This window comes from Equus przewalskii, chromosome 13 (genome assembly GCF_037783145.1).
Source record: "Equus przewalskii isolate Varuska chromosome 13, EquPr2, whole genome shotgun sequence".
Classification (NCBI taxonomy): Eukaryota; Metazoa; Chordata; class Mammalia; order Perissodactyla; family Equidae; genus Equus; species Equus przewalskii.
Genome location: NC_091843.1, coordinates 34,880,463 through 34,946,114, shown reverse-complemented (window position 1 = coordinate 34,946,114; position 65,652 = coordinate 34,880,463). Strand labels below are relative to the sequence as shown.

General features: G+C 38.4%; 4 protein-coding genes across 5 annotated transcripts; all 4 read left to right on the top strand.

Annotated features, from left to right (window-relative positions):
* The first annotated feature begins 20,789 nt into the window (after positions 1-20,789).
* On the top strand, positions 20,790-25,475 carry PCDHB2 (protocadherin beta 2). Its single transcript, XM_008519678.2, has one exon. The coding sequence runs from the start codon at positions 22,893-22,895 to the stop codon at positions 25,287-25,289; it is 2,397 nt and encodes a 798-aa protein (XP_008517900.2). The 5' UTR covers positions 20,790-22,892; the 3' UTR covers positions 25,290-25,475.
* Positions 25,476-31,678: 6,203 nt separating this feature from the next.
* PCDHB3 (protocadherin beta 3) lies at positions 31,679-35,441 on the top strand. 2 transcript variants are annotated; one of them, XM_070570593.1, is made up of 2 exons: positions 31,716-34,129; positions 35,186-35,441. In XM_070570593.1, the coding sequence occupies exons 1-2, from the start codon at positions 31,859-31,861 to the stop codon at positions 35,213-35,215; spliced, it is 2,301 nt and encodes a 766-aa protein (XP_070426694.1). In that variant the 5' UTR covers positions 31,716-31,858; the 3' UTR covers positions 35,216-35,441. The 2 variants fall into 2 exon arrangements, with proteins under 2 accessions (XP_008517932.2, XP_070426694.1); XM_008519710.2 differs by lacking the exon at positions 35,186-35,441 and having other exon boundaries at positions 31,679-35,174.
* Positions 35,442-41,830: 6,389 nt separating this feature from the next.
* On the top strand, positions 41,831-48,233 carry PCDHB4 (protocadherin beta 4). Its single transcript, XM_070570592.1, has one exon. The coding sequence runs from the start codon at positions 44,353-44,355 to the stop codon at positions 46,738-46,740; it is 2,388 nt and encodes a 795-aa protein (XP_070426693.1). The 5' UTR covers positions 41,831-44,352; the 3' UTR covers positions 46,741-48,233.
* Positions 48,234-55,685: 7,452 nt separating this feature from the next.
* On the top strand, positions 55,686-64,196 carry PCDHB5 (protocadherin beta 5). The gene has a single exon (XM_008519681.2). It carries the CDS (start codon positions 55,924-55,926, stop codon positions 58,309-58,311), a length of 2,388 nt encoding a protein of 795 aa, XP_008517903.2. The 5' UTR covers positions 55,686-55,923; the 3' UTR covers positions 58,312-64,196.
* The last annotated feature ends 1,456 nt before the right edge of the window (positions 64,197-65,652 follow it).

The window sequence follows — 65,652 nt, the reverse complement described above, 5'->3', positions numbered from 1 at the left end:
TAAATGGAAAGACACATTGTGTTCATGTATGGGAAGAATTAGTATTGTTAAAATGTTCATACTACCCAAAACAGTTTGGTCTCCAAAACATTGAATCTACAGATTCAATGTATGTCTATCAAAATCCTAATGGCATTTTTTACAGAAATAAACAATCCTAATATTCATGTGGAATCACAAAAGACCCCAAATAGCCAAAACAACTCTGAGCAAGAACAACAAAGCTAGAGGCATCACACTTGCTAATTTCAAAATATATTTCAAAGTTGCAGTAATAAAAATAGTATGGTACAGGGGCTGGCCCCATGGCCGAGTGGTTAAGTTCACGCGCTCCGCTGCAGGCGGCCCAGTGTTTCGTTGGTTCGAATCCTGGGCGTGGACATGGCACTGCTCATCAAACCACGCTGAGGCAGCATCCCACATGCCACAACTAGAAGGACCCACAACGAAGAATATACAACTATGTACTGGGGGGCTTTGGGGATAAAAAGGAAAAAAATAAAATCTTTAAAAAAAAATAGTATGGTACAGGCATAAAAACAGACATTTTAGCCAATGGAACAGAATAGAGAGCCCAGAAATAAATATACACATATATGGTCAATTGATCTTCAACGAGAGTGGTAAGAATACACAATGGGGAAAAGATAGATTCTTCAATAAATGGTCTTGGGAACACTGGGTATCAACATGAAAAAGAATGAAATTGGACCCTTATGTTACACTATAAATGAAAATCAACTCAAAATGGATTAAAGACTTATATGTAAGACCTGAAACCATAAAACTCCTGGAAGAAAACATAGGGAGAGTCTTCTAGACGTTGGCTTTAGCAATGATTTCTTAGATATAACACCAAAAGCACAGGCAATGTGGGAACCTGAATCATAAACTTTCAGCATACTGATGTAAAACTTTCCCTAAATGATAAGAGTGGCTCACTGTGGTTTATGCTGAACACCTTTTCTTTTTGGAGTCTGGAATTTTGGTACACGCAAGGCAGAGGGTAGCTAAATGAGCAGCCTCCAATAAAAACCTTGGGCTCTGAGCCTCTAACGAGCTTCTTTGGTAGACAGCATTTCCCACATGTTGTCATAATTCATTGGTGGAAGAATTAAGTGTGTCCTCTGTAACTCCACAGGAAGAGGACTTTGGGAAGCTTGAGCTTTAGTTTCCTCCAGATTTCATCCATGACCCTTTACTCTTTGCTGATTTAGCTTTGTACCTTTTTGTTCTAATATCTCTTAGTTGTGAGTAAAACTATATGCTGAATATTATGTGTGCTTCTAGCAAATCATCAAAACTGGAAGTGGTCTTGGGGATACCTGATGCACCTCTCAAGTCATTTTATGATACTAAAACTGGTCAAGAGAAATAAAAGAAAGAAAATTTATTGCTCAATATTAGTATCAACAGTTGCAAAAGCTCTAAATAAAATATTGGCAAAACGATCCCAATTTATTGGTCACTTTACCTCCTCCTGTTGACTCTTACCCTCCACCATTCCCAACCATCTCTCTATATAGATTGATGTAATGACAAAATTGAGAAAATAGTAATGATTAAACATTACAATATAAGACTTCCACTTCCAGGAAGATGGAATAAACATACTTTCCCCTATACTTCTTGCTAAGCATAGCTAAAACCCTGGAAATTATATATAAAACAAACAGAAGATAAATTTGAAAGGTAGAGAGAAAAAGACAGACTAGCTAGGGACCTAGGGACTGAAACAACACCACAATGGTGTATTTCCTGCATTTTCTTTTTTCTTTGTACTCACACTTGGAGCTGAAGAAGATAGCAATCCAGAAATGCTGATGGTCATAGACCAAAAAAGCCCCAAATAAACCTGGTCTCTCTAATCAAAGGATCAGGAAAAGGGAAGCCTAGAAGACAGAAAAGTTTTAGATAAAAATTTCTTTATTTTGGTTAAACATCACCAGAAAAAATAGCCCCCTCCCCCTCCTCCCAAGCCAGAAAGGCTGAGTAGGAAGCCTTGACTTTCACACTGTGAGACAGTAACAAGCCTTCCCACTCCCATCTCCTGCCTGTCATGGTCTCAGTGGAGAACACATGGGGAGCTGGAATGCCCACCTACCCAGCAGTAATGAGTAGCCCACCTCTTCAGGTGTCAACAGAGGCCAAGTGGGGAACCAAGACTTCTACCCTTACCTGGCAGTAATGAGGCAGCTTCCTCCCTTCCTCTGTCAGAGCAGTGTTAGAGAAGACCAGCTAATGTGGAAGGTTTAAATAAGATCCAGAGTCTCAGACATAATATGAAAATGTCCAGGTTTCAAAAAAATAATCACTTGCAATACTAATAATCAGGAAGATCTCAAATTGAATGAAAAAAGACAATCAAAGACTGCTAACACCAAGATGAAAGAGATGTTAGAGTCATCTGACAAACATGTTAAAGTGGCCATCATAAAAATGTTTCACTAAGCAATTATGAACATGCTTGAAGCAAATGAAAAAATAGAAAGAATATGAAGTCTCAGCAAAGAAGTAAAATATATAGAGAAGAACCAAATGGAAATTTTAGAACTAAAATATATAATAACAAAAATAAAAAGCTTAGTGGATGGGCTCAACAGTAGAATGGAGGGAAGAGAGGAAAGAATCAGTTACCTGGAAGATAGAACAATAGAAATTACCCAATCTAAACAAGAAAGAGAATAGACTAAAAAAATAAATGAACATAGCTTCAGAGATCTGTGGGAAAATAACAAAAAAATAATCTAATATTTGTGTCATTGGAGTCTTAGAAGGAAAGGATAAAAAAGGTAGGACTGAAAAAATACTCAAAGAAATGATGACTGAAAACTGCTCAAGTTTGGCATAAGACATAAACCTGGATATTCAAGAAGCCTAGTAAAATCCAAAATAGGATAAATCCAAAGAAATCCACACCAAGACACATCATAGGCAAATTTCTGAAAAATCTCAAAAGCACCCAGAGAAAAATGTTAACTTACCTGTAGGGGAAAAACAATTCAAATGACAGGGGATTTCTCATAAGAAACTATGGAGGCCAAAAGGAAGTGGCACAATACTTTCAGTGACTGAAGGAAAATAATTGTCAACCCTGAATCCCATACGCAGTGAAAATATCCTTCAGGAATGAAGGGGACATCAAGACATTCTCATGTGAAGGAAAATGAATGGACTTTGTCATAAGGAGACCTACCCTAAAAGAATAGGTAAAGGAAGTTCTCTAAACAGAAAAGAAATATTTAAAAAGGAACCATGGATCATCAGGAAGGAAGAAATAACATAGTAAGCCAAAAAAAAAAAAAAACCCAAAATAATGAATACAATAGGCTTTCTTCTCCTCTTGAGTTTTATAAATTATCTTGAAACAAAAATCATAACACTGCTTGACATCATTCTGAATGTATGTAGAGGGAATAATTAAGGCAATGATATCATAAATGAGAGAGAGTAAAGAGACATAAAGGGAGGCATAAAGGGAGGTACGGTTTCTATACTTCATTCAAGTGGGTGAAATGATAACACCAGTAGACTGTGAAAAGTTATCTATATATAATATGATACCTAGAGCAACCCCTAAATAAGCTATACAAAGAAATATACTAAAATACATTATAGACAGCCAAAAATAGAATTTTAAAAAAATGTTCAAGTAACCTAAAGGGAGGTAGAGAAATAGAAAACAGAAACAAAAACAGAACAGACAGAAAACCATAAGTAAAATGGTAGATTTAAGCTCTAACATATGAATAATTACATTATATGTAAATGGTCAAAATACACCAGTTAAAAGACAGAAATTCGTAGGATGGATTAAAAAAAATGACTCAAAAATATACTGTCTATAATAAACTCACTTCACACATAATAATACAGGCAAGTTGAAAGTAAAAGGATGGGAAAAGATATATTATGCAAACGTTAATGAAAAGAAAGCAGGAGTGGCCATCTTAACATCAGATAATATAAACTTCAGAGAAAGAAAATTACCAGAGACAGAGAGAAACATTATATAATGATAAAAGAGTCAATTCACCAAGAAGCCATAGAAATCCTAAATGTATATGCACAAAACAACAAGGCTGAAAAATATGTGAAGCAAAAACTGATAGAACTGAAAGGAGAAATTGACAAATCCACAACTACAGTTTGGAGATTCACATTCCTCTCTCAACAATTGACAGAACAACTAGACAGAAACTCAGCCAGAACTCAACAATATCATCAACCAACAGGATCTGACCTTTATAGAACACTCCACCCAATAAGAGCAGAATTATACTCTTTTCAAGTGCTCACAGAACATAGAACAGATGGGTTATATCCTGGGCCATAAAACAAACCTTGACAAATTTAAAAGAATTAAAGTGATACAGAAGGTGCTCTGCAACCACAATGGAAGCAAACTAGAAATCAATAATAGAAAGATAAGATGAAAATCTCCAAAACACTTGAAAACTAAATAACATACATCTAAATAATCTATAGGTCACGGAGGAAGTCTCAAGGGAAATTTAAAAATGCATTGACTTCAATGAAAATGAAAATACAACATATCAAAATTTGTGGGACACGGCTAAAAGAGTGCCAGGAGGCAAATTTGTAGTACTAAAAGCATACATTATGATAGAGGAAAAATCTCAAATCAATAATCTAAGCTTACACTCAAGAACCTAAACAAAGAACAAAATGAACCCAAAGCAAGAAGAAGATAATAAAGATAAAAGCAGAAATCAATGGAATTCAAAACAGAAAAATAATAGAGATAATCAACAAAACAAAGAGCTTGTTCTTAGAGAAGCTCAAAGAAAAGGAGAAAACAAAGTATTAATATCAGGAATGAAAAGGATGTTACTATAGACCCTGCAGATATCAAAAGGATTTTAGGGGAATACTATAAACAATTCTGCACACATGAATTTGACAACTTAGTTAAAATGGACTAATTTCTCAAAAAACACAAACTACCACAGCTCAACCAATATTCAAATAGGTAATTTGAATAGCCCTATAACTATTAAGGAAATTGAAAATTTTTAAATGCCAAAAAAAGTAATCTACAAGCACAGATGCTTTCACTGAAGAATTTTATCAAATACTTAAATTTACACCAATTCTTAAACATGTTTTTTTAACGTTGGCACCTGAGCTAATAACTGTTGCCAATGGTTTTTTTTCCTGCTTTTTCTCCCCAAATCCCCCCAGTAAATAGTTATATGTTTTTAGTTGTGGGTCCTTCTAGTTGTGGCATGTAGGACTCCGCCTCAACATGGCCCAATGAGCGGTGCCATGTTGGCGCCCAGGATCCTAACTGGCGAACCCCTGGGCCGCCGAAGCAGAGCGTGGGAACTTAACCATGTGGCCACAGGGCCAGCCTCCTACACCAATTCCATACAATCTTTCCCAGAAAATAGAAAAGGAAGTAACACTTCCCAATTGATTTTATAACGCTAGTTTTGTTCTGATACCAAAACCAGACAAAGAGATCACAGAAAAAGAAAACAACAGACCAATATCTCTCATGAATACAGACACAAAATTCTTTAACAAAATATTAGTATACAGAATTCAGCAATATATAAAAAGAAGTATACATTAAGTGGGGCCTATTCCTAGTATGCAATTCTGCTTCAGTAATTAGAAAATTAATCAGTGTAAACTACCATATTAACAGGTTAAAGAAAAAAATCATATGATCACATAAGTTGATACAGAAAAAGCATTTGACAAAATTCAACACCTATTCATGATAAAAACTCTCATAAAAATAGGAATAAAGGGGAAATTCCTCATCTTGATAAAGAACGCATAAATATCCTAAAGCCACATTATACTTAATCATGTAAGACTGAATGCTTTCCTCAATATTGGAAACAAGGCAAGAATGTCTGCTCTGACCACTGGAAGTGTTCTAGAAGTTATAGGCAGTGCAATAAGGCAAGAAAAAGAAATAAAAGGCATACAGATCAGAAAGGGGGTGGTAAAACTGTCCCTCTTTATAGATGACATGATTATGTACATAGGAAATCCCAATAAATCTAAAATAATACTCCTAGAACTAAAAAATGAGTTCAGCAAAGTTGCAGGATACAAGATAAATACACAAAAATCAATTGTATTTCCATATAGTAGTAATGAACACATGGGCATTGAAATAAAAAAGATAATTTCATTTACAATCACCCAAAAGAAAACAAAATACTTTGGTGTAAACTAACAAAACATGTACAAGACTTGTATGATGAAAAATATACAACACTGTTGGAAGAAATCAAAGAAGATCTAAATAAATGGAGAGACAGGCTGCATTCACAAACTGGAAAACTCAACATGTCACTTCTCCCCAAATTGATATAAAGGTTATTTCTATTAAAATCCTAGCAAAATTTTTGTAGATTTAGACAAGATTAATCTAAAATGTATACACAAATACAAAGGAACTAGACAGGTTAAATTGTTTTGAAAAAGAATAAAATGGGAGTAACCAGTCTGCCCATTTCAAGACTTATCATATAGCTATAGTGGTCAAGAATGTGTGGTATTAGTAGAGGGATAGACACATAGATCATTGGAACAGAATAAAGAACCCAGAAATAGACCCACACAAACAATAGCCAACTGATTTTTTGACAAAGGTACGAAAGCAATTCAAAGGAGGAAAGATGCCCTTTTAACAACTGGTACTAGAGCAACTGGATATCCACAGGCAAAAAACTGACCCTCAACCAATGCCTCATATCTTACACAAAAATAAAATGGATCATAGACTTAAACGTAAATGTAAAACTATCATCATGCTTTTAGAAAAATTATTAAAGAGTTTTTAGCCATGACAGCAAAGCAGCATCCAAAAAAGGGAAAACTGATAAATCAGACCATTAAAATTCTTTGCTGTGCAGAAGACTCTGTTAAGAGGATGAAAAGACAAGTTATAGAGTAAGGGAAAGTATTTGTAAACCACATATCTGACAAAGAACTAGTATCTAGAATATATACTTTATTATACATATATATGCACACATATATAACATTGAGTATACGTAGTCATATAACATATAATATATAGTAATATATACATACAATCTAAAAATATCAAACTCACAGAAACGGAGAGTAGAATGGTGTTGGCCAAGGTCTGGGTATGGGGGAAATGGGAAGATGTTGGTCAAAGGGTACAAACTTGCAGTTATCAGATAATAAGTTCCAAGGATCTGATGTACAGCATGGCAACTAGAGTTAACAATATCATATTGTATACTTGAAAGCTGCTATGAGAGTAGAGCTTTAATGTTGTCACCAAACAACAGCAGCAACGACAAAATGGTGATTATGTCAGGTAAAGGATGTTAGCTAACCTTATTGTGGTAAACATTTTGCAATATATACATGTATCAAACCATCACACTGTGTAGCTTAAATTTACACAATATTATACATCAATTATATCAATAAAGCTGGGGGGGGAGTGAAAGTAGTCGTAATGCTCTTAGAATGCTGCTGAATTTGAATGTACACAAGGGAGAATTATACTCTAATGAAAGGCAAGAAGTCATTTTTAAAAATTGAACCTAGAAAAGTAGACAGGAGCTAGGTCATGCCAAATCTTTAAGTCAATACAGAAGATTTTGAATTTTATTATTAAAGCAATGAAAAGTCACTGCAAGGATTTCAGCAGGGGAGTAAATGAATTTTACTCTAATTTTTACAAGATCACCCTTACTGCTTTGTGGAGGAGGGAGGAGGATGTGAAAAAGATTCACTGAGGAGGAAGCAGATGTGAAAAAGACAAGAGACTATTATAATAATCCAGTGAGCAAATGAATATGTCCCGGATGAAGGTGTTGTGAACAGAAATGGAATAATTTTACATAATAGTTTGGAGATAGAATAGACCAAACTTGATGATGGATTGGATAGGATAGTGAGAGCAATGGAGATGTCAAAGATAATTCTGCTTCTGGTCTTCAGAAGTTTAAAGATCTTCCTTTTTAGGCTTTGGAGATTGAATCCTCCCTCCTCAGACCCCTCCCCCGAAAGTGGTAAATCACATGAAGTTCATTGTGATAGCACAGCATGGATGGTGCATACTGGACCTTGAAAGAATCTACCACAGCATTGCTTTGAGAAACCATTCTACTGTCAGCAGTGGAAAAGTGGACAAGTTTTGAAATTTCCCAGTGTATCTACAACATGAATATGACATTCAAGATAAGCTTCTTGCTGTAAAAGAATTAGGTAGACTCATGGCAGTACTACCAAACTAGGCGGACAGGATAAAAAAGTTTATCTTTTGAGCCAGCCCTGACGGCCTAGCAGTTAAAGTTCAGCGTGCTCCACTTTGGTGGCCCCAGTTCAGTTCCCAGGCACAGAACCACATTGCTCGTCTGTCAGTAGCCATGCTGTGGAGGCAGTTCAGATAGAAGAACCCAGCCTGCCAAAGTGGAGCACGCTGAACTTAACCACTAGGCACAAGGCGGTGCCTGAAAAGATTTTTTTTGCACCTTACATAATTACCATTTGTGTGTGATGAGAACATTTAAGATATACCCTGGGGCCTGGCCCCTGGACGAGTAAAGTTCTGCACATTCTGCTTCAGCAGCCCAGGTTCGCCCATTTGGATCCTGGGTGCAGACCTACTCCATTCACTGGGTGTGCTGTGGAGGTGTCCCACATACAAAAAAAAACAGAGGAAGATTGGCACCAATGTTAACTCAGGGCTAATCTTCCTCAAGCAAAAAAAGAGGAGGATTGGCAGTGGATGTTAACTGAGGGTGAATCTTTCTCAGGAAAAAAAAAAAAGATCTACTCTCATGGCAACTTTCAAGTATACAATACAGTATTGTTAACTATGGTGACCATGCCATACGTTAGCTCCCCAGGACTTACTGATTTTATAACTGGAAGTTTATACCCCTTGACCAATATCTCCCTATTCCCCCATCCCTATACCCTGACAACCATCAGTCTACTCTCTGTTTCTATGAGTTTGATGTTTTCAGATTCCACAAATAGGAGAGAACATACACTATTTGTCTTTCTCTGTCTGACTTATTTCACTTACCATAATGCCCTCCATCCATTTTGTCACAAATGGCAGGACTCCTTTCTTTTTTATGGCTGAGTAATATTCCATTGTATATGTATACCACATTTTCTTTATTCATTCATTTGTCGATGGACACAGTTTTTTTCCATGTCTTGGCTACTATGAATAATGCTGCAATGAACACAGAGGTGTAGAGCTCTCTTTGAGATAGTGATCTCATTTCCTTCAGATAAATACCCAGAAGTGGGATTGCTGGATCATATGGTAGTTCTATTTTTAATTTTTAAAGAAACTTCCATACTATTTTCCATGGAGGCTGTAATAATTTACATTCCCACCAATAGTGCACAAGGGTGCCCTATTAGAAATCATTTAGACTTACATTTGTTACATTTGTAGGCGTAAACAAGACTATAGATAAGTTCCTGTTCTCATAGCATAACCACTAAGAGTAATTAGTACTTACGAAACACTAGGATGTTCCAGGCACCAGGCTGAACATTTCATAAGCACTGTATCACTTAATTATCACAACTTCACGAAGAAGATAACATCATTATATCCATTTTTTTTCAGATGAAACTCAAGTTTGGAGAGCTCAAGTAATTTTCTTAATATAACATATATTAAGTAGCAGAGCCAGAACTTGAAGATGAGTCCTCCTGACATAAAAGCCTATGCTCTTAATTACCACTTTAAAATATCTCCTAAAGTTATCGTTAACAGAACAAACCACTCACACATGCACGTACTCCAGCTGCAGGGCTCTCTTTTAAACTGAGTATTAGATATACGTGCCAAATTCAAACTGGATAAAAGGGCCCAGCCCAAGCCTTTTAGTTGTCACCCCACAACACCTCGTAGGGGGCTGTGTGCTGTTGACTGACTGCAAGACTGCATCTCACATAGACCATGATAGTCCCATCTTTCGAGAAAATCTTATTTTCTGAAAACTCAGAAACACTTCATCTGCAGTAGAAAATCTGTTCAATGGGTTTGTGTTTAAGTTGGTACTATACAATTCAATGTAGCTCAAATCTCACCTCCTCTGGAAATCTTTCCTGATACTCTATTTCTGTTCTTACTGAAAGATCCCTTTTGAGTACCTCGTAGTGCCTGTGTAAATCTCTTTTTAGCACTTACCACTCACTACAGAACTTGTCGCTTTTCTTGTGTCACCTTTCAGCACTGTAGGCACCAGGCTTTGTTCAATTTTACATCCCCAATGCCTTTCACAGTGCCTGAGTGTAATCTCAAATAAACACCTGCCAATGAATTAGTAAATTCAATGAATGAGTGGCCAAATGACTGGCCTGTCTGAAATGGAAGAGAGCCAATTCAAATTACCCTCAAAAGAAATTGTACAGTTTGACTGATAATAAAACTGTTTACTAATTAACAATTGTAATTAGCTAAACCAAAAATCGGAGAGATAATTTAAACTATCAGGAGGTAAGAATTGTGCCACTAGACGACATGACACAAACAGATTTTGACAGTTTCTGAGAGAAAGCGCTGTATCCGCCAGGTTTTCAGTTCGGACGCCTGGTGGTGCTACAGGCTAAAAAGTAGGAGGAGTCGCCCTGCATCTGCCGCAGACTCCATTTTAGAAAAGACAAAATCTGAAAGATGGTAGGGGTGGACGCGACTTGGAAAACGTCGGCGGTGAGCTAAGATTTTAGACTTGCTTCAAGTGAATGGCGACTAGACCTAAGTTGATGTTCTCTCTCTTACAGGACCTCCGAAGGTTTCTTTTATTAAAGACAAAGCACTCAGAAGATATGCAGGAAATTGTGCAAGAGAAAATCTGGCAGAAAAGGCAAGTGAAGAGTTTTCCTTTTCTTCCTGGGCGTAGAGCAGGCGGCCCAAGAAAAGGACTGCTGTATTTATGTCCACAGTTTCCGGAGATGTGGCGCTGGCGGTAGAAAGGGGAGCGTCTGTGTAGCGGCGGGAGGACAGAAGAGAGCAGGGTGGTTTCCAAAGAGACCAAAGAATATTTTAGATTACCCACCCAGAAGAGCCTTTGCTCCCATTAGGAAACCAGATCTCTAGGAGCTCTACATTTGCAAGTATTACCTGTAAACTTTTTTGTTTTCTGGGAAAAATCTATGAGTCTGAGATGTTCCCCCTTTGAAAAATTCTTCTAAACCTTCCAGAATGTGCACTGGGGACATGCATGAGATTTGGGTGAATTTTCCACCATTGGAAGCTACGCAATCAGTTCAATTTCCATTTTCACAATAATATGTGATGCAATAGTGGGGTAAGTAATTTGCCCATTATTGGGGAAAAATCGCTGGATGAAGAATAACCCAAGGTAAGTTTACCTCTCAGGAAAGAATGGTAGGTATCAACACTATTCTGAAACCTCCGAAGGTTCAAATCGTGACAATCAGTGACAGCCCTTGAGATGCATGCCCCTCAGCAACCTGGTTGTGGAAGTCTCTGTTGAAGTTAGTCTCAGGAAACAATTAAGAAACGGCTCGCTGAATTCTCCAGGCTCGCTGAATTCTCCAGCCTCTGGAGAGAAGTCACCAAACATTTTACATACCACTGGGATCTGTGCATTCTGAACATTCACTGCAAGAAAATTGCCAGGCAATTTCATGGGTATGTGGCAAATACTCAGACAATTCACAGTGGAAATAGTTTCAGAAATTTCTTTCTTCATGTAAAGAATGTTGGATGACAAACCCTTTGGATGACAGTTCCATAGAATTGGTCATGTTGACACATATCTGCTCATCCTAGAGTACTTTCAGAAACAGACTTTACCTCTTTAAGGATCATAATCTCAGCACTCTGGAATAAAAAGAAAATGCCTCGATCCTTCCTTCCAGAATTTACTTTCTATTATACTAAAAATGTTCCACATTCTGCCAGCCTAATGCAGAACAGAGAGAAGAGAGAAACATGAACATCACTTTATCTCCAGTGAAATTAGTTCTTAGAAGCTGAAAACAATATGTAGAGACAGCTATCATCCTTGGCATTCTTGCTTTTTGGGTTCTGGATGAAAAGTAGAGGAAACATCCTGTTTCTGAATAACATTACATATGTTGTTTTATGGCTATCCTTTAGTAGTGTTTTCTTTTCTTCTGAAGTGAAGTTGTTAATTTACAGACAGTAAGTACTGATGGCTTAGCTATTTTTTCTTTTTATTTACCTCACAGAGGTCTTTGTTTAGAAGCCGGTAGCCTTTTTATTGTTAAGTACAGAGAAGAAATGCATTTTTTTCTGCTCATGCCTAATTTCCTTTGATCTTCCTCAAAGGTAAGTTACCCCTAAAACTTTGTGTAGACCATCCTAGCAGATATCCTGAAGTTTGACAAGGAAATTCATCCCAGGTCTATCCATGAAATGATGGTCTTCATAAATTCCCAGGGAAGTTCAGGCTATTTATTTTAAAGTCATCTTTTGCTTTTCTTGATATTTCTTAAATGATGACTGATAAATTGTGATAATCTACTTTTCAGCAGGATTTGACTCCGCCTACTCAATTCAAGTAACTATCCAATTAATATTAAGTAGTTTTTACTTTTTATGTGAAATAGTCATTTGATGATTTTTGATAACACTGGTGATGCAAAATCAAATACAGATACAAAATTACAGGGGAAAAAATCGATAGAAATGTGTGTCTTTATTTAAGGCATAATCCACTAATTGCTGTGTAGTTTATTTATTGCAATGCAAAATTTGGATTTGTTAATTTTTACTGTTTTCTTATTTATTAAACATAAAAAATAATTCATTCTTTAGAAATTAATATCCCAGCATCTCCTATACATAGAAAAGAAATGTCATATAATATGGACGAGCAAAACAATCTCATCATTCTTCTCTTTGCATCAATGTTTAATACTCTCCAATATGGTTTAGAATAATCAAAGGAAGAGTATACAAAAGTGTAATATGCCTCAAATGTGACATATTTGTTGATTTTTAATGTATTTATAACAATTGCTGAGGAAATGAAAGTACACATTTAATACACTTGGATAATACATATATTACATAAATATGAAATATTTGATATTTCCAATTTGCCTTTCTAAAATATTTTTCTTCTCTCTGGAGAAATGGAAAAACTAAGAGAAGACTTATGATGGCACTGGAGGCTCATGGTAGTTAAACCAGATTGCAAATACAGTACTGTATGCCCCATATTACTCTTCCCTGACCGTGAGAGTTGTGTTGGAGCCTGAGAGTCTGATGGCAAAAGTAACAGAAAGAAAGATTAGTGTGATCAGACTTTGATTGTGTAGGGCCGTATTTGCTGGAAGGTGTCTGAAGAAGGAATAATGGAATACCAAAATCCCAGTCTAAGGCAAAGTCTGATTCTTTCTATTTTACTTAGCATATACCATCGAGGGTACTGAACTCCTGCAGAATTCTGTTCCAGAGGCACTGGAGAGTAGTTCCTTAATTGCTAATTTAGCAGATATTTTGGGTCTAAGGATGGGGAAGCTATGGGTGGTGGAGGAGGGAATGAGCGGGTAATTAATACTTCTAAAGATAAAAGACAGCATTTTCAAATTAACAGACAGTATTTGCTAATAAATAGAAATTGGATCCAGAGTTGGTATGCAGAACAAGTAAGATATAGATACTTAATTTTCAGTTGCTAAAGGAAAATTCTTTGCGTTTTTCCAGGTTGAGTTGAGAGTCACAGATATAAATGACCCATTCACCAGTGTGTTCTTTGACTTGGGAATGCTGCAAAAAATCCAGTAGAAAATTCCTATAGGAACTAAAGTTCATATAGACGGCAGGACTTGGATATAGACAGAGCAGTATTCATAAGGGTACCTTGAATTCTGATTCCTGTGTCTAGTCTTGACAACTGACAGGACAATGGTAACAGGAAATATCTTGAACCGTAATGGGCAAATTTCTCAATGGAAAGAAATAGATTGAGGTTAATTTAACCGTAACGATATTGGATGGCAGGGTACCACACAGATCCAGATCTGCACTGATCTTTACCAAAGTTGTGGGTTGTCAGTGATTTTGCTCAGCTGTATTATAAAGTGCTAATCCCAGAAAAAGTCATTCTTCCATCGCTATCACTTTTTCTGTCAGAAATTTGGATATAAGATATAACAGAGAAATATCTTTAAAGTTTTTCTAGGCTACTGAAGACAATGAAAACTTTTGCTAAAACATATATGTTGGCTAAAAAAACCCACTACTAAAACGCATAGATTCCAGGGCTATACTAATGTACATTGTGAATTCTGAGATCATCAAGGATAAAAGACTTTCTGGAAAACATACCGTCCTGATGTAAAAGACAGTCCACCCCTATTAATCATGTTGTCAGGTCTGACTACATCCCAGGGAATTAGTTTGAGACCATAGTTGCTGTTTTCTGCTTCAGATTCATGCCAGAGAAAAAACAGAAAGATGTTTCATCTTCATAATACCACCTTCCCTACACCTTAAAACTTCCAATAGAGGTAGACAGAGAAAAGATAAGTACAATTCTAATATCACTGCCGGAGATCTGGGGTTTCCCTAAGCTGAAAATGAAACATAATATAACCATGTCTTCATTTTCACCAGACTGCCTCTACACTTACCAAGCATGAGAACACAGCCTCAGAAAGCATGCACTCTAGCAGTACAGTGCTGTAGAAAAATGCCCAAGTAACTACTGCCTGCTGGTGCCCCAGTATATGCACCGCTCCCTCCAAATGAACATAAAGAACCTGTTTGATCTGACATCCTTGAATTGGATGGCCCTAAGTGTCAAGTTCTGCATAAGAGAAACAGCAGCTCCCTGGAGCTGAGAAGCACAGTGTTGGTGTGAGTGATAGTGTTTAATGAAAATGGCAATTTACACTTCATGTTACACCTGTGGCAGAAAAGAATATGTGATGTTCAAGATGGTGGCAGTTAACAGAGACTAGGTCTGGAAGGCCTTCATGGAGTATCAGTTACTCAAGCACTTGAGTCTTAGTCTGTTTATCATGGAAGCCCAAAACAGGGAAATGTGTACCACAAGGTTGCTGAGTGATAGTCATCTAGTCAATCATAGACTTAAGTTTATGGTCAAGGACACTGAAATGCCACCCATGTCCTCCATGTTCAGACTACACCTGTTGCTGGTCAGTTGTTTCTTTCACCTCTAGTGGCCACATCCTGACAGGCCCAGGAAAAGGTTTAGACTCCTCGCTTAGCATCTACTTGGTCATTACTATGGTCTCAGTATTCTTTTGCTGTCCTGTCTGCCTGCACCCTTTCATAGTATGTGTTCAAATAAGTACCCCAATGTGACAATATATATTAATCATTTTATTTCCTCATTTTTCAAACTTTATTTCCTTATGTATATTTAGCACATCTAAACTGATTATGTTTTGTATTTTGTATTCAGGTTGTCAGGCTTTTCCCTCGGACATATTCTTTGTCCTCCCTACGTCTTTGGATTTCTTCATTATTTATCAATTTTCTATGTTGTATTTAGTAGTTGACAAACACTTAGGTGTATTTTCTTTTTAAAATGAAATTTCAATTGTGGTCTTAGTAAAAATGCAGTCATCTAGCAGATTATCTAAACCTGATAGAAGTTTTAACCTATTTTAATGATGGGAGAGATGTCTGAGATTCTTGGGGAAAATCATATATATTATGAAAACATATACATGTATGTATATCTACATATCTCTAGGAGAGAGAGTCCACTATAACCCATGGCAATGCCTGGTCAACATCTTTATTTTCAAGGCAACAGGTTGTACTAATAGACTATGATGATTCTCCGTAAGCAAAAAATGCCAAGATTCTTATGCAAGTGTCTTTCAAAACCAGTTGTACTGGGGAAAGAGAACAAACAACACCTTCATTTTCTCTGCTTGAATCACCTTTATTTTGAAATCCTGCTTACGTGAGTTTTGTGAAATGTGTATCTTGATAGATTACAGGAAAACTTACTTGTTTGTATCTTTAATAAGCAAAAGCAAATTGTTTGTTACCACAGGCTCACAATTCCCACCCTAAGATAATGAAAGGTGCCAGAACACTCCCTTCCCATGCTAGAATATTCTTTTTTTTTTTATTGAGTTAATGATAGGTTACAATCTTGTGAAATTTCAGTTGTACCTTAATGTTTGTCATTCGTGTTGTAGGTGTACCACTTCACCCTTTGTGCCCACCCCCCACCCCACCTGTCCCCTGGTATCCACTAAACTGTTCTTAGTCCATATTTTTAAATTCCTTATATGAGTGGAGTCATACACAGATTATCCTTCTCTAGCTGGCTTATTTCACTTAACATAATTCCCTCAAGGTCCATCCATGTTATTGCAAATGGAATGATTTTGTTCTGTTTTGCAGCTGAGTAGTATTCCATTGTATATATGTACCACATCTTCTTTATCCATTCGTCTGTTGATGGGCACTTAGGTTGCTTCCATGTCTTGGCTATTGTAAATAATGCTGCAATGAACATTGGGGTGCATAGGACTTTTGGGATTGCTGACTTCAAGCTCTTTGGATAAATACCCAGTAGTGGGATGGCTGGATCGTATGGTAGTTCTATTTTTAATTTTTTGAGGAATCTCCATACTGTTTTCCATAATGGCTGCACCAGTTTGCATTCCCACCAGCAGTGTATGAGGGTTCCTTTTTCTCCACAACCTCTCCAACATTTGTTACTATTAGTTTTAGATATTTTTGTCATTCTAATGGGTGTAAGGTGATATCTTAGTGTAGTTTTGATTTGCATTTCCCTGATGATCAGCGATGATGAGCATCTTTTCATGTGCCTATTGGCCATCCGTGTATCTTCTTTGGAGAAATGTCTGTTCATGTCTCCAGCCCATTTTTTGATTGGGTTGTTTGATGTTTTGTTGTTGAGTTGTGAGAGTTCTTTGTATATTATGGATATTAAGCCTTTGTCAGATATATGACTTGCAAATATTTTTTCCCAGTTAGTGGGTTGCTTTTTTGTTTCAATCCTGTTTTCATTTGCCTTGAAGAAGCTCTTTAGTCTGATGAAGTCCCATTTGTTTATTCTTTCTATTGTTTCCCTTCTCTGAGAAGGCATGGTGTCCGAAAAGATCCTTTTAATACTGATGTCAAAGAGTGTACTGCCTACGTTTTCTTCCAGAAGCCTTATGGTTTCAGGTCTCACCTTTAGGTCTTTGATCCATTTTGAGTTTATTTTGGTGAATGGTGAAAAAGAATGGTCAATTTTCATTATTTTCCATGTGGCTTTCCAGTTTTCCCAGCACCATTTGTTGAAAAGACTTTCTTTTCTCCATTGTATACCCTCAGCTCCTTTGTCAAAGATAAGCTGTCCATAGATGTGTGGTTTTATTTCTGGGCTTTCAATTCTGTTCCATTGATCTGTGTGCCTGTTTTTGTACCAGTACCATGCTGTTTTGATTACTGTAGCTTTGTAGTATGTTTTGAAGTCAGGGATTGTGATGCCTCCCGTTTTGTTCTTTTTTCTCAGGATTGCTTTAGAAATTCGGAGTCTTTTGTTGCCCCATATGAATTTTAGGATTCTTTGTTCTAATTCTGTAAAGAATGTCATTGGGATTCTGATTGGGATGCATTGAATCTGTAGATTGCTTTAGGTAGAACGGACATTTTAACTATGTTTATTCTTCCAATCCATGTACATGGAATGTCTTTCCATCTTCTTATGTCGTCATCCAATTCTCTCAGAAAGGCCTTGTAATTTTCATTATATAGGTCCTTCACTTCCTTAGTTAAATTTACCCCAAGGTATTTTATTCTTTTTGTTGTGATTGTGAATGGTATTGTGTTCTTGAGTTCTTTTTCTGTTAGTTCGTTACTGGAGTATAGTATAGAAATGCTACTGATTTATGCAAATTGATTTTGTACCCTGCAACTTTGCTGTAGTTGTTGATTACTTCTAAGAGTTTTCCAATGGATTCTTTGGGGCTTTCTATATATAAGATCATGTCGTCTGCAAACAGCGAGAGTTTCACTTCTTCCCTCCCTATTTGGATTCCTTTTATTCCTTTTTCTTGCCTGATTGCTCTGGCCAGGACCTCCAGTACTATGATAAATAAGAGTGGTGATAGAGGGCATCCTTGTCTCGTTCCTCTTTTCAGGGGGATGGCGTTCAGTTTTTGCCCATTGAGTATGATGTTGGCTGTGGGTTTGTCATATATGGCCTTTATTATGTTGAGGTAGTTTCCTTCTATGCCCATTTTGTTCAGAGTTTTTATCATAAATGGCTGTTGGATCTTGTTAAATGCCTTCTCTGCATCTATTGAGATGATCACGTGGTTTTTATTCCTCAGTTTGTTGATGTGGTGTATCACGTTGATTGATTTGCGGATGTTGAACCATCCCTGTGTCCCTGGTATGAATCCCACCTGATCCTGATGTATGATCCTTTTGATGAATTGCTGAATTCTGGTTGCCAAAATTTTGTTCAGAATTTTTGTATCTATGTTCATCAGTGATATTGGCCTGTAGTTCTCTTTTTTCGTGGTGTCCTTGTCAGGTTTTGGTATCAGCGTGATGTTGGCCTCATAGAATGTGTTAGGAAGTGTTCCATCTTCCCTAATTCTTTGGAATAGCTTGAAAAGTATAAGTATTAAGTCCTCTCTGAAAGTTTAGTAGAATTCCCCAGGAAAGCCATCTGGTCCTGGGGTTTTATTCTTTGGGATATTTTTGATTCATGCTAGAATATTCTCATGTATTTCCTGCAGCGTCTCAGTGGTAGGTCACTGAAAAAACTCTCTTTCTTCCGCCATCTTATTGCTGAGTGTGTAAAGCCAGTTTGTGGGCTGAAGGCCATTGAAGGTCTGAAGATTACTCTCTCTCTCTCTTTTTTTAAATGTGTGCTTTTTTGTTTTGGTGGGGAAGATTGGCCCTGAGTTAACATCTGTTGCTAATCTTCCTCTGTTTTTTTCCTCCTCAAAGCCCCAGTACATAGCAGTATATCCTAGTTGTAAGTCATTCTAGTTCTTCTATGTGGGATGCCACTACCTCATGGCTTGAGGAGTAATGTGTAGGTCTGCGCCCATGATCCTAACTGGCAAACCCCAGGCCACCGAAGCTGAGCCCGCAAACTTAACCACTTGGCCATGGGGCTAGCCCCTGAAGATTTCTCTTTTGAAAAAGGGCTAGTAGTATGGATAATATCTCTATATTGTTTGGCACTATCTTTCATAGGGAAAAATGGTCCTGTAAATCTCTTTGACTACTTTTTCTCAAAGTACTGGTAATGTATAATTATAGATTGTGTAATTTTCTTCATATTTCCTACTTTCCTCTCCTTTATATTATCCCCAAATTCACCATAACTGCTTTAGTTCACAGAACCTATCAAATAGTCAAAATAGAGAGGCAAGCCGAATTATGATAGATCCTCGAGCAATGTGTTATTTTCTTTTTAAATGGCTGATTCTTTTGTCTTCTAGTAAGATTATGATGACTTGCTTTCATTTTCTTTTATATATTTTGAAAATATTTTTCTGTTCCAATATATAAAATCCTTCATTTGTATGATATTTTACTATGTTGGATTTTATTGAAAATAATCTTCAAAATTATACAAGTGACTCCTAGAATAACATCTCTGACTGGGCAGTATTTAAAAAGGGAAGTCAAACATAAAAAATTAAACCTAATGTAATGACATAATTCTTCCTTATATAATAGATTCCTTCCTTATAATATAGTTATTTATAAATTTATAATATATTTTCTTTAGATTTTTTTAATACAGTATATTCTAATTCTAACTTACATTACTTATGGATTACCTAATGGAGATTTAGAAAATAAAAGCATTTGTAAAGAGTACTTGAGGGGGAATGTGAACTCTCCTCAAGTTTTAAGAATTTAAATTTAAATGATTTAAAATAACAGTGGATATAATGCATTGAAATCTGGAAACCATCTACAAATATCGTCTCTGAAATAGAGAAACTTCTGTTTACTTTTAGATGTATGAATAGCATTAAAGCTGAAAGAAGGGTGAAACCTCATGAATTGTGAGAACACATATGACTCATCATGGGAGGTTTTAAAATTTTTTTGCACAACAAAACCGAATGTGTTCTGGGGCGTTTTTTCCTCTGAGATATCTCAGATATGAAGTTTTTAATTCTTCAACTTTTAAGAGATGCTAGATTCTTGTAATTTTCTTCATATTTCTTACTTTCCTCTCCTTTATGTTATCCCAAAATTCACTGTAGCTGCTTTAGTTATGCTTTAGAGAATCAAAACTAAATAATCATATGCTTGGTTTAAATGTAAAATTTCAGGTGATCCACCTGACATCATTTACTTTTATGATGTAAGTGATCTTCACTACATCTATTTCTGACCTTCATCAAATTTTACAGCCTGTACAAAGAACTGTTTTTAAAGATTTGAGTCTTGGGTTGTATTCACCTGGATGAATTGTGTTAAATGCTCGATGTCAATGAATTAAAATATTTTGAATTATTATAATATTAATATAAAAGCAATAATCATGAAAAGCAAAAACTAATCTCAACAGAATACAAGTAGGCATTCATTTTCTAAACGTTAAAAAAGAATACCTGTAATTGCCCTTTTTTTTTACCCAATTACAGAAAATAAAAGAGAGCTTTAAAAAATGTTATGCTATTTTTACATTTAATAAGTTATCCATTCCAGTTTTCTGGAAATACAGGAGAACAAAGGAACAGGTTAAATGACACCATGAGGAAACAATCAGACAAATTCAGAATGTAGGACATCCTACAGGACAACTGGTCTGGACACTTCAAAAAATTCAGTATCATAAGGAGGTCTTCTCTAGAGGAAATAGATGTAACGCCTGATACAATCATAAAACTTGGCTAAAAAACAAATTTTATAAGCCATTCCTTATAACAAGTGGTTAAGAAAGTAAGTGCATTTGTAAAAGGAACTCAAGAGTGAATATTAACCCTTATTAAAGTTGAAGGAAATTGAGGAAGGATAATGGAAGGATAATTAATGAGATTTAATAGGAACTGGACTTTAGATAATATTATGGAATTATTAATTTTGTTAAGTGTGATAGTAGCATTATAATTATGTGAGATAATGTCCTTACTCAGGAGATATTTAGAGGCAAAGTGTCATGATGTCTTCAAGTTACTTTCAAATGTGTCAGCCAATAAAAGGGATATGTGTGTGTAGAATAAAACATATAGATAGATAGAAGAAATATGGCAAAATACAAACAATTTTTAAATTTGGATGGAGAGTAGAATTATATTTGTACAGTTCCTTTTAATTTTTCTATATATTTGAAACATTTAATACAAATATTTGAGACTTTATTTTTTAGAGCTGTTGTAGGTTTAACAGAAAATTGAGCAGATAGTACAGAGAGTTCTCATATGCCCACTTTCTCCCATTCACAGTTTCCCCTCGTATTAACATCTTGCATTAGTGTGATATATTTGTTATAATTGATGAACCAATATTGATCCATTATTATTAACTAAAGTCCGTAGTTTACATTAGAGCTCACTCTTTATGTTGTACAGTTCTATGGGCTTTTACAAATGCATAGTGTCATGTATCCACCATTAGAGTATCATAAAGAAAAGGTTCAGTGCCCTCAAATCCACTGCATTTTACCTCTCGATTCCTCTTCCCCTGCCCCCAGGAACCACTGACCTTCTTAATGTGTCTATCCTTTTGCCTTTTCCAGAATGTCATGTAGTTGCAATAATAGAGTATGTAGGTAGCCTTTTCAGACAGGCTTCTTTCACTAAGCAATATGCATTTAAGTTTCCTCCATGTCTTTTTTGGCTTGATAACTCATTTCTTTTTATCAAATATTATTTTAAAACACAAAAAGACAGAAACTTTAAAAACCTAACAACAAACATCCAGCATATATATACCTTATTTGACACCTGATTTAACAAATTATCTCTATAAAGACATTTTTAAAAGATAGGAAAATTTTCAGTGTTTACTGGGTACTTTATATTATGAAATTATTAATGTTGCTAGATGTGATAATTGAATTTAAGTTATGTTTAAAAATGCTCTTATCTATTAGAAAGGAAAATAAAAATATTGACATTCACAAGAAGAAATTATCCAGCTATTTTCGGAGATTTTCATGTGACTCAAACACATCAAATTTCATGGAATTGTGAAATGGGACTAGTGCAAGAGAGAAATATGTGTCAGGAGAATATTTCAGTGTCCAGGAGAATGTTCTCATTTGAATTCTGTGCTTTCCCTGGGTCTCTATACTTTTTGGTTGGGCCTGAGCATGAGGATGGTAGCCTAACCACCATCCAGATGCTCACATGCCTGAGCTCTGGAAAAAAACTGGGAACTTCCTAGTCAAAGCCTTCTTTCATCCTAGGACTGAAGTTACTCTCTTCCAGTTTCTAAAATTGATTTTTGTCCAGTTTAAAAAGAGCTGATTGGATGGTGAGAAAACTGGAATGGAAATTCGTCTTTGATTGCCATGTTGTAATGAATGCAACGGAAAAAGCCTTTCCAAACACAGATAAGACTTCGGTACATTGAGAGAGACTACTTGGAAATATTCCATTTAGATTGCCATCGGACTGAAAGAAACCTGTGGGGTTTTCTTAATGTTTTGGATAAAATAAACACTTGGAAAGGACGCAGGGTGGCGCTGCAGCATTAGAAGTAGAAGGAGGAAAGCTACCAGCCGGCGCTCCTTTAGCCAGATGCGCTGCTAAAGAAGCAAGCAGGAAGGGGAGGCTTTCTAAGGCGGTCGCTCCGGGAAATCAGGGCCCTAGGCGTCTCCACTTACCCCCAGTATCTTCGAGATACTGGGAGATAGAGACGGCGACAACGCAAGCCCGAGCTGGGTCAGATTTGCTGAGACCAGAAGGCGATGGAGGCCAAAGAGGGAAAGGAACGCTCTCTGAAACAAAGGCAAGTCTTGATGTTCTTTGTTTTGCTGGGCGTAGCTCAGGCTGGTTCCGAGCCTAGGCACTATTCAGTGGCTGAGGAAACGGAGAGTGGCTCTTTTGTGGCCAATTTGGTCAAAGACCTGGGACTAGAGGTAGACGAACTAGCTGCGCGGGGGCCTCGGGTCATTTCCAAAGGGAGAAAAATGCGTTTGCAGTTGGATAGACAGACCGGGGATTTGTTGTTAAATGAAAAACTGGACCGGGAGGAGCTGTGCGGCCCTACCGAGCCCTGTGTACTGCCTTTCCAGGTGTTATTGGAAAATCCCTTGCAGTTTTTTCAGGCCGAGCTACGAATTAGGGACATAAATGATCACTCCCCGGTTTTCCTAGACAAAGAAATAATTTTGAAAATTTCAGAAAGTATCACTCCCGGAACTACTTTTCTAATAGAAAGTGCCCAGGACTTAGATGTAGGAAGCAACGGTCTCCAAAGTTACACAGTCAGCCCCAATTCACACTTCCATCTTAAATTACAAGACAGTGCCGATGGCATGATATTACCACAGCTGGTGCTGGACAAAGCGTTGGATCGCGAGGAACAGCCTGAGTTCAGGTTAACCCTCACCGCAGTAGATGGCGGGACTCCACCCAGGTCTGGCACCGCCCTGGTCCGCATTGAAGTCTTGGACATCAATGATAACGCCCCAGAGTTTGCAAATCTGCTCTATGAGGTGCAGGTCCCGGAAAACAGCCCGATTGGATCCCAGGTTGCCGTCGTCTCTGCTAGTGATTTAGACATCGGAGCCTATGGAGAAATATCTTACGTATTTTCCCAAGCCTCTGAAGATATTCGCAAAACTTTTCGAATAAATGCAAAATCGGGAGAACTCCTTTTAACACAGAAACTGGATTTCGAATCCATTCAGACTTATACCTTAAATGTTCAGGCGACAGATGGTGGAGGCCTTTCTGGAAGTTGTGTGGTGTTCGTCCAGGTGATGGATTTGAATGACAACCCTCCTGAACTGACCATGTCAACACTCATCAGTGAGATCGCAGAAAACTTGCAGGAGACCATAATTGCTGTATTCAGTGTTTCAGATCCTGACTCGGGAGACAATGGAAGAATGGTATGTTCCATCCAAGATGATCTTCCTTTCTTCCTTAAACCCTCTGTTGACAATTTTTACACTCTAGTGACAAACACAGCCCTAGACCGAGAAAGCAGAGCCGAGTACAACATCACCATCACGGTCACTGATTTGGGGACACCCAGGCTGAAAACCCAGCACAACATAACCGTGCTGGTCTCCGACGTCAACGACAACGCCCCGGCCTTCACCCAAACCTCCTACACCCTCTGGGTCCGCGAGAACAACAGTCCCGCCCTGCACATCGGCAGCGTCAGCGCCACAGACACAGACGCAGGCGCCAACGCCCAGCTCACCTACTCGCTGCTGCCGCCCCAAGACCCGCACCTGCCCCTGGCCTCCCTCGTGTCCATCAACGCCGACAACGGCCACCTGTTCGCCCTCAGGTCCCTGGACTACGAGGCCCTGCAGGCCTTCGAGTTCGGCGTGGGCGCCACGGACCGCGGCTCGCCGGCGCTGAGCAGCCAGGCGCGGGTGCGCGTGCTGGTGCTGGACGCCAACGACAACTCGCCCTTCGTGCTGTACCCGCTGCAGAACGGCTCTGCGCCCTGCACCGAGCTGGTGCCCCGGGCGGCCGAGGCGGGCTACCTGGTCACCAAGGTGGTGGCGGTGGACGGCGACTCGGGCCAGAACGCCTGGCTGTCGTACCAGCTGCTCAAGGCCACGGAGCCCGGGCTGTTCGGCGTGTGGCCGCACAACGGCGAGGTGCGCACGGCCAGGCTGCTGAGCGAGCGCGACGCGCCCAAGCACAGGCTGCTGGTGCAGGTCAGGGACAATGGCGAGCCGCCGCGCTCGGCCAGCGTCACGCTGCACGTGCTGCTGGTGGACGGCTTCTCCCAGCCCTACCTGCCGCTGCCCGAGGCGGCGGCCGAGCAGGCGCGGGCCGACCCGCTCACCGTCTACCTGGTCATCGCGCTGGCGTCGGTGTCGTCGCTCTTCCTCCTGTCGGTGCTGCTGTTCGTCGCGGTGCGGCTGTGCAGGAGAAGCAGGGCCGCGTCGCTGGGTCGCTGCTCGGTGCCCGAGGGCCCCTTTCCGGGCCACCTGGTGGACGTGAGTGGCACCGGGACCCTGTCCCAGAGCTACCAGTATGAGGTGTGTCTGAGGGGAGGCTCGGGTACCAGCGAGTTCAAGTTCCTCAAGCCGATTCTCCCCAACTTCCTTGCTCAGGGTGAGGAGAGGGTTAATGAGGCAAACCCCAGTTTCAGGGATACCTTTGAATCCAATTAACTATTAATTACAAGGATTACTGAGCCAACTCTCAGTTAATTTGTGGAAAGTCCTTTTTTACTGCCTTGCACATTGGGGTTGTTTCTTTTCATTTGAAATGTAACTGTCTTATTCCTTTTCAGTGCATGTTCCTGGTGTTTCTAAATGTGTTGCTTTGTGGTATAATGAATGCAAATTTTCTTCATATTCTTATTGTTGATAAGGCTCACTAACTTAATTCGATTTAAAGTGTGAAAGTAAATTTTGCATTTTCAGAAGTCTTTAACTTTTGGTTTAGAGCTTCTTTTTCCGAACTCACGTCCAGAGTTCCTAGGTAATTTTGCAGTCCTGCGTTTTTAAAGATTTGCTATGGCTGCATGGGGTTATTCTTTTTCCGACCCAGAATATTTGTGTTTGTACATTGTCTTTGGCTAGTTTAACTTTTAACTATGAACTCACTTTGGCTAAAACCATTAGCATAGGTATAGTCATGAATAACAGAGCACTCTCTCACATTTTTCTAAATGTATATTTCCTTAAAGTGTCTATAATGAAAATTATGATTCTTTAGAGAGCATGAGAACCTTGACTGTTGGATTCCCCAACCATTCACATTAGAAGTGCTCAATAAATCAACCACTAATATTCTAAACTGTAGTTAAATAAATAGCATATGGCCAGTCATTTTCAAAGACATGCTAATTCTTCATGCTTTTTGTTTCCAAAAAAAAATTTGAACCTGTTTATTACAATCCCTTCTTTTAAAAAATATATTTTAATTATTAGAAACTATTAACTTTGAACACTTGATTAAAATCCAAAAGATTTGAGGGCATATTTGTTTTTGTCCTTGAACAAATTTTAGAAACTTTAAATGTAGTTTAGCATTACATTTCTCAAAATTTTCTGGAGCATTTATGATTCGATTGGAAATAAACCCAATATTTTTGGGGAAAATATTTATCCAGCTCTGCCCATTCTTTTTTCTTTTTTGCACTGACTACTACTTTTCCCATTTCAGTTTCCTAGACTTTTCAATGCTTTTTCGGTGCTTGAGTTATGTTTCTCAATAGCTCCCCATTTATTGCATGATTACCACTATGACTGAAAGATTGTAGGTTCTTAATAAAATTTTTGAATGACCATTGAAAGAAGAAGGGTCTTTATTTCACCTGTGATAGATTGCTATTTAAATATACTAAAATACAGGACAAAATTTTGCTGGAACTAAATGTTCTCTGATGTATAAAGAATTATATATATAATTTTTGGTTACTAATTGAATTGATCACTGTTATTCAACCATTATCCAGTCACAGTCGCTGGGGTCTCTTTCCTTCAATATGTTTTTCCTTTTCTCTCCTTGCTTAATTTGAGTCTCCTCTCCTGCCCATTAGCTTAAGGAATACATATGGGGAAATTGTGTTTTCAATTTTATAATTTAAATTTCCTTCTAGAATTCTCTAAATGATTCATCCAGCTATATTCCTTGCAGTTCAATGATTAATACGTACATTAAAACACAATTATAATTCATAATGTTTTTCAGTCTATCTTTAGATTTTTCCATAATTTTATGTTTATTTGAATGAGCTATGCTATTAAAATTGTGAATTGAATTTTATGAATTGTAAATGTCTCATTTTGAGAGTGGCATTGGCATAGCGCACTATCTTGGTATCAAAAGTCCTTCCTCTGGGGCTGGCCCCATGGCCGAGTGGTTAAGTTTGCATGCTCTGCTTTAGTGGCCCAGGGTTTCACCAGTTCAGATCCTGGGCACAGACTTAGCACTGCTTATGAAGGCATGCTGAGGTGGTGTCCCACATAGCAGAGCCAGAAGGACCTACAACTAGAATATACAACTAGGTACTTGGGGACTTTGGGGAGAAGAAGGAAAAGAAAAGGCAAAGAAGATTGGCAGCAGATGTTAGCTCAGGTGCCAATCTTTGGAAGAAAGAAACAAAAAGTCTTTGATCAACCAACTTATTACCTGTAAGGATCTTGGATGTGTCACATAATTTCTCTCCCTCCAAAATGATAACAACAGCTATTTGAATAGCTTGCAGTTATGATCAAATAAGATAATATAAATATAGTTTCAGGTCTTACATTCAAGTCTTTAATCCATTTTGAGTTGATTTTTGTGCATGGTATAAGATAATAGTCTACTTTCATTCTTTTGCAGGTGTCTGTCCAGTTTTCCTAACACCATTTATTGTAGAGACTCTCCTTTTTCCAGTGTATGTTCTTGGCTCCCTTGTTGAAAATTAGCTGTCCGTAGGTGTGTGGGTTTATTTCTGGGCTCTCAATTCTGTTCCATTGATCTGTGTGTCTGTTTTTGTGCCAGTACAATGCTGTTTCTGTTACTATAGCTTTGTAGTATATTTTGAAATCAGGGAGTGTGATGCTTCCAGTTTTGATCTTTTTCCTCAGGATTCCTTTGGCTATTTGGTGTCTTTTCTTGTTTCATGTAAATTTTAGGATTCTTTGTTCTATTTCTGTGAAAAATGTCATTGGAACTTTGATAGGGATTGCATTGAATCTATAGATTGCTTTAGGAAGTATGGACATTTTCACTATTTTAATTCTTCCAATCCAAGAGCATGGAATATCTTTCCATTTCTTTGTGTCGTCTTCAATTTCTTTCAACAAGGTTTTATAGTTTTTGGCATACAGATAGATCTTTCACCTCTTTGGTTAAGTTTATTCTTAGGTATTTTATTCTTTTTGTTGCAATTGTAAATGGGGTGTATTATTAATTTCTCTTTCTGCTATTTCATTGTTAGTGTATAGAAATGCAACTGATTTTTGTATGTTGCTTTTGTGTCCTGCAACTTGACTGTATTCATTTATTATTTCTAAAAGTTTTTTAGTGGAGTCTTTAGGATTTTCTATATATAAAATCATGTCTTCTGCAAATAGTGACAATTTCACTTCTTCTTTTCCAATTTGGATCCCTTTTCTTTCTTTTTCTTGCCTAAGTCCTCTGGCTAGGACTTCCAATACTATGTTAAATAAGAGTGGTGACAGTGGGCTTCCTTGTCTGGTTCCTGTTCTTAGAGGGATAGATTTCAGTGTTTCTCTATTGAAAATGATATTAGCTGTGGGTTTGTCATATATGGCCTTTATTATGTTGAGGTAGTTTCCTTCTATACCCATTTTATTTACAGTTTTTATCATAAACTGATGCTGTTTCTTGTCAAATGCTTTCTCTGCATCTATTGAGACGATCATTGATTTTCCTTCTTCATTTTGTTAATGTAGTGTATCACATTGATTTGTGGATGTTGAACCATCCCTGCATCCCTGGAATAAATCCCACTTGATCTTTTTAATGTATTCTTGTATTTGATTTGCTAGTATTTTGTTGAGGATTTTTGCATCGATGTTCATCAGTGATATTGGTCTGTAATTTTCTTTTTTTGTGTTGTCCTTGTGTGGTTTTGGAATCAGGATAATGTTGGCTTCGTAGAATGAGTTAGGAAGCTTCCCCAGCTCTTAAATTTTTTGGAAGAGTTTGAGAAGGATAGGTATTAAGTCTTGTTTGAATGTTTGGTAGAATTCACCAGGGAAGCTGTCTGCTCCTGGACTTTAATTTTTGGGGAGATTTTTTATTACTGTTTTGATCTCCTTACTGGTGATTGGTCTATTCAGATTCTCTACTTCTTCTTGATTCGGTTTTGGAAGTTTGTATGATTCTAATAATTTATCTTGAAGGTAAGATCTGAAACCTTGAAACTTCTAGAAGAAAATATAGGCAGTACGTTCTTTGACATCAGTCTTAGCAGCATTTCTTCACTCTTTTTTTTTTTTTTTTGAGGAAGCTTAGCCCTGAGCTAACATCCACCAATCCTCCTCTTTTTGCTGAGGAAGACTGCCCCTGAGCTAACATCGTGCCCATCTTCCTCCACTTTATATTGGGATACGTACCACAGCATGGCTTGATGAGTGGTGCCATGTCCCCACCCGGGATCCAAACCAGCGAACTGTGGGCCGCCAAAGCAGAACATGCACACTTAACCACTGCACCACCAGGCTGGCCCCAGCAGCAGTTTTTTAAATATGGTGTCTGACCAGGCAAGGGAAACAATAGAAAAAGTAAACAAATGGGACTACATCAAACTAAAAAGCTTCTGCACAGCAAAGGAAACCATAAACAAAACAAAAAGACAACCTAACAATTGGGAGAAGATATTTGCAAACCATCTATCAGTTAAGGGGTTAATATTCAAAATATACAAAGAACTCATATGTCTCAACAACAAAAAAACCAACAACCCAATTGAATAATGGTCAAAAGATCTGAACAGAGATTTCTCCAAAGAAAATATACAGATGACCAACAGGCACATGAAAAGATGTTCAACATCATTAACTATCAGGGAATTGCAAATCAAAACTACAATGAGATATCACCTCACTCTGGTCAGAATGGCAATAATTAACAAGACAGGAAACCATAAGCGTTGGAGAGGATGTGGAGAGAAGGGAACCCGCAGACACTGCTGGTGGGAGTGCAAACTGGTGCAGCCACTATGGAAAACAGTACGGAGTTTCTTCAGAAAATTAAGGATAGATCTACCATATGATCCAGCTATTCCACTGCTGGGTATTTACTCAAAGAACTTGAAAACCCAAATGCATTAAGATACACGCAGCCCTACGTTCATTGCAGCATTATACACAATAGCAAAGACTTGGAAGCAACCTAGGTGCCCATCAAGGTACGAATGGAGAAAGAAGATGTGTATATATACACAATGGAATACTACTCAGCCATAAGAAATGATGAAATCCAGCCATTTGTGACAACGTGGATGGAACTTGAGGGTATTATGCTAAGTGAAATAAGTCAGAGAAAGAAAGACAAATACCGTATGATCTCACTCATAAGTAGAAGATAAAAACAATGACAAACAAACACATAACAATGGAGGTTGGATTAGTGGTTACCAGAGGGGAAGGGGGAGGGAGGAGGGCAGAAGGGGTGATTAGGCACATGTGTGTGGTGATGGATTGTAATTAGCCTTTGGGAGGTGAACATGATGTACCTACACAGAATTCGAAATATATTATGATGTACACCTGAAAAGAAAATCTTGAAGATAACATAAAGATATAGAGGTGTAATTGTTGTTATTTTTAGTATCACTGATGTTAAGAGTAAACTTAATTGATGACCCTTCGGGTAACACTACTGCTAATTGTGAAGAAGCTGTATTGAATGCCTGCTATTTGTGTTGTTTCATTTCTCTGCCTAAAACCTTGCAATAGCCTCCTTCTTCTTAGAATAAAATCCAACCACCCATTATTTGGCCCCGGTTTTCCTCTTTAGCCTTCTCTTCCCACTTACTCTTGAGACACTAAGTTTGGGGTACACCGCCCTTCCTTCACTATCTAGAATAGCCATGCTCTACTGCCCCACGGCCTTGCTTATCAGTTTCTGATATATGGAATCTTCCCATCTTAGTCTCAGTCTGGCAAGCTTCGCATTCTTCATGTTCCAGATTAAATGGGGCATCTCTGAGGGAACTGCTCAAGCCCCTCCCATTAAGTTGGTCCCCCGTCTTGTATCCTTTCAGTGCACTCAGCACACATTTCCTGTATAGCACTTTTCACAGTTTGTTTGAATACCTGTTTAAAGTCTGTTCACCCCATTGGAGGGAAAATTGTATAAGATATATAGACGTGGTCTATCTTGTTACTACTACACCTAACGTCTACAAACTCGATAGTCTGTTTCCACAGATGAAGTGCAGTTATGCAGGTGAAACAGTTAATACTGGTTGCGTGAATGATCGGAAAATTACTGTGAACTAAGAAGAGGGGAAAGCTCTGTGTCCCTTGAGTGAGTGTAAAAATATGGCAGCAGTTAGGCATTTGTGCTCCTCTGGATCTCCCCTCCAACTCCATCTATTATAATTCATCACCTTGAGAGAAATGTTGCAAGATGATAAAATGAAAAGATGTTTTCATAGCGTTTTTCTGACTAGAAATGTAACTCGTGCACACTTTACAAAATCTGGAAAATAAAGAAAATCACCAATAGGATAGTGAAGCATGTCATCATTTAGAGAAAAATCTTTTTAAAACTATGAGTAATAACCATAGGTTGAGGGAAAGCCCTAGCAAGTGTCCCCTTCCACAAAATCACATAAATAAGGACTCTGCCAGGGACAGTCACTTCTTTTCGATAATAATTACACATTTCATTTTCCAGCCTGTGCTTATTTAACTTATACAACTTATAGTAGCATTATCTGAGCCGGGTAAGCGATTAAAAAATCAAACCAACAACAACAAAACCCCAAGATTCAAAACCCCTTCTGCAAGATTTTGAAACTACGATCGAACGCATGGTGGCGCTGTTGACTAAGAAGGCGAATTAAAGCACAGCACCCTGCGTGCTCTGTACCGCCCGGATCCAGTGAGGTCAACTAGGCGTTGTGAGCCTGAGCAGATTTTTCAGCAAGCCGATCTGAGCTTCTGGAAAAGATTGTTCGCTAGGCCTTCTGCAAAGATTGGGAGGCAAAAGACTGCGTTTTCCAGCGCCGTCACAGGCTCAGCTTGGCGGTATTTCCTTGAAGAACATGGCAGGCAGTGCACAGGAGGCCGGAGGGGAGCGCTTTCTTAGACAAAGGCAAGTTCTGTTTCTCTTTGCTTTTCTGGGTGGGTCTCTGGCTGGGTCTGAGTCGAGACGCTACTCTGTGGCTGAGGAAAAAGAGAGGGGCTTTCTGATAACCAACCTAGCAAAGGATCTGGGGCTGAGTGTAGGGGAACTGGCTGCGAGGGGAGCCCAAGTTATGTCTAAAGGGAACAGACAGCATTTTCAGCTCAGCCATCAGACCGGTGATTTGCTCCTGCTGGAGAAATTGGACCGGGAGGAGCTATGCGGCTCCACAGAGCCATGTATACTGCATTTTCAGATATTACTGCAAAACCCTTTGCAATTTATTACAAATGAGCTCCAGGTCATAGACGAGAATGACCATTCTCCGGTGTTCTTTGAAAATGAGATACAGCTGAAAATCCTAGAAAGCACTCCACCAGGAACAGTAATTCCTTTGGGAAATGCCGAAGACTTGGATGTGGGAAGAAACAGTCTCCAAAACTACACGATCAGTCCCAATTTTCATTTCCACGTTCTCACACGCGGTGGTAGGGATGGAAGGAAGTACGCAGAACTAGTGCTGGACAAAGCGCTGGACCGTGAGGAGCAGCCTGAGCTCAGTTTAACGCTCACGGCGCTGGATGGCGGGACTCCACCCAGGTATGGGACAGTCCGGGTTCACATCCAGGTCTTAGACATAAACGACAATGCCCCAGAATTTACGCAGTCCCTCTATGAGGTTCAAATTCTAGAGAACAGCCCCGTTAACTCTCTTATTGTCACTGTCTCAGCGTCTGATTTAGATACAGGAAATTTTGGGACAATATCATATGCATTTTTTCATGCTTCGGAAGAAATTCGCAAAACTTTTCGACTGGATCCAATTACTGGTGATATCCAACTAGTCAAATATTTGAATTTTGAGGCGATTAATACTTATGAAGTCAACGTAGAAGCCAAGGATGGTGGAGGCCTTTCGGGAAAATCAACAGTGATCATTCAGGTAGTTGATGTGAACGACAACGCACCAGAACTGACCGTGTCATCAATTACTAGTCCTATCCCAGAGAACTCGCCGGAGACTGTGGTGGCTGTTTTCAGTGTTTCGGATCTAGACTCTGGAGACAATGGGAAAATGGTGTGTTCCATCGAGAACGATCTCCCGTTCGTCCTGAAACCATCTGCAGAGAATTTTTACACCCTTCTGTCAGAAGGAGCTCTGGACAGAGAGAAAAGAGCCGAGTACAACATCACCATCACGGTCACTGATTTGGGGACACCCAGGCTGAAAACCCAGCACAACATAACCGTGCTGGTCTCCGACGTCAACGACAACGCCCCGGCCTTCACCCAAACCTCCTACACCCTCTGGGTCCGCGAGAACAACAGCCCCGCCCTGCACATCGGCAGCGTCAGCGCCACAGACACAGACGCAGGCGCCAACGCCCAGCTCACCTACTCGCTGCTGCCGCCCCAGGACCCGCACCTGCCCCTGGCCTCCCTCGTGTCCATCAACGCCGACAACGGCCACCTGTTCGCCCTCAGGTCGCTGGACTACGAGGCCCTGCAGGCCTTCGAGTTCGGCGTGGGCGCCACGGACCGCGGCTCGCCCGCGCTGAGCAGCCAGGCGCGGGTGCGCGTGCTGGTGCTGGACGCCAACGACAACTCGCCCTTCGTGCTGTACCCGCTGCAGAACGGCTCTGCGCCCTGCACCGAGCTGGTGCCCCGGGCGGCCGAGGCGGGCTACCTGGTGACCAAGGTGGTGGCGGTGGACGGCGACTCGGGCCAGAACGCCTGGCTGTCGTACCAGCTGCTCAAGGCCACGGAGCCCGGGCTGTTCGGCGTGTGGCCGCACAACGGCGAGGTGCGCACGGCCAGGCTGCTGAGCGAGCGCGACGCGCCCAAGCACAGGCTGCTGGTGCAGGTCAGGGACAATGGCGAGCCGCCGCGCTCGGCCAGCGTCACGCTGCACGTGCTGCTGGTGGACGGCTTCTCCCAGCCCTACCTGCCGCTGCCCGAGGCGGCGGCCGAGCAGGCGCGGGCCGACCCGCTCACCGTCTACCTGGTCGTCGCGCTGGCGTCGGTGTCGTCGCTCTTCCTCCTGTCGGTGCTGCTGTTCGTCGCGGTGCGGCTGTGCAGGAGGAGCAGGGCCGCGTCGCTGGGTCGCTGCACGGTGCCCGAGGGCCCCTTTCCAGGCCACCTGGTGGACGTGAGCGGCACCGGGACCCTGTCCCAGAGCTACCAGTATGAGGTGTGTCTGAGGGCCGGTTCGGGTACCAGCGAGTTTAGTTTCCTCAAGCCGTCTGTTCCCAGTGCTCTGGTTCACGACACTGAGCAATATTAGCGCAAAACTCCAAATCTGAGAATAGCTTAGGTTTCATTAACAGAAGCATTTAAAAGTAACTGTTTGGTTATGAATATTTTCTTTTTAATTCGAGAATCTTTAGTTAGTATAACAGTTTGTTTATATATTGATTTTACTTTCTTTCTGGCTAATTAATCCTTGCATATTGTCCTTTTTTCATCTGCTTCCTGTCTTACCAATGCAGTCTTAATGCCTCCTTTTCTTTTTCTTATAGGTGAATAAAAGTAAATTTATCTTTTAATGATAATATCAAATAAGTTCATTTTGAGGAATTCACTTCAAAGTTTATATCCAAAGCAATGTCTAGAAAGTTCCAAACCACCAACCTGATAATTTACCCGGTTGAATGTAGTCAGATAATGTTGTTTATAATACTCCTAACACAGCTTTGTCTGTGGTTAATGAAATTTGTGGCTAGTTAAGAATGTGTTTTCTTTAAGATGAACCATTTTTAAGGTGTACTGTCTTTTTTAGGGGTATAGTACTGACATGAAAGTAATACATTTAATTCCTTTCCGTTTTGACATTTGCAACAAATATTTCAATATTGTATTGTTTATATGGGCGAAAAATGAATAAAAAATATAGGTTAACAGGGCAAATTACTCTTATATTTGCCTAAAGTGTGTTAATGGTGGTGAGGAAAAAAATTAAACCTAAGGTATTTTGAAGAACTGATTGTGTTTTTCCATTTGGCATGAAAACAGAGTTTAGTAAAGGCATCTGGTGTGATGACAATTTGGTTTGTAAATTCTGACATGTAAATGTTATCAACATGAGGGCCATTTAAAAAAAAGAAAATTCAAGAAAGTACATGTATATAGGACCTCAAAATGCTTTATGGTAAAAGTAGTGTTTATCCAATCCTATTTTTTAATTAATATCTACTTGGTATTTATATGGTGATATATGAGTAAATATTTTCTTTGTTTCCTGTCTTAGTTCCCTCCTTCAGATTTCAACCTGACATGACTTAGGATTATGTATTGTCCTTCTGGGATAAACACTGTCCATCCACTGTCCCTATAGTTTAGTTAAAAGAAAATATACAAGATGAGGAAGTTCTGAAGAGCAGGAGAGAGCAATATCACTGTGAAAGTCTAAAGCAGCTACAACTAGGAACAAAACCTGGAAGCAAGAAAAACATCAAATTTTATGGCTATTTTGAGTGAAATAAAGAAACATTTTTTTTTTAAGATTTTATTTTTTCCTTTTTCTCCCCAAAGCCCCCCGGTACATAGTTGTGTATTCTTCGTTGTGGGTTCTTCTAGTTGTGGCATGTGGGACGCTGCCTCAGCGTGGTCTGATGAGCAGTGCCATGTCCGCGCCCAGGATTCGAACCAACGAAACACTGGGCCGCCTGCAGCGGAGCGCGCGAACTTAACCACTCGGCCACAGGGCCACCCCCAAGAAACATTTTTAAGTAACAAAATATTTAGTCCCAAGTTAGGGAGTTGATTAGGAAGAAATAAATTTTCTTCTCGTAGGTATTTTCTCATCCAGAGGGATATAACTTTCCAGAAATTGAATACTCATGACTAGAAGAAAGAGAGCTGAAGTTTCTCAAAGATTTTGAAAATTCCCCAAAGAGGAAAGGAACGTTAACTAGATGTTAACTAGACTTATTGTGATCACTTTGCAATATATACATTTTGTGGAAGTTATTGGGATCATGTTTACTACTAAATTCTAACAATTGAATTTCAAAATGTTGATCTATTCTACACCAAAGTCTGGTGGTGATCCCTAAGCGGGTAAGGAATGATCCATGCTTTATGAATACACACAGTATATCATAAAGTAATACATGAAGTCATGTGGAAAATGTAGGGGCCAGTTCTTTTTGGAACAATATGGTATCTGATCTGTTTCAAAAAGTAAGAGAAATTAAAGAAAACTTGAACCTCCCACACCAGAATACACTAAATAACCTTGCTAGACTCTAAGGAACTTGAAGGTAGAGTCTTCTTCTGTTTTATTCAGAATTGCATCTTCAGCACATAGCCCAATGCCTCACACCTAGTAGATACTTGAGTAATATTTGTCGAATAAATAATTTTTAAAATATTTGGGAAATCAGTGAATTTTTCAAGGACTTGTTTACGTTGAACTTATCTTCACATTGAAATTCAAAAGAACTATCTATGTTCAGAAAGGAATGGGCTGTAAGAGAATAACTCCAATTTCCATAGAGCCAGTGTATTAATTAATTGTCCCCCTTCACTTTTTGAGATTTCTGGAAACTCAGAGAACTGTAAAATAATGTATCAATATCCAATTATGTTCCACATTGAGCTTGCTCACATCTTTGATTTCAAGGACAACGAAGAAGTGCAGTATAAGTAATTTATAGAAACAATGTCAACTTCCAAGACTTTCTGCTCATCAAATTAACTTCCTGAAATCTGTATGTAAATTCCCTGGCCTCTAATTGGTTATTCTATTGAACTTTGATTAGTCTTCATGGTATCAAAATTAAGTGAAATTTTTAAGATCCCAAAATCTTTGAATAAACTTCAATATAGCCAATTGTTCATTTATTTCCAAAACATAATTGTAGATAGTGTGCACTCTCCCTTTTTCCTCTCTGAAAACACATCAGTTCATAAATAATTTAAATACTTCCTTGATATTCATAATCTAATTTTTTTTAAAAGATTTTACTTTTTCCTTTTTCTCCCCAAAGCCCCCTGGTACATAGTTGTATATTCTTCGTTGTGGGTCCTTCTAGTTGTGGTATGTGGGACGCTGCCTCAGCGTGGTTTGATGAGCGGTGCCATGTCTGCGCCCAGGATTTGAACCAACGAAACACTGGGCCGCCTGCAGCGGAGCGTGTGAACTTAACCACTCAGCCACGGGGCCAGCCCACATAATCTAATTTTTAATATTAAAAAGCAAAGAGGTGAAAATGAATTTTAAACTTTTATGTAGCATTTTTAAAAGGCTAAACTATATTCAAACATCACTCATTAAAACTAGTAAAGTAACTTACCATACTGTTTATAAATCTTCCTTAATCCTTAAATATGGCTTCCTTACAAATGAGGTCTTTATTTTTAAATGTGAGTTTTTCTACATATCCCACTACCTTATTCTGGGAGTCTTTTCCTTCTTAGATTAGATTGTTACATGTTTTAAAGCTGGAAATCTATTAATCATAATTCAGAGTTACTTTTTATGTCTAATGCTAGTGTTCTTGGCCGATAGTTTGGTCAAGCATAGATTTTTAAATTTTCCTTCTGTTATTTTGGTATTCAACACTGCTGATGAAAAATATGCTATCAGCCTAGTTATCGTTCTTTTGTCTGTAAACTTCTTTACTGTCTTTTAGGATTCTTCTTTATTCTTGATGTTCTGATATTTGCTAGGTCCCAACCAGAGATTCACCCAATATACTGATTTTTTTGTTTGTTTGAGTGACTACAGTTTTCTTCTTCAGAATTTCCATTTGGCAGGTTTTCACAACAACTTATTCTTTTTTCACAATTGCTATTTTCCTCTTTTTTTTGAGAAAATTAAATATCTTTTACTTTTAAGTTCTTTGCACATTGTTCTGAATCTCTATTTCTTATATATACATTATTTGTTGAGTCCATTTTTCATGCTGTTGGTCTTCCTCATATGCCTGGTGATATTTTGTTGAGAACTCGTCTCCTATTAGAGGTTTCTCTTCCTCCAGCACTGGTTTTGGTGGTCTTGCGGAAGGGCGGCAGGAGGAGTCTCAAGGTAGTTCCAGCACTAGGCGCTACAAATCCAACCCTTATTAAGAAGCTTTGTTCAACTTTGTGACAAACAAGTAGAAGTTCTGGACCAACACCTAACGATGTATCTGAGCTGGGCCCCAGTCAGGGAATGTCACCTTCTGTTTCTTGGTTGTCGTGGTGTCTGTTAAGACTGTAGGCATAGGAGCTAATGGAGACATTTTTACTTTTCAATCTTCAGAGTAGACAAGCAGATTTTGAGGAAAATTAGGTTGTAACTGAAGTAATTGATACATGGGGATTACCTATGGAGAAAAGTCATGGTCTTAATTAATATGCATGATAGTGCTGCACATGGTGGTCCTGGATGACACAAACAACTCGCTGGATGACAAAGAAAAGCCATTGCAAAGCAGTCCTATATTGTGCACTGAGCTGGTCCTGGGTAGAACAAGGTGATAACCTGGACGATGACTTGAGCTAGAACTCATGACTATTTCATCAATGGTTCAAGGCCTCAGAGTACTTGATGTTTAGCATGTGGGCCTATAGCCTGGAAGTGTGGAGCACTGAAGCATATCTAGGCTCCTAAGTGATAGCCACTGCCAGGCACGAGCTAGTGCTGTTATTAAGGACAACTAGAAGCCACCTCTATTTGGCATGGTCATGCTACACCTGGTCTAGACCTATCCCCGCCTTACTTTCCATTTCTTGGACCACCAGCAGAAGTTTACTCAAGCCGACAGGTTCTCTATCCTCTTGATCACTGGTTTGACTTAGCCATCTTCCTTTTTCAATTCTCTCTGCTCCTGTTCATTGATGCTCAGATATGGAGGATGAACAGGAAACCTTCAGTGGACTGCTGCTCAATACGGCCATTTTCTGAGCATTTTGGGGACATCTACATTACTGGGACTTAGTTCCCGAACTATTAATGTGAGAGGTTTCTGACTAGAATATCAGAGACAAATGGGTTCAGATTTCTGAAGATTCTGAATTGTCTCTAACTAATATGGGCTGTCCATAAGGAAAGTCTTTGGTAAGAAACTCAACTTCTAGAACAATTTGGGATTTATAAAAAATTAAAATTGTATTCTCTAAATATTGTCATTTTGAAGGGTTTTTTTTTTTTTTTTTTTTTTGCTTAAATTTCTGTCTTGCTGGGGAAATGGATTTCTTTCTTTTATTTTTTTTTTCTTCTTGAGGAAGATCCTGAGCTAACATCCATTGCCAATCCTCCTCTTTTTTCTGAGGAAGATGGGTCCTGAGCTAAGAGCTGTGCCCATCTTGCTCTATTTTATAAGTGGGATGCCTGCCACAGCATGGCTTGGTAAGCGCTGCATAGGTCCACCCCTGGGATCCAGGCCAGGGAACCTGGGTCTGCCAAAGCGAGCATGTGAACTTAACCACTATGCCACTGAGCCAACCCCAGGAAATAGATTTCTTCATCCTGAATGTCTCATCCTATTCAACAAGATTTAATCAGTAATCAAAAAACCTTCCACAAAGAAAAGCCCAGGACCAGATGGTTTCACTGGTGAATTCTACTGAATGTTTAAAGAATTAACACCAATCCTTCAAAAACTCATTTTAAAAAAAAGAGCAGTATCACTTCCCAATTCCTTATGAGGCCAGTATTACCCTGGTGCCAAAACCAGACAAATATAACACAAGAAAAGAAAACTAAATACCAATATCCCTAATGAATATAGATACAAAAATCCTCAACAAAATATTAGCAAACTGACTCCAGCAACATATGAAAAGAATTATACACCATCCCTAAGTGGCATTTGTCCCAGAAATGAAAAGTTGACTTAACATGAAAATCGATCTATGCAATATGCCATATTAACAGGAAAGGACAAGACCATACATCCATCCCAATAATATGGAAAAAGCATTCTACAAAATGCAACACCTTTTCATGATAAAAACACTCAACAAACTAGGAATAATAGGGAGTGTCCTCAACCTGATAAAGGGCAACTATAAAAACCCACAGCTTACTTCAGATTTAATAATGAAAGACTGAACCCTTTCCCCCTAAGATTAGGAACAAAACAAGGATGTCCCCCCTCCCTACTTCTATATGACATCATACTAGAAATTCTAGCCAGGGCAATTAGGCAAGAAAAAGAAATAAAATAATCCAGAATGAAAATGAAGAAATAAAAGTATATTTGCAGATGACATGATCATGCATAAAGAAAATCCTAAGGAATCCACACAAAAAAGAACTACTAAAATTAATAAAGGAGTTCAGCAAGGTTGGAGTATGCAAGATCAGTATTACAAAAATCAACTGTATGTCTACACACTAGCTTTGGACAATCTAAAAATAAGGTGAAGAAAGCAATTCCACTTATGATAGCATCAGAAAGAATAAAATGTGAATAAATTTAACAAGATAAGTGCAGGACTTCTCCACTGAACACTGCAAAACATCACCAAAAGAAATTAAAGAAGACCTAAGTAAATGGAAAGTGTCCATGTACTGGAAGACTTATCATCGTGAGGTGGTGATACACCCCACATCGGTCTACAATTTCAATAGAATCCCTATCGAAAGCCCAACTGTCTTTTTTTTGCAGAAATTGCCAAATTGACCCTAAAATTCACATGGGAATGCAAGGGACGAAGAATAGCCAAAACAATCTTGAAAAAGAACAACAAAGTTGGAGGAGTCGCACCTCCTGATTTTAAGGATGTATTATAAGTTAGACATTAGATATTTGAATATTTTGATACATGAAACATATAAATACTATCTTTTTATTTAACATGCACTACAAGAAATTATTAGAAATTGTCTTAGATTCCATCACAAATTTCTCAAGCCACACTCTGTAATTATTCAAATATCTCCTTTCTAAATTTGCATTTCAAAGAGTATGTTTTTAAAAAACATCTTGTAAGTTTAGTTTGGAAGGTTACCTGATACTAAATCTTAGTTTGCTTTCACCAGTGAGCAGTATTATTTGCTTTACAGTTATTTTATTCAAATGGTCAGCTCATGTATCTAATTTATCTAGTAGAAAAATTCCAAAAGATAATTCCATTTATAAGAATTTCTAATAAAATCTGCAAACCATTGATATTAACCAATTATTAATGTTAGCTTAATACTTTGAAATAATACTATTTTGATTCTGAACTAAAAATACTAGTTAAAATCTAATTACCTATTTCACCAATTTATCTCTTTCTCTCAATAATTAATGTTTAATCTCCTTCTACTTTCTCCCTTCAAGTTAGGAACAAAACTGCCCTTGAGTCACCATGAAGTTTAAAAAACATTCTCTCACTTCTGTTAAAGCAAGTGAGACTATTCAAAACTTGAAAGTATCGATTTAGCATTTTGAACCTTAGGACTACTCGTATTCAAATTCCTTTAAAATGATTTTTTTTTCTTTCCTTCAATGGTATTTAAAGTTCTCACCTATATTTTACCAGGGGGGAATTAAAGCTGTTATTTAATTTCCAGACTACTCCTCTAATTAATCTGTCTCTCTTTGTATATTCAAAATGGAAAGAAAATATTAAATATCATGCTTCAGGTCTGGCAACCAATGGTGTTACCTTGCATGAATCCTTCAGAATGGATACTGCACCTTTCCTGACTGGAATGGAATGGTTTTTCAAGTGATCAGTCTTTATATCATTAACTCCTCTTCCATGCAGGTATAATATAGTAGATTTTTTTTTTCTGATAAGTTTGGCAGTTTGGGGGAATAATCCATGACATAATATATTAGGCTATCCTTTTGGCCACTCTTCCTGATTTTAACATTATATCCTGATAACATTTTAAAAAATCTACACATAGGTTTTTTTCTCTAACATTTGAGGAAATTCATTATGTCACTCAAATTTTTTTATTTACCTAATTAATGATCTCAACAAAACACTATTAGTTTTCCTTCCAATTTCTAAGTTTTGTAAGCACCTCTCTCTGCTGGTACCTATCTCTACAGGCAGGCAAACCATTTTAAGCGTTCTTATATTAATTGAAAATTTGAATACAAATATAATTCACCTATGATATCTATGTACTCAAGGCAAGGCTGAAGTTTGGATCTAAATAAACTAAAAAGTTTTTCACCTCTCCAGTTCCACTCAGAAAGAGAAGAGAATGGATTCTGGAGCCACTGTAACAGTTTGAATCCTAGCTCTGCCATTTCACATGCTGTGTGACTATGGGCAGGTTATTTAAATTCTCCACGCCTCAATTTCTTCATCTATAAAATGTGGCTAATAAGACTGCCCACCTCATAGGGTTGTTTGGAGGATAAAATAAGTTAATAAATGTAAAATGCTTAGAATAGTATCTGACATATAATAAGACATATATGTTAATACCATCTAGATTTCATTTGCTTTGGATTGACAAAAGGGACTGAAAGAGCTGGTTTGCAACACTATTGCTCTGTCAACATATAGAAATAAGTAAACAAAATATAGTTTGAATTTTGTTCTGAACTCTAAGTTGAATCTAACTAGAACTTACTTATATTATGAACAATTTGCTCTTTGTTTTGCTCAGGAGATTTGTTTTCCATTTATATCTAAAATGATATTCTTTCTTTTTATTCTTTTCAGTATATGTTATTTCTTATTTTTTATTGTACCTAATGTTGATACATATTGTATCTCCTCTTATTTGCCTTAAATGTGAAAGAAATTCTAAAGTGTATTAATATCATTATTGTTGTCATCGCTAAATCTATTGCAGGAATTAACAGAACTAGAATCAAAGTAAATTTAATTGAGTAGTGCTTAGCGTGCATTGTGCTCGCATCTCTCAGAATCTATATTCAAATTCAGACATGTTAATGGCTGAAGATATAACCTGACAATAATCTTCTTACATATGTAGAAATAGAATCATTACAGTGGATTAATTAACTTATTTATTCAACTGATATTTATTGAATGACCACTATATCCAGGCTTCTTTTAAAATAATTTTCCTAACACTTTCTATCACTATCAGAATCTAAGATTATTGACATGCTTTTAAAATAATTCATTCAACATGAATTATAAATGCTAAATTATTAGTTTAATTAAGTAATTAAATTAAATTACAAGATTTTTAAGGGGAGGAAATATCATATGTGTCAAGATATGTGGTACTCCATTAATAAACTAATTGTACCCCCCAAAATGGCTGTGTCTCAGTTGACTTTCTATATCAGGGCAATCTCAATAGCTGCACAGTGTGCTGGAAGCCATTTTATAAACAAGTCTCTCGTCTCCACCGAATATGAGTAAACAAGGTCTGAGGCACTGTTTGCTCGCAGATTAAAATGTTTTAAATCAGGGCTTCTTATTTTTCCCCAAATCAGCTAGTGGAGGAATATGCTATCTGGGATAGAAAGGATCAATGTGGTAAGCAGCAAACTCATTATAAAATATAGATATCTATCTAGCTAAGTAAGATTAAGCTTAAAGTCTTTTATCTTAGCAAAATTCTATGATTTTTACTCACTTGAATTTGCCTTGACATTATCCTGATAATAGTCAAGTAGAATAATCAAGTGCTATCACCCTCTGAGCTTCATTTTCTGATCTAGAAAAGCCCTTTCATTTCTTCTCCAGGTCTAAGAATCTGAATCTAATACTATTTGACTTCCTTCTAAATTTAATGTAGGCTCATGCTGTAAAAGAACTTATAACCAAGCAAGATGCCTCTTTATTCAACTGTATTACAATTTGCACACCAGCGTAGGGAAATAGAACCTTTCCTTTGAAAACTAGTCTCCCTGAGACCATGTGGTACAGAACTCCTTGACAAACTTTCACATCATCATAAATTCCTCGTGTAGTTGAAAATAAACAGCTATCACTATTTTGAATTGTAATTTTATAAGAGTTTACCTCCCCTAGTTAGATTATGCAAAGGGGAGATAGAAGTTCTTTGCAGTCCCACTGATAAGGGTGTGGGGAGACGGAGATATCCTCTTACTTTGTGCTCACAATTATTCTAGCTTATGCAATGTAATAGAATAAGCTTATAAATTATGCAATTTAATGGGATACCAAAGTTTTTTAAAGTTCTATACACCTTAAAAAGTGGCTTGCATTTGGACGCTTTCAAAATTCGCTGCAACTTCAGAAGATTAATTTCTCAATCAAGACGCAGGGTGGCGCTGCAGGCTAAGATTGTGAATAAGGAGCCCTAAAAAGCTCGCGTATTCCTTTGTTGCAAGACGGAATCAAAAACACTCGAAAGAAGCTTTGCCAGCAGCACTGGTTTACCAGAGTTTGAGCAGAGATATACTCAACAAATTTAGAATTAAAAGCAGCTCTGTGATAATTCCACGAGGCAAGAAATCAGAATTGACTATCTCTAGTCTTTTTGTGGTTGCTGAAGGGATTGAACGTAACAACCCGAGTTCCAACATGGAGACGCTAGAGAGAATTCAACCAAACAGGCAAGTGATGGCCTTTATTTTGATGGTGTTTTTGTCTCAGTCTCGCTCCGAGCCTATTCGTTATTCTGTGCTGGAAGAAACAGAGAGCGGCTCCTTTGTAGCCCATCTGACCAGGGATCTGGGCCTGGGAATAGGGGAACTGGCCGCCCGGTCGGCCCGGGTGGTGTGTGACGATGACAAGCAGCGCTTGCAGCTGGATCGTCAGACTGGAGATTTGCTTTTGAGGGAGAAACTAGACCGGGAAGAGCTATGTGGCCCCATTGAACCCTGTGTACTGCATTTCCAAGTGTTCCTGGAAACGCCAATGCAATTTTTTGAGGGAGAATTATCAATCCAGGACATTAATGACCACTCTCCAGTATTCCCGAATGGGGAGATTCTCTTGAAAATACTGGAAAATAGCCAGCCAGGGACCATATTTCCGTTAAAATTAGCTCAGGATTTGGATGTGGGCAGTAACGGTCTTCAAAAATACACTATCAGCTCCAATTCTCACTTTCACGTTCTCACTCGAAATCATAGTGAGGGCAAGAAATACCCAGATTTGGTGCAGGACAAAGCGCTGGATCGAGAGGAGCAGCCTGAGTTCAGCTTGACCCTCATGGCGCTGGACGGTGGGACTCCACCCAGGTCTGGCACCGCCATGGTGCGAATCCTGATCATGGACGTCAATGACAATGCTCCTGAGTTTGTGCACACCACATATGAGGTGCAGGTCCTGGAAAACAGCCCCGTGGACTCCCCAATACTTACAGTTTTAGCTAGGGATGTCGATGCTGGAAATTTCGGGAGCGTTTCCTATGGCTTGTTCCAAGCATCAGATGAAATTAAACAAACTTTCTCAATAGATGAAGTCACAGGAGAAATCCGACTGACAAAGATATTGGATTTTGAACAAATTAAATCTTACCACGTGGAAATTGAGGCTACAGATGGAGGAGGCCTTTCTGGAAAAGGCACTGTAGTCATAGAGGTGGTGGATGTGAATGACAACGCCCCTGAACTGACCATGTCTTCACTTACCAGCTCCATCCCAGAAAATGCTCCTGAGACCGTAGTTTCTATCTTTAGAATTCGAGATAGAGACTCCGGAGACAATGGAAAGATGATTTGCTCTATTCCAGATAATCTGCCGTTCATTCTAAAACCGACTTTCAAGAATTTCTACACCCTGGTAACAGAGAGCCCGCTGGACAGAGAAAGCCAGGCCGAGTACAACATCACCATCACGGTCACTGACATGGGATCCCCCAGGCTGAAAACCCAGCACAACATAACCGTGCTGGTCTCCGACGTCAACGACAACGCCCCGGCCTTCACCCAAACCTCCTACACCCTCTGGGTCCGCGAGAACAACAGCCCCGCCCTGCACATCGGCAGCGTCAGCGCCACAGACACAGACGCAGGCGCCAACGCCCAGCTCACCTACTCGCTGCTGCCGCCCCAGGACCCGCACCTGCCCCTGGCCTCCCTCGTGTCCATCAACGCCGACAACGGCCACCTGTTCGCCCTCAGGTCGCTGGACTACGAGGCCCTGCAGGCCTTCGAGTTCGGCGTGGGCGCCACGGACCGCGGCTCGCCCGCGCTGAGCAGCCAGGCGCGGGTGCGCGTGCTGGTGCTGGACGCCAACGACAACTCGCCCTTCGTGCTGTACCCGCTGCAGAACGGCTCTGCGCCCTGCACCGAGCTGGTGCCCCGGGCGGCCGAGGCGGGCTACCTGGTGACCAAGGTGGTGGCGGTGGACGGCGACTCGGGCCAGAACGCCTGGCTGTCGTACCAGCTGCTCAAGGCCACGGAGCCCGGGCTGTTCGGCGTGTGGCCGCACAACGGCGAGGTGCGCACGGCCAGGCTGCTGAGCGAGCGCGACGCGCCCAAGCACAGGCTGCTGGTGCAGGTCAGGGACGATGGCGAGCCGCCGCGCTCGGCCAGCGTCACGCTGCACGTGCTGCTGGTGGACGGCTTCTCCCAGCCCTACCTGCCGCTGCCCGAGGCGGCGGCCGAGCAGGCGCGGGCCGACCCGCTCACCGTCTACCTGGTCGTCGCGCTGGCGTCGGTGTCATCGCTCTTCCTCCTGTCGGTGCTGCTGTTCGTCGCGGTGCGGCTGTGCAGGAGGAGCAGGGCCGCGTCGCTGGGTCGCTGTTCGGTGCCCGAGGGCCCCTTTCCGGGCCACCTGGTGGACGTGAGTGGCACCGGGACTCTGTCCCAGAACTACCAGTATGAGGTGTGTCTGACAGGAGACCCTGGGACTGGTGAGTTCAAATTCCTGAAGCCAATATTCCCCAACCTCTTGGTTCAGGACGCTGAGAGAGAGATTAAAGAAAACTCCAACTGCAGGAATAGCTTTGTATTCAGTTAAGTATTGTATTTGGTTAAGTGAACCTCCCCTTAGTTTTGGCAAACCTAACCCCCACTTGAATGCCTTTCTTTTAAGAAATTGTATTGTCGTCTAAATATGGATACCTCTATTCCAAAGCTATGCATGTCCCTGACCATGCTAAATCTCTTCCTTTTATTAATATTCATTGCACTTAGCAGTTTTAGTTATGCTGGATATTGAATATGTATTTTCTTTGTATTTTACCTTCTCTTGGCGATTAATCTTTCCATAACTATACATTATTCAAGTGGCATAAGAAGAAATTTTACTTAAATCAACTTCTTAATTAGTGAATGTCTTTTTAATGAAAAATTTTAAAGCTTTTTGTAATCGTGTATTTCCATATATTTATGGTACTTGTCTTTACCATGTAACTTTATCTTTACAAGGCCAGATTATTTGAAATTCTTTATAGCTATCTAGGCCTTTTTTGTAGACTATTCTACTGGAGTATCCCCCTAAATAGCCGTGAGCACGTAACTTGTTTCTCCCAACTTGTACGTAAACATACACTTCATTAAAATATTAATACACTAAAATCACGACTTTCTCCTATTGTGAGCACAACATATGCTAGAGAGTATCTTATTTATTTGGTTGCTACTTACCTAGCATGTTGTAAGTGCTCCATACTAATACCAAAATTAAAAAATTATTCTCATTTATAAATAATAATGAATGAAAAATCTTAATATAATTCAACTTCTCTTTCACTAAATAAAACTAAGTCACTGCTTGGTAAAATCTTTTTAAATTAATCTCAGAATCTTAAATAAACCCTAAGTCCTTTCAAAGGATTTAAGAGTCTGGAGGGCATTATACACTTCCTTGTCCTTCCTTTTGCCCTATAAGTAGAAGTTCTAGTGTAGTTTAATGTATGTTTCTCTTGGTTTTCCTATAGCTTCTCCGCACCTTTCAAAAGAGCCAGAGAATTTCTTCTGAGTTTTGGTTATTCTGTTCAAGTCTGATTATCAGGTGATATCAGATTTTTACTTTAAGTTACTTTGCAGACATGGACAGCTTTTATCAACAAAATAATGATTTATTTTTGATGTCCAAGTTATCTTCTGTTTTGTTCTTCAATGTAGCTTTCAGACATTTTGTGTAAATTTACTTTTTAATTATACGGAACTTTCATTTGTAAGAAATAAGCATTATTTTGTCCTTTAGGACAATAAGAATAGAAACAGAAATTAAATAAGATAAAAAATGAACTTATCTGAATTATAATTGTTTTATGTTGTGTTCAATAAGCCATGTAAGCCGATTACATGGTTTCCAACTAAATTTGTATGGATATAAGACCACTTAGTTAAACTTTAGGCACAATGTGAGCAGTTTAAGAGCTTGCTTTATAATCTAATATTTATTTTTAAATCTCAAATGTCATCCTACTGGAATTTAATTACTTGCACTTTTTCCTGAATTACCTTTTTTCCTAAGGATATAGTAAAATAAAAAGGGAAAATTACTGACTGTTTAAGTTATTCTTGAAACATAGGTTTTAGCCTTCATCTAATCTAAAAATTGAAATTAGAGGGTGATAAAAAATGAGAACAAAATTAAATACAAACAGATATATAAGACATAAATATGGTAGTCACCTTTAATGATTTCTCTACTTATTATTAGCTATTTAAATAAAATAGATTTTCTATATAATGGCAAGAAATCTGATGGAAGTTTTTACCAATATATTTCAACATTATGAAAATCTAAGTTCACTTTTTTTGTTTATGCCAGGAAAGTCCAGTTAGTATAATCACCCAAATGAGATTGGCCAAATAAACAGCCAAAACCCACCTTTATTTATTTATGTGAGTAAATTTGTGAATTACTTCATGTATTACTTTATGAATTACTGTGTGTATTCATAAAGCATGGACCATTCCTTACCCGCTTAGGGATCACCACCAGACTTTGGTGTAGAATAGATCCACATTTTGAAATTCAATTGTTAGAAGTTAGTAGTAAACATGATTCAAATAACTTCCACAAAATGTACACCTTCTGAAAAATAGGCTAATTCCATTGTTGCAAAACAAAAATAGAGAATGGAGGTCAAATACCTGGATAATAACACAGTTTTCAATCATATAGTTTCTCAAATGCTTCTATAATACATGCAATTTTTACAATTCCTTTGTTATTATTTTAGGCACAGCATATAGTGAGTTTGACACAGGCCGTTTGGGGGACAGAAATTCTACTGATGGCAATGGAGCCTCCATCACTTTAAGACTCCCTCTTTCTTTACTACGAAAAGTTGTAAAAATATAGATTTTAAATAGTCTGAAGTTAAAAATTATGCACATATTTAGTGGAATTACGCTTCCGGGTTAGATGGATTATCTAAGAGCAAAAAATGACCACTAAAAGTAGTTAAAATTCAGACATTATCCACTTGAAGCAACAGACAGCAGATGATATAATAAGAACTGAAGAGGCTCAGATTCCTGAAAGGGAAAATCCTTGGAGCTGTGAACTGACTCCTACAATCAGTTTGCCCTGAGGAAATTTGCTAAGCCTGAGAACAGACAAAAGGCTCCTGCCAGGGATAGAGTAACTTCAATAGCCTTTGGTAAACTGGAGGATTCAAGCTCAAGGCCAGTTTTCCCCCTCAGGATACTTGTAAACTCAGGGACATCCCAGGGATGAAGACTGAAAACTTAAGTGGAAATTTTCTGAAAAGCAGAGTGAAGTTTTAATAGTCCTTCTGCACAAAGATTTCAGTTTGGGAGCTGCCATGGTAAGGGACTATGGAGAATACACTAAGGTCTTGAGTGAAATTCCTGGAGGGCCAGGTGCTTATCAGGACCGAAAAGAGCCTGACTAAACACTGTGCCTGTTTGGATTCAGACAATCTGAACAGACATGACTCTATCGAACTACCCAAGGAAAAGTTGAACTCTTTCTGGAGGAAGATACTATCATCTGGATCCTGGACAGCTTTTTACATAAACATTCAGCATTCAATAAAATAACTAGGCATGCACATAAAAAAAGTGGTTGACATGAATAAAACCTAGAAATAAAACAGACAATACAAATGACCCACAGATGAAACAGACACTACAATTCACTGACAATGATGTTAAAATAAGTATGACTAATATGTTAAAAATAAGAAATAGAGAAAATAGATAGAGGAGAATTTCTCCAGAGAAGTGAAATTTTAAAATGTAAATTAATTCTGGAACTGAGAAATATAATATTTGAAATTAAAAATTATTTAGGTGGTTTAATGTCCTGGTAAATGTAAAGGACTACAGAATTAGTGAATGCGAGACAGGCCAATACAAAATATCCAAATAGAAGCAGAGAGGAATAAAATGATTAAAAATACAGACAAGAACATTACTGACATGTGGGGCATAATGAAAAACTCTAACATACATACGATTGTAATCCTAGAAGGAGAACAGAGACAAGGAATGGGGAATAAGCAGTTTGAAGAGATAATAATCAAGAATTTTCCAGAATTGGTGAAAAGCCTTCACCCCTCAAGATGCTCAATGAAACCCAATTAGGAGAATAAAGAACAAAGCACACGTAGGCGTATCATAGGAGAGCTGCTGAAGACCAAAGTCAAAGAGAAAATCTTAAGAGCAACCACATAAAAATGATACATTACTATTCCAGGAGCAGCAATAACATGGAGAACTGACTTTTCAACATAAATCATGAAACCAAAAGACAAAAGAATGATGTCTTTAAATTTCTGAAAAAAAAAAAAAAAAAAAACCTACCAGACTAGAATTCTATTACCAGAAAATATATCCTTCAGAAATGAAGTTTTCAAACAAAGAAAAACTGAGAGAATTAATTACAGGCACATCTGCACTAAAAGAAATCCTTTTAGTGGAATTTATTATGCAGAAGGAAAACAGTCCTGCAGGAATCACAGATTGGCAGGAAGAACTAGAGCAAGAGTCGGGGTAAAGATAAAGTGATATTGATCATACGAGGCAAAAGTTGCAGTTTATTAGAGGATTTAAAAAATATATAAAATTTAAATTCATGACACTAATAATGTAAAAGGCAGATGGTATAAATAGTTAAGTTCTAAGGTTCTAAGCATTATCATGGAAGCAGTAACATTAAATAATTTGTATTAGACTTGTGGATCAAAGATGCATGCTATAATCTCTAGGATAATTGCTAAAAGAACAACTAAAAGGGCCAACCCTATGGCCGAGTGGTTATTTTTGTGCATTCCACTTCACCGGCCTGGGGTTTCACCAGTTTGGATCCTGGGTGGGGAAGTGGCACCACTCATCAGGCCATGCTGAGGCAGCATCCCACATAGAACAACCAGAGGGACCTACAACTAGAATATACAACTATGTACTGGGGGGCTTTGGGGAGAAGAAGCAGCAGAAAAAAAAAGAATAACTAAAAAACTAATTGAAGAAAAAATGAAAAATAACAATTATCTGGATAATCCAAAAGAAGAAAGAAATTTTACTGACACATAGAAAAAAATTAGATGGTAAATATAAACAGAAATATATCAAATATTACATTGATTGCAATTAGATTAAATAATCCAATTAAAAAACCAAAATGGTCAGACTAGGTTTAAGAAAAATTCAATAATATGCTATCATCTAAAGGTATGTGTGTGTGCTATCACAGAAAGGTTGAAAGTTAAAAAATATGAAAAGATATATAATAAAAACACTAACCAAAATAAACCGAGTGTAGCTATACTCACATAAGACAAAGGAGACTTTAAGGAAAGATGCATTACTAGAGATAAAGACAGATGTTTCATAATGATAAAGAAGTAAATCTACCAGAAATATGTTGGTTCTAAGACTGAATATATCCCCATCAGATAATTACAAAATATATAAAGCTAAACTGAGAGAACTAAATGAGAAATAGATAAATCCAAATCATAGTAGGAGACAATACTCTCTCAATTCCTGATAGAATAAGAAGACACACACATACACACAAACAGATTAAGAATATTAAAGGGGCCAGCTGGTGGCCCAGCAGTTAAGTTCGCAGGTTCTGCTTTGGCGGCCTGGGGTTCGCCTGCCCGGATCACAGGTGTGGACATGGCACCACTTGGCGAGCCATGCTGTGGTAGGCGTCCCACATATAAAGTAGTGGAAGATGGGGCACAGATGTTAGCTCAGGGCCAGTCTTCCTCAGCAAAAAGAGGAGGATTGGCAGCAGATGTTAGCTCAGGTCTAATCGTCCTCAAAAAGAAAAAGAATATTAAAGATCTGAACAGCAGAATAATTATATTTGAATAAACTGACATACATGGTACAGTGGAGAATACATATTCTTTTATGTGCATATGGAATATACAAAAATTATCCATATTGTGGGTCATAAAGCAAAATTCAAAAGATTTTTTTAAAGAATTGAAGTAACTCAGAGTATGCTCTTTGACTGTGGACTTAAAACAGAAATAAAAATATAACAAGAAATACCAAAATATTTCAAAATTAAATAATGTAATCCAAGGGTCAAAGTAGAAATCACAGTAGAAATTTCCTTATATTTTGAACTGGTTAAAAATTAAGGTCTGATATATCAAAACAGTACTTAGAGGGAAATTTAAAAACTTTAAATACCTATGTTAGAAAAGAAAAATTAAAAATCAATAATCTAAGCTTTAATTTGAACAGCTTGAAGAAACAAATCAAACAAAAATAAAGAAGGATGAAAGTAACATATATATTATACACATAAACATAAGTAAATGCAATTGATGACAAATATACAACAGAGAAAAATCAATAAAACTGAAAGTTGATTCTTCATAATGATTATTAAAATTAAAAACTCTTAGTAAAACTAATCAAGAAAAAAAGGAAACATCAACTCCTAATATCAAGAAGGAAAAAGGAACATCACTACCAATCCTACAGACATGAAAAAATTAAAATGGATATTGTGAACAACTTTATGCCAATAAATTTGACAACTTATATAAAATGGAAAACATCTTTTAAAAACGCAATTTACCAAAACTGAAACAAGAATAGGAAATCTCATTAGTCATATCTATTAAATAAATTAAACTTGTTATTAAAAACCATGCCACTTGAATTCACACTAGTGAATTCTTCCAAATACTTATGGAAGAAATAACACCAATTTATACAAACTCTTTCAGAGAACAGAAAAATAGAATATTTCCCAAATCATTTGGGTGCCATCATAACTTCAATGGGTTATGACATCTAAACCTGAATAGGCCATTATGAGAAAGGAAAATTACAGACCAATCTCTTTTATAAACATAGATAGAAAAATTCTAAAAAATATATCAGCAAATAAAATTCAGAAACATATAAAAGGGAAATAATAAATTATGAGAAAATTGTGTTATTTTAGGAATACAAATGCAATTGAATATTTGAAAACTGATCACTATAATTTATCACATTAACAGATAAAGGAGAAAAATCATATGATTATCTCAATGGATTCAGAAGAAGTCATTTGATAAAATTCAGCATATGTTCATGGTAAAATTGTTAGCAAACTAAAAATGGAAGGGAACTTTCAGAGTGTATTTTAAAACCTACAGTAAACATTATCCTTAATGGTAAATTATTGGAAATTTTCCCTCAGTGATCAAGAATGAGACAATAATGCCTGCCTTTACTATTTCACTTCAGTGTTTTACCAGAGGTCCTAACCAGTGGAATAAGCAAAGGAAAAAAAAAGACACAATGATTGGAAGGGAAGAAATAAGAATGTCTTTTTAAAAAATGACATGATTGTATACACAAAAAGTCATAAAGAATCCACAGACTATTAGAATTAATAAATGAAGTTAGCAATGCCTCTGGATATAAGGTCAGTATACAAATATAAATTGTATTTCTATATAGCCACAAAACCAGGAAATTTAAAATTTCAGGTATCATTTACAGTAGTTTCAAAAATACCAATATCTAGAAAAAAATCTAACAATATGCCTAAGACTTCTACACTGAAAAATATAAAATATTACTGAGACAAGTTAAAGAGAAAGATATATAATGTTAAATAGTTGGGAGACTCAATGTTGGGAATATGTCAATTCTCTCCAATTGCATCTATAAATGCAGTAAAATCTTAAAATTTCAGCAGATTTCTGTATGAAAATTGACAAGCTGAATCTAAAGCTTACATAGAAATACAAAGGAACAATAATAACCAAAGCAATTTTGAAGAAAAAGAATAAAACTGGAGGACTTATCTATCGGATAATAAAACCCATCATAAAGCTATAGAAATTAAGACACTATGGTATTGCAGGATAAATGAAGAGAAAAATTGAAAATAAGAGTCTTGAGCAGACCTATGGTCATCTGATTTATGACAAAATGACATTTCAGAAACAAAGGCAAATGGATCTTTTCAATAGATGGTGCAAAGTCATTTGGATGTTTACATGAAAAAAATAATTTTGACCCTAACCTCATTCATATAAAAAATTAATTTCAGGAAGATTATAGTTCTAAATGTGTCAAGTAATTTTTCAAAAATACCATACAAGAATATTTTCGTTACCTTGGAGTATGCAAAGATTTAAAGAGAACACAAAAATCCTAACCACAAATTAAAAGTATTGACAAATTAGGCTAAATCAATGTTAAGAAGTTTGTTCATCAACGATACCATGAGAGAGTTAAAATCCAAACCACAGAGTGGAAGAAGATATTTGCAATACATACTTCTAAAAAAGTACTTATACCCAGAACATATAAGGGACTTCTAAAGGTTGTTAAAAAAAAAGGCAAATGCCCTAAATAGAAAAATAGACAAAAGACTTGAAAAGCACTTCACAAGAATGCACCCTAATGAGCAATAAACATGCAAAAAGTATGCTCAATTTAATTAATCTTCAGAGAAGTGTCAATCAAAGTCACAATATGATATCACCACAGTGGTTAAAATTAAAAGACAATATCAAATGTTGACAAGAATATGGAGAAACTGGAACTCTCATTCTTTGCTGGTTTGGATAAAACTTCATTTGATAACTGTTTTGCAATATCTGCTAAAGCTAAATATAGGTGCACATCTTAACATACAGCAATCTAACTCCTAGGAATATATTCAACATAAATGCACAGATACACATCGAAAGACATGTCCAAGAATGTTCATAGCAGCACTACTAAAATATCCCCCAACTGGAAAACCCAATGTCCATCAACTGGAGAATGGATAAACAAGTCGTAGTATAGTCATACAATAGAATTCAAAGCCAGGAGAATAAAATAAATTAGGACAATGTGCAACAGATGAATTTTACAAACGTAATCTTGAGTGAAAGAAGCCAGTCATGAAGGAGTAATATTCTATAACTCCATTTGTACAAAAGTTCAGAAAAAAGACCAAAAAACCCTTTATGATAGAATTCAGAAGGGTGCTTACCTTTAGCGGGGAAGCTAGCGACCAGACAATGACGGGAAAAGGCTTCTAGGGTTTTGGTAACATTTTAGTTTTAATTTGTGTTCTGCTCATAGGAACGTGTTCACTTGGTGAAAATTCATTGAATTTTACACCTTTGATTTGTGCCTTTTTCTGATATATATTTCAAAATAAAAATCATTTTCATAAAATTGTAAACTTTTTAAAACATCCATTATCATTTATTTCTTGAATATAATCAAGTAAGAGACCCACAAGAGAAAGTTTCTTTGCGTACTCAAAGATACTTTTATGAGGAATACTAATATATCATTTTAGTTTGTTCTGAAAAGTATTTTTTCACTGAAATCTAACTCAGCAAATGTTTATTTAGAACTTCCAGTAACTAAGAATTGGAGTTAAGATGGGGAACACTTCTGTGACTTAAAAGGATATTGATATACATCAGAGTTCAAGTTTGGAAGGAAACGGCAAATACTGTATGCAATAGTAAATACGGACGCCTGGTGGCGCTGCAGGCTAGGATTCTGAATGAAGGGCGCTGTGGATGCCCGGGACGCCATTAAGCTGGGAGTCAGAACTCTGAATGCTTCCTAGAAGAAGGAAGCATTTTAGGTGAGATCTAGGGGCAGAGATCTTCAGAGAGGGCATCATTCTAGTGCAAGTGTTTCAGAAAGATCTAATTTGAGGTTATTTAACAAATCATCTGGGTTGATTGTATACCGGAGTTGAAGAAACTGCACCTCCTTGGGTCGGATCTGAACAATGGGGACTGCGCTAACAAAAACGCCATGGAAAAGGCAAGTTCTCTTTCTTGCTATATTGTTGCTTTTGTGGGAGGCTGGCTCTGAAGTAATTAGGTATTCCATGCCAGAAGAAACAGAAAGTGGCTCCTTTGTGGCCAACCTGGCAAAAGACCTGGGGCTCAGGGTGGGGGAACTGGCCACTCGGGGCGCGCGAATCCATTACAAAGGAAACAAACAGCTCTTGCAGCTGGATATAAAGACCGGGAATTTGCTTCTCTATAAAAAACTAGACCGGGAGGTGCTGTGCGGGGCGACAGATCCTTGTATACTGCATTTCCAACTATTACTGGAAAAGCCAGTGCAGTTTTTTGAAGCTGATCTGCAGCTCACAGATATAAATGACCATTCTCCAGAGTTCCTAGAAAGGGAAATGCTCCTAAAAATTCCAGAAATCGTCCGGCCAGGGACTGTGTTTCCTTTGAAAATAGCTCAGGACTTTGACATAGGTAGCAACACTGTTCAGAACTACACAATCAGCCCCAACTCCCATTTTCACGTCGTCACTCATAATCGCGGAGATGGCAGAAAATACCCAGAGCTGGTGCTGAACAAAGCGCTGGATCGTGAGGAGCTGCCCCAGCTCAGTTTAATCCTCACAGCTCTGGATGGTGGGGCTCCGCCCAGGTCCGGCACCACTGCAGTCCGCATTGAAGTCGTGGACATCAATGATAACGCCCCTGAGTTTTTACAGTCGCTGTATGAGGTACAGGTCCCGGAGAACAGCCCCCTAAACTCCTTAGTTGTCGCTGTCTCCGCCAGAGATTTAGATGCAGGAACGAATGGGAAGGTAGCCTACTCTCTATTCCAAGGCAATGAAATTACTCAACCATTTGTAATAGACGAAATAACAGGAGAAATTCGTCTGAAAAGGGCATTGGATTTTGAGGCAATTCAATCTTACAACGTGGAGATTGCAGCCACAGACGGCGGGGGCCTCTCCGGGAAATGCACCGTAGCGATAGAGGTGGTGGATGTGAACGACAACGCCCCTGAACTGACCATGTCGACGCTGGCCAGCTCTACCCCAGAAAACTCCCCAGAGACTGTAGTTGCTGTTTTCAGTGTTTCTGATCCAGACTCCGGGGACAACGGAAGGATGCTTTGCTCCATCCAGAACGACCTCCCCTTTCTCTTGAAACCCACATTCAAGAACTTTTACACCCTAGTGACAGAGAGGCCACTGGACAGAGAGAGCCGGGCGGAGTACAACATCACTATCACGGTCACCGACTTGGGGACACCCAGGCTAAAAACCGAGCACAACATAACCGTGCTGGTCTCCGACGTCAACGACAACGCCCCGGCCTTCTCCCAAACCTCCTACACCCTCTGGGTCCGCGAGAACAACAGCCCCGCCCTGCACATCGGCAGCGTCAGCGCCACGGACACAGACGCAGGCGCCAACGCCCAGCTCACCTACTCGCTGCTGCCGCCCCAGGACCCGCACCTGCCCCTGGCCTCCCTCGTGTCCATCAACGCCGACAACGGCCACCTGTTCGCCCTCAGGTCGCTGGACTACGAGGCCCTGCAGGCCTTCGAGTTCGGCGTGGGCGCCACGGACCGCGGCTCGCCCGCGCTGAGCAGCCAGGCGCGGGTGCGCGTGCTGGTGCTGGACGCCAACGACAACTCGCCCTTCGTGCTGTACCCGCTGCAGAACGGCTCTGCGCCCTGCACCGAGCTGGTGCCCCGGGCGGCCGAGGCGGGCTACCTGGTGACCAAGGTGGTGGCGGTGGACGGCGACTCGGGCCAGAACGCCTGGCTGTCGTACCAGCTGCTCAAGGCCACGGAGCCCGGGCTGTTCGGCGTGTGGCCGCACAACGGCGAGGTGCGCACGGCCAGGCTGCTGAGCGAGCGCGACGCGCCCAAGCACAGGCTGCTGGTGCAGGTCAGGGACAATGGCGAGCCGCCGCGCTCGGCCAGCGTCACGCTGCACGTGCTGCTGGTGGACGGCTTCTCCCAGCCCTACCTGCCGCTGCCCGAGGCGGCGGCCGAGCAGGCGCGGGCCGACCCGCTCACCGTCTACCTGGTCGTCGCGCTGGCGTCGGTGTCGTCGCTCTTCCTCCTGTCGGTGCTGCTGTTCGTCGCGGTGCGGCTGTGCAGGAGGAGCAGGACCGCGTCGCTGGGTGGCTGCTCGGTGCCCGAGGGCCCCTTTCCGGGCCACCTGGTGGACGTTACCGGTACTGGGACCTTGTCCCACAGTTACCAGTATGAGATATGTCTGACAGGAGGCTCTGAGTCAAATGAGTTCAAATTCTTGAAGCCCATTCTCCCCAACCTCCCACCCCAGAGCGCTGGCCAAGAAATAGAGGAAAACTCCACGTTTCGGAATAGCTTTGGATTCACCTAAGGATTTGATTATGATGCACCATGTTATGTCATTTATCTCTAATTTCCCCAGATACAGAATTTGAGAGCATAATGGAGAAAAATCTCACCTTAAGGTATAGCCTTGATTTCCCTTTCATGATGAACATGTCCATTGAACTTTATCCTGTCGAATTTTAGAAAACTCAATTCTACATCGTGTTTATTTGCAGAGTGCCATTCCAAATCCATGCATGCTGCTCATTTTCCTGAAATTTTTGCTCCTCTTGTGCATTTTCGTTGCCAGGAACTCTCTTAGTAAAATCAAAGGTTAATTGTTTTTCTCTGTATTCTATCCCTTCTGTTTTATCGCACTCTAAGTATATTTGATGCTAAATAGCAAAAATAAAAAGTTTTTACATAGTTTTCTTTAATTTTGTTTTCAAAGCATTACATGCATATGATAAATGTAATATGTGAGAAAATATGATGAAAAGCAATACTCTATCTACTCTTCTTTCTTAGCTCTCATCTGCACTAGCAAACATTTTTTTCTCTTTAAGAGTTTTTAATTTTTTTCCTTTTTCTCCCCAAAGCCCCCCGGTACGTAATTGTGTATTCTTAGTTGTGGGTCCTTCTAGTTGTGGCATGTGGGATGCTGCCTCAGCATGGCCTGACAAGCAGTGCCATGTCTGTGCCCAGGATTCGAACTGGTGAAACCCCTGGCTGCAGAAGCAGAGCTCGCGAACTTAACTGCTCCACCACGGGGCGGGCCCCAAACTTTTTTTTTTTAAAACCAGTTTTATTGAATTATAACATATATACAGAAAAGTGAACAAATCTTTAATGTTCAGTCAATGTATTTTCAGAAAGTGAACATACCAGCATCTTAATAAAGAAATGAAACATTACCATCATTCTAGGGGCCATAAAAATTACCCCTTAAAAATCACTACCAGCCCAAGTGTAACAAATGCCCTGACTTCCAATACTACAGTTTTGCCCGTTTTGAATTTATATAGGTGTAATGGTAGAGTATGAATTGTTTTGTGTCTGACTTCTTTCACTCAACATTATGTTTATGACATTTATCCATGACACTGCTTTTAATTTTAGTTTTTCATTCTCATTGCTGTGTGGTGTTCCACTATATGAATATTTCACAATTTCTTACCCTTGTAGATGGATATTTGGGTTGGTGCAAGGTTTGGCTGTTTGAATACTACTACTATGAACATTCTTGTACGCGTCTTTGGCAAACATTTCTGTTGAGTATATACCTAGGGGTGGAATTGTTGCTCATTTAGTAAGTACATGTTCACTTTTAGTAGATATTTCCAAGTATTTTCCAAAGTGGTTGTATCCACATACACTGCTATCAGTAGTGTCTGGAGGTACCAGTTCCTCCATATTCTTGCCAACATCTGTACGTCTGTTTTTCATTGTATCTCATTGGAAAGCACTTTTAAACCTTTTATTTTCTAGCTCTTTTTGTATTTACTTTCTTATAACTAAAGAATATGTTTGTAACTTTTTTCATAAACTTTAAGCAATTAATCTCCTGCTATTATTGTTTAGTAACTACTACACTTAAAACCTCTCTTATCCATCCTTCACATATAGCAAGCTCACTGTTTTCTGGTACTTCTCTCCTCAAACTGAAACCTCCATTTATTGTTCCACTAACAACAGTTTCTTTTGATCTTTTTTGTATGAAAGAAAAGAACAGAATTCTTATTTTTCCTACTACTTGTTTCTTCCTTACACTTTCAAACCTCTCTCAAATGAACTTTTACTTCTATATAGTCAAGGTTGATCACATTTTTGGCTCTACAACTATAGCTAAGAATTCCTTGTTTTGTCTATAGATCTGTTTTAGAACTTGAAAATCAATATTAAAAATTCACTTTTAATGACCACATGTATTATCTTTGGCCTTGCAGCCAAAGATCACCAGGAACACACTATGTCAGAACAAAGTTGGGTTTAGACTTGTACTGAGGGAAACTGCACACCATGGGGAACCTTAGGTCACCTTAGTAACAGAGTCTTACATAGGAGTTGTAGGATTTGGGCTTGTGTTAAGTGATTTGGGGTAGGGTTCAAGGAAGTGGGGGTAGCTCTGGATTGAATGCTTTCAGAGAGTGGGGGTAATTCTATGGTTGGATATCTTAATGAATTTTATTTAGGAGGTGAGAAGAACAAAGTGAAGTTAAAGCTGTAATTGGCTTTTTACAAACCAGCACTTACTCATAATAGCCAGGAAAGGGGACTCTGGTGTTTTGGTTATTGTTTGTACAATGTCCTTGTTTTTGTCTCTGCTCAAGCATGATCATGAAATCATCTTATTTTGGTTTTGTTCCTTCAGGGTCACAATGGCCTTTAATGATGTTGTTGTTCTGTGAAGTTGTTTATGTTCAACAGGAGAAGATCATGGCCTACTTGTGAGGGTCAGGTCAGTTCCGAGCTGTAAGGGGCTGCATTTCTCTTTCTCAAAATATTGTTCATTGAACAATAAATTTCTAGAAGAAAACATAAGGGGAAACCTTCATGACATTGAATTTTGCAATGATTTCTTGGATGTGACACCAAAAGCATAGGCAACAAAACCAAACATAGACAAATGAGACTACCTCAAACTTAAAAACTTTTGTGCATCAAAGAACACAATCAACAGAGTGAAAAGGCAACTTCTGGAATGGGAGAAAATATTTCAGAATCCTATATCTGATACGAGGCTAATATCCAGAATATATATGAACTCCTACAACTTAATAACAAAAAATGAAGTAATCCAGGGGCCATCCTGGTGGCGCAGTGGTTAAGTTCGCACATTCCACTTTTGCCGCCCGGGGTTTGCTGGTTCGGATCTGGGTGCGGACCTATGCACCACTTGTCAAGCCATGCTGTGGGAGGCGTCCCACATATAAAGTAGAGGAAGATGGGCACAGATGTTAGCTCAGAGTCAGTCTTCCTTAGCAAAAAGAAAAGAGGAGGATTGGCGGCAGATGTTAGCTCAGGGCTAATCTTCCTCAAAAAAAAAAAAAATCAAGTAATCTGATTAAAAAATGGACAGATATTTTTGAATAGACATTTCTCCAAAGATGAAATAACAAAAATATGAGAAGATGCTCAGTATCATTAATCATCAGAGAAATGCAAATCAAAACCATAATGAGATACCACTTGACAAACATTAGGATTATTACTATCAAAAAACAGAAAATAACAAGTGTTGGTCAGGATGTGGAGAAATTGACACCTTTGTGCACTGTTGGCGAGATTGTAAAATGGTGTGACTGCTACGGAAAACAGTATGGAGGTTCCTCAAAATTTTTTAAATACAACCTCTGTATGATCCAGCAAAATCCCACTTCTGGGCATAGATCCAAAGGAATTGAAGGCAGGGTCTCAAAGAGATATTTTCCACTCATGTTCATAGCAGCTCTGTTCACAATAGGCAAGAGGTAGAAGCAACTCAAATGTCCATCTATGGATGAATGAATAAACAGAAGGAGGCATATACAGAGACTGGAATATTATTCCGCCTGAAAAGGAGTGAAAGCTTATCACATGCTACAGCATGGATGAACCTTGAGGACCTCATGCTAAGTGAAATAAGCCAGTAGAGAAAAGGCAAACACTGCATGATTCCGCTTACATAAAGTATCTAACGTGGTCAAATTCAGAGAAACAGAAAGCAGAATGGTGGTTACCAGGAACTACTAGGAGGAGGAAAATGGAAGTTTTTGCTTAATGAGTATAGAATTTCCAATTTGCAAGATGAAAATGTTTTGGAGATCTGTTTCACAATTATGTGAATATACTTAATACTACTGAACTGTACCCCTAAAAATGGTTAAGGAGGCATATTTTTTCTTTTTTATCACAATAAAATATATTGTTCATTGCAGAGCCATATTACTTAGTGATAAGGACTATATTTCCTGCTCTTTTGATTTACAGTTTTTCTCTCATGCCATTGAAAATAGAATGTTCCTAGAATCAAGATCAAATAGATTCACCATTTTAGACTCCATCAATTCGCTTTACCATATCTTCAAATATTTTTAAATCAAGAATTCACATATTTCCTACCTGAAGTGCTTTACTTTTCTGCTTCCGTCTGGACTAAATGATCTCTAATCGTGCATAAAACTGTCACCTTGTCATCATTCTTCTCTTAGTTGAGTCCATTGTTTGATAGATCCCTTATCTCCTCCTTTCTTTTATTTTATTCCCTCTCCCTGCTATAGAATGTTTACTAAGAGAGTATGTATGTGTAGGAGAGTAAGTATGGCTTCCTAAGAGAGGGTGCCCAAAAAATAAACTTTCTGAATCTCTGCACATGAGAAAATGCATTTAGTTTTCTCTTTCACTTCACTGATGTTTTATGTATTATATATGCCATTCGATGTCTTATATATTCTAACAACTCATGCTTTTTTATATCTGGGATTATTTCATCTCTACTATTATTTCCTTGATAATTGTGTTCCTAACTTTATCTTGCTATTTTTTTCTGAGACATGTGCTTGTTGGATATTGAGCATTGTCAATTGTTTCTTATATTTCTCTTTTATTTTATATCTTTGGTTTTCCTTCTACAGCCTCACTTAAAGTGAGTCCCTCACTTTATTTTGAGTATTTCTATTGAATTTTTAATTTTACTATCATATTTAAATCCCTAAGAGTTTTTTTTTATTATCTGATTGTGTCTTTTCCACAGGATCACTTGAGATTCTCAAAGTTCACTTTATTTCCTGAATGATCTGTTTCCTGCAGGTTCCATTTCTCTTTTTGTTTTTCTTTGTTGTGGTGGTTTCCCTGTCTCTGGTGAGCCATTATTATCTGTTCATCTGTAAGAAAGAAGAACTGAGTAGCTGTTGTGAAAGAGTTGCTGTTTTATAAGTCTTCTCTGCTTTTGTACAATAGGGTGGTCTGCACCCAAGTTCCTGTCCTGAGTGGAAATTCTGACAGAGTCCTCTGTGTGAGACAGTGCAGGGCCAGGTCTGTAAAACACCAGACCTTACTTTAGGATGTATTGTGATGAATGGGCAGAGAACTCTTTTTAGGATGTGGCTCTTCAAATGCCAGGATACAAAAGCTTTTATTCTGGGATTCCAAAATCTCCACCAAAAGTCCTAGTGTTCTCCAGAAAAATTCCTTTTATTTCTTTAGAAATGAGCCTTAATGTTTTTGAAGGGAGATCTTGGGGGAAATAATAATTATTAAACTTATTATATGTTATATATAATGTATTATTATTATTACACACTTTCTATGCACTTAGCCATTTTCTAAATTCTTTACACATATCTCATTTAATCCTCAAAAAATAGTACAATTGGTGTCCTCATTTTAGAGATCAACAAATTGGGGCATACAGAATTGAAGTAACTTGCCAAGGCCACTTAGCTACTAAGTGGTGGGATCAGGATTTGAATCCAGGGAGCCTGATCCCAGAGACATTGCTTTTTTGGTTTTACTTTTTTCTATTTTGAAGTCTATTAAACATCAAAGAAAGTGTATACAATATATATGTGCAATTTAAAATAAAAATAATGAAGAGTTCACCCATGTACCTATTATCCAGCCTAAGAATTAGAACAATGCCAAGACTTTGGAATCCCTGTGTGCTTCCACCATAACATCTCCCATCCTCATGAAAATCAACCACTATCCTGAATTTTTTATTATTTTTCTTCTTTATAGTTGCAACAGATATGCATATAGCTCTAAATAATATATTGTTCAGTGTTGTCTGCTTTTGAAATTTATATAAATGGATTCATGTAGTATGGATCATCTATGGGCTTGCTTTTTTCAATCATTGTGGTATTGAATTCACCCATGTTAATGCAGTTCCTTCCTTTATACTGCTCTGTAATATTCCTTTGTAGAAATACACCTTTACCTTTAAATTCACTTTACTGTTCATTGGTTTTTGCTCTAAGAGTTTTGTTACTATGAACAATGCTACTATAAGCATTCTTGAATATATCTCCTCATGCTCTTGGGCAAGAGTTCCTTTTGGTCACATGCACATCTAGGAAGGTAATATCTGGGTCATACCAAGAACCACAAAGATATCAAAGTGAATGAAATAGACAATTAAATGATGCCAACACCCACATGGCAGAGATGTTAGCATTATCTGACAAAGATTTTTAAAAGGACTTCAAAAAATGTTCCCATGAGAAATTACAAAAATGCTTGAAACAAATGAAAAAGTAGAGTCTCAGCAAAGAAATGTAAAGTTGAGCCAAAAATAAAAAGATATAAAGAAATATCAATGGGAATTTTATAAATTACAAATACAATCATTGAAATGAAAAACACAATGGAGGAGCTTAACAGAACAGAGGGGACAAAGAAAGAATCATTGAATTAGAAGACAGAACAATAGATATTACCCAATCTGAATGACAGGGAGAAAATAGACTGTAAAAAAAAGTAATAGAGCCTCAGGGATCTCTGAGACAATACAAAAAGATTTAACATTTGTCTCACTGGAATCCTAGAAAGAGAAGAGAAAACTTCCCAAATTTGGCAAAAGACACATACCCAGAGATTCAAGACACCAAACAAATCCAAAACAAGATAAATCAAAAAAATCCAAACCAAAAGATATCATAGTCCAATTTCTGAAAACTAAATAAAAGGAAAAAATGTTGAAAGCAGTGAGAGAAATGACACATTATCCATAGGTCAATAACAATGAATGAGAGTAGATTTCTCATCAGAAACCACAGAGGTCAGAAGGAAGTGGCACAATAGTTTCCAAATGCTAAAACAAAAGAACTGCCAACCCAGGGTCCTATATCCAGATACAATATCCTTCAGGAAGAGAATTTGTTGCTAGTAGATCTGCCCTAAAAGAAAGGCTAAAGGAAGTTCTCCAAACATAAAAGAATCAATTTAAAAAAAAAGAATCTTGGAACATCAAGAAAGAAGAAAGTAAATAAAAATATGGTGAATAAAATTTCATTCTCCTTTGTGTTTTTTAAATTATGTTTGATGGACAAAGAAACAACAGAGTGAGACATTATATAATGATGATGGAAGAAGACATAGCAATCCTAAATATGTATACACCAAACAACAGAGTTAAAAAATATGTGAAGCAGAAACTGATAGAACTGAAGGGAGAAATAGATTCACAATTAAAGTTGGAGACTTCAACACTCTCTTTCAACAACTGATAGAACAACTAGACAGAAAATCAGCAAGGATACAGAAGAATTCACCACCATCAACCAACAGGATCTAATCAATATTTCTAGAACACCCACTCAAGAATACCAGAATACGTATTCTTTTCAAATGCTCACAGAACATATACCACACAAACAAGGCCATAACATAAACTTAAACCAATGTA

Excerpts from the sequence above, each read along its gene's own strand:
- PCDHB2 (XM_008519678.2), top strand. The coding sequence starts at position 22,893 with ATGGAGGCCAAAGAGGGAAAGGAACGCTCTCTGAAACAAAGGCAAGTC.
- PCDHB3 (XM_008519710.2), top strand. The coding sequence starts at position 31,859 with ATGGCAGGCAGTGCACAGGAGGCCGGAGGGGAGCGCTTTCTTAGACAA.
- PCDHB4 (XM_070570592.1), top strand. The coding sequence starts at position 44,353 with ATGGAGACGCTAGAGAGAATTCAACCAAACAGGCAAGTGATGGCCTTT.
- PCDHB5 (XM_008519681.2), top strand. The coding sequence starts at position 55,924 with ATGGGGACTGCGCTAACAAAAACGCCATGGAAAAGGCAAGTTCTCTTT.